Raw genomic sequence first — 72,089 nt, forward strand, 5'->3', positions numbered from 1 at the left:
CTGATTCGATACAGGGCGCACTGTCTATAATCTAGTGCCTAACATTTGATGTGGGAGATGCCACACACCGCCTAGGTCATGGGAACCTAAAGGAGCACACCATTTTGCCCCGGGCGTACCTCTAAATGGGACTGGCTCCACCCAGCTGTAATGCCAGAGACACACAGCTTAAACCTATTTACTGTTTTTTTGCCACTTGGCACCCTTCTGGTTGCAGCTCTGTGTATTTGTAAAGCGCGCATGCCCCCGGGGCACGATGTCGCTGACTAGCCAGTGTATGTTACCCACTCGCTGATACTTATCTATCGCTAACTGCCCTTACTTGGATTGAAGGGTTGCTGGATGCTACCCAAGGACCGAAGACTTTATGCTCCAACCCAGTTTGACCCCAGAACTTGGGGACAACCCAAGTAGTGACCATGCCTTTCATGGTACATCTACCCCAGCGCTTGACTATCAATTTGTTAGGGACCCAAGTCCCAAAAGATGCCCCTTCTATTGTCTGGTTCTAGCCCGCAGAAGGATAACCCAGGGTGGCAGACAAGTCTGTGGAACCAGAGGGGAAAGTTATGTGCAAACACCTGCCCTTTCCTGAATTTTGGGACGCCAGAAGGTCGATAATTCCCTGTCGCCATTTGGCACTAACGCACTGTTTACCAACCTTTTATGCGCCACAGCACACTTGTTAGCTGACAACTACCACCACCCGCCTGCTGCCCTGGGTAAAGCGCGGGTGAATATGTCTTAACTGAAGCTACCTGATACCGGCCCTTGGCTGCAGGGGAATGCCCACCCAGTGTACATGGTACCTGATTCTATATGGTGCCCGCAGGTGTTCCCAATGAAGGCCCTCGTAGCCAATTGCACAATGCAGTCTCAGTATTTCGCAGTGCCTCTCTTTGCGTTGAAATTTCCTGAGTAAGTGTAAAATTATACTTTTCCACCATTAGGCTGGTAACCGGTGGCAAAGACAGACTGTTATTTTGCGGCTTCTGACATTGAGTGGACAACTAAGGCCTGATACCACAAAAGAGGAAATTATCACCAAACAATATCCCAGCAAGGAATTCCCTTTGAAAGAAACTTACTGGCATCAACAAGGAAAATCAGATACAAACTAAGGGGGTCATTATGATAGCGGGCGGATCGCCACCGCCTGTATGGCGGTGGCGATCTGCCCGCCAAAACCTACCACCCGCATGACTTTTCCCCCCGCCAGGACCCTGGCGGATGGGAAGACCGTCCGCCGGTAGGCAATCCGCCCGATTGCCTACCGGGCGGAAAAGCCAAGGAATATGGTGGCGGTGCCTTGCAGGCACCACCATCCATATTTGGATGATGGTGGGGAATTGCCTTTCCATGGCGGGGAGACTCTGCCATGGAAAGGCAGGCGGTTTTGGTTTGGGGCCCGTTGCGGGCCCCCAGGGTGTTCAGGGGGGTGTGGGTGCGCAGGGGGTGGTACCTATGGTACCCCCCTGCATTGTCATGGACATGGTGGCAGGCACCTCGCGGTGCCTGTCACCTTGTGCATGACAATGCACAACGTGCATTCCCAGCATTGTGGCGGGCGGTGCTGTGAGCACCCCCTGCCACAATGCTGGGAATGGAGGATGCCACGCCACGGTGGCGTTGGCATCCTAATTGCAGGTGCGAGACTGCCGCACCACTGGCGGCCGGTCCCAGCACAGCTAGGGTGGCGGGCGGACTGAAGTCCACCCACTATCCTACTGGGCCTCCAAATGTTAACAAGAAATATAATATAAAATGCTGAAGTAACTGGTAGGAATTCAATATTATATAAAATGTTGACTATCACAGATAATAATGAAGTGGATTGATAAAGCGCTCTGTCTTCACTTTCAATTAGAAATAGGACAGTAGAGACCTTGAGCACTACATGACAATAATTCAAGACAATTAGCATGACGTACAGGAGATATCCTGGACGAACAGGACAAATACATATAATTTTACATAATTATTTAGAAGATTAAGCAACTTTTAGCAAAGAAAATAATTAGAGTCTATTATCACTATCAATCCACATGAGCAAAAAAACAGATATGGGATGAGTAAATAAACACAAGGAAAGGATATGCACATACATGTCAGTACTTGGGAGGGGATATGTAGATAGGGTAACATTTCAGGCGGAGAACCATGATATGGAAAAACACGCCTTACATCCGTGGGACTTCTAATGCTGTTTAACAGCTAGAAGATAGGGTTGACCAACCAGCCGGGCACAGTTAGTTCAAAGATACAGACAACTTCAAGCCATAAGAATATGCCTAAAATGTTCCCAAGAGACAACATAATGATCTACTTGATGTCGTTCCTGGAGGAAATAGTGCTTTGATAACTATAAGAACTAAAGTAATGATTATAACCCTTATATTTACCCGAGTTTTAATGTTTGAGTCCAGTTAACAAAGTTGAACACGGTAATGGAACATATAAATGTGCTTGCTAGTCTGTACCAATGGATGGAGAGAAGTGAGTTCACATATTAACTGTATGTTTGATTCTGATGAACCAGTTGAACGCAAAGTTGGTGGATATATGAACGTAATTACTATCCAGAATCAGTGGCCAAGGGAATAGAGGCAGAATATCAACTGTGTGTGGGTTTCATCACTGAAATGATTAAAATGTGATATAACATTGACATTTGCATAGATAAATAATAGTTCACTAAACATAACATACATTATGACTGACTGTTTACTACATGTGCAAACTCATGAACAGACACCCGAGAGGTGCGAAATGCATTGGGTGAAAAAAACATATGGTGGATTGATTGGGCTGTGAATATAGTAATTTTTTAGAATAAGTTCAATAAAAATAGTACAGAGTAAAATTAAAAATAATGAGTATGTAATCATTGGAAATTATAAACTGAAAATCACATCTTAACATACAAAAAGGGGGATAATAATATCAAACAAAGATGATCTGTGGGGGAAAGGGAGGTCGCAATCTGGTTGGACATTATGAACCAGGATGTGGCTCCCAAATATTTCTGCAGGCTATGGGGCATATTTACAAGGAATTCGCATAGGGCAGCGTCACAAATCATTTTGCTGCGGTGCCCTGCACCAATTCAAAAGGACAGGAATGCATCGTATTGTATTTTTTTTTGCAGAGTTTTATATAGCACGAACTTGACCCGAATTCAATCAGGTATCAGAGCGCGTTACATGAGCACCAGTTACGTTACATGAGGACACACATTCATTTTTTTGTTAGGCACGGGGAGATTAAGTGATTTTCCCAGAATCACAGGATGTTCAGCGTCATTACCGAGACTCGAACCCAGTTCCCCAGGTCCAAGGTCGAGCGCCCTAGCCGTTAGGCCAACTCCGCTCCCCTCCCTATTTAGAAGATACAGTGCATTCCTGTACTTTCAGTCAGCGCTGGCGCACATTTTGCAGATGTGTGCCAACGCAGGCCCCCTTGCACCTTCCTGCACAAAAACTTTAATGAAAGGCGTTTTCCTCTTTCTATGTCTGCTGCAGAATGCAGCACACGTGGAAAGAGGAAAAAAACTGGAGAAATGTAACATTTCTCCTCATTACGCCAGCTCTAGGTGCAGGGTTTTGGGGCTATCCCAGGTTTACCTGATGTTGCATGGCAGCATCAAATTCCATCGGTTTTGAATGGGAAAACTTACAGCAACACCCATGGAATGCCTCTTTGATGCAGAGTAAGGAAAGGCAGCAACTTGCGCTGCCTCGCCTACTCCAAATCCGGGGGCGGCTCCTCCACTGGAGCAGAGAAGCGTCGCCCCACTTAAGTGCCCCTCAAAGCCCCAGAGATAAAAAATAAAGGGGTAGTTCATTACCCTTTTATTTTTCCTTGTACCGTCCTTAACTGAGCGTCAGGACGGGGCGTGGCCTGCTGAGAGACAGCACGGAGGAGTGGTGGGCAGGGGGGCTGCCTTTGCACTGTTTAAAGTGCGCATGTCCCTTTGACCGGCTGTCTTTTGATGACCAGACAGACTTGTGCACTTTAAACCTCTCAACCCAGCTGTCTTAAGACAGCTGAGTTGAGAGCAAGTGCAGGCATCCAGTGCCCTTGGGAACTCCAACAGAGGGTGCTCCCACCAATCAGGGGACTGCTCACATGCTGGTTAACAGCACGTGAGGAGGTCAGGATTGGTCGAGGGAGTTTGCAGGGGCCTGCACTGCAGTCCCAGCAGACCAGATCAGAGTGAGGAGGACTTTGCCATCCCAATCTGGTAGGAGCTTTTAAATGAGCCCTTGCGTCACTTTTGCGCCGCCGGTGCATCACTTTTTGTGACGCACCAGCGGTGTAAAAATGCGCCATGTTGCGTCATATTTACAAAGTGACGCATCTAGGTAGATACGTCACTTTGTAAACCCCTGCGCCAGATATAATGTATGTAGGGGGGCCATTCCGACTCTGGAAAAGGTCGTAAAAGTGACGCATCGAAATCTATAAGACTTCACTGCACCACTTCTAGGACGCAAATGCGTCAAAACCTTATGCCTGCCTAATGGTAGGCCTAAGACTGATGCAGGCACATTTAACATGGGGCTTGCCCATGTGTAATGACCCATTGCTGGAGTTGCGTCACTTTTGTGACACACTCCAGCAATGCGTCATTTTTGCGCCTACAGACACGTCAGAAATACTGACGTATCTGTAACTCCTTGCGACATGATGCGTCATACTGTATATATGAAGCATCATTGGTGTCGCAAGGAGGGCGCAATGAAAAGTGACGCATCGCTGTTGTCTCGCAGCGATGCGTCACTTTTCATAAATGAGGGCCTAAGTGTTTTTCTTGTTTTTAATTTTGTTTGCCTGCCCTGCCAGCCGCCACTGAAGAGGGCTGCATGTGCTTCATACTAGCAAAGGATGCGTTGGTGGGGCTATTTGTGGGGCAAGTATTGGGATAATGGTGGGGCTTCACGCCGGGAATGGGGTGCATTTGCCTTGTAGGATGGGTGAGAGAGAGAGAGAGAGATATGCGTGCGCGTGTGCATCAATAGAAAGACGCGTCACTGCTTATGGTTGAGGCAGGGCTCGAGTCGGGGTACCACGCGGGTGGACGGCGTCCCCCCACTTATTTTACCGGGAGCTCGATAACTGGAGCAAATGGAGCCACACATTCACTCTTTGGCCTCTCTGGGGCGAGATCGGAGCTCATTCAGAACGCTGCTCACGCGCTGGCTTCTTTGATGCAATTGCATCTAAGGGGTGAGTGAGGGGAGGCAATGAGTCTGATGGTGCAAGCCACCTTACGTGACGTGACTTCCTGTTGTGACGTCAGTGTCCCCCCACTTCTTTTTTTAGGACTTGTGCCCTGGGTTGAGGTAAAGCAGTCGCCCGACCGGTCAGTAATTGCTTAGCGCTCAACAATATTGAGGATTAGTGCCCCCAGCCCCGTCCTGCCACAAATACCATGGTCTCCATCAGTGATGTCACTTGCATGGCGCCCCTCTCCCAGATCAGGGTCAGGTGCTGACCCCACACTCCGTGATTCTATGATAGCTTTTAATAATCAGCCTTTTCACATTTTTCTCTGCCTGAATTAATTGCCGGCGATAGAGTGTTGCAGAGGTTGGGGTAACAAGAATGAAAGGTTTTTATTGTTGGTCCAACAGAAATAGATTTGAGTTCCTAGGACGCTCTAATTCTCTAACTGAAATGGAAATTCTGACCTTTTTCATACAGTTTCCTTGAAGTGCACCCATCTTTGGCAACCAAAGCTGCTGGCGCCGAAGTGGGTAAATACATTTTCTAAGGATCATTAAGGGTGAAGCAAAGAATGCATCGTCGGTGTCCTGGTTCCTTTGTCAGCAAGTAGGCACTACACTCCCTACTTCTGCCAAGCTTGGCCATGATGACATTTTGTCCCTGGTCCTTGTAAGTATGTTTTTACTGACTCAGAACCAACAATACAAGTGTAAGAAGTGTGCAAAAATTAGCTAATTCTCCAGTTACAGCATATCTGTATCTGCCTCATTCCACAAAGCCCAGTATAAGGCTGAGCAGTTTGTTGAAAAGCAGAAACAAACGAATCCCCTTATAAACACTTTCAAAACTATGAAAGACCTTTTGTCCCATTGCTACTGCTACCCTAACCACTCTGGGGCAGATTTACAAGCCCCTTGCGCCACTTTTGCGTCACTTTTCCCATGTTAAAAATGACGCCAAAGTGGCTCAAGGGGCTTGTAAATCTGCCCCTCTAGGTAGTTGGATGCCTCGTTGATACAAAGACTTGTTTGTGTGTCACGTTGTGGCATACAGACTGTCAGGCCTCTAAGGCCTCAGTCCCTATCTATACTCTTAATGTGCCGTGCCACTACCTATCTCAGTGCTAGAACTCGCTTGTCTTGTTCTCAAGTCGGATATGGTCGGTTGATCACTCTCTTTGTGTCACCACTGTATATATTTCCTTAAAGAGTTCTGTTACTCATTCAGGTCAAGTGCATCCTATAGAAAATCTTAAAATAAATACCCCAAACTCCCTGTTCCACCTCGCCCATCCACTCTACTAGGACACCATAAAGAGAGGTCTTTTGGGCAAGGCTCACATTCCAATTCTATTGAGAAAGATGACATCTGGGTAAACTGCACCTAAGGGGGTGGCAAGTAGGCACTTGTTCTTTTCATTAGGTGTGTCAGGGTGTGGATGTTCTGTGCCCAGATCTTGAGATTAGTAGCAAAAACAGCACAACAGTGCACCACATCCAATTACATTGTTGCTCCAGTATAGAGAAAAAATACACAGTAGCATGGTGACTGAAATGATGGCTCAGTGAGCTGATAATTGGATTTCTGGAAGAACCTTTCAACAGTTACAAGGTCGTAGCTCTCCTGGTGTGTTTCTGTAATACTTACAGTTACATGGGTTATGTATTCTGCCTTATGATAGGATCGTATTAGCTCTTAGAATACAGAGGCGTTTTTATTAAAAGACCACCAGAGACAACATAAGTATTAACCTGTGTCACACATTACAGGCTTACATTTTTTTTGCCCTAATGATGTCCTAACTACAATTGCTTTATTAACCTACTTGCTTTCTCAAATTTGCTTAAAAATGCACCATTTTCCCACTCTTTTTAAAAAATTACCCAGGGGGAGAACTGCCCCCCCCAACTCCCTTATGTCGGTCGGGTTCACTTGCTATGCTTGCTTGCCACAGGGCACTCACCCCGAACTTTTACGCCACACTGCTTGCAAATGTCACCAGACACCACTGCCCATATTTACATGGCCATGAAAAGCCATGCAGAGTTGCTTTACGGGGCATTGTAGGTTTGGCTAAGCCCTGTGCGGCACCGGAACGGCAGAAAAAGTGACTTCGGGCGGCGCACTGGGCTTGTAAATATGCTGTGCTAATAATTGTAATAAGCTGGACGGTAGTACCCAAACAAATAAAGTGCAGAGAAATTACTCATCAAAAGTAAAGACTAATAAAACAAGCTACAGGACATATTTACTTTAATACCCAATCGTATCTATCGTCTTTTATAGAAGCCTACGTTTAACACAGCTTGCTTAATTTATAACTATTATACATTCTGATCCTAGAATTTGATGGTTCTTGGGCTGCAATTCCAAAGCTTAACTCTGTCACGCGCTACCTGTCACGCGCTGTATGATTTGCATATAAAATTTTATTTATTATTATTTTATTATTCTGAACTGTCAGTGCAGAATTATCAACATATGCAAACAGTGCAAGTGGCCATGCGCAGTAGAAGCTACATATAAAAATTGCAACAAAAAGCAACGACCATAACACATCAGAAAGGTTCATACTTGTAAAGAATCATGAACGCCGATCCAGTTAGCTATGGAATAATAGTTTCTGGACAAAAGCAATCAAATCATTAGCCGTGTAAGAAAATTGTTGGAGAGAGACTACAAAGAGACGTGGTAAATTGCATGTTGAAACTTAACAGTAATGAACATCTAATGGAGAGACATTGCAAATACACTTGCGATTGTGTTACCTGCACTTAGAACTATAATTTGGTGACTATCAATTATGTGACACTAAGCTCTCCGATGCATTGTTAGTAATTGGTAAATTTAATCTTCAACAAGTTATAGTCTCATCTCGTTTGGTTGTAGCATGAGTTTAATCATATACAGTAAACTTATGGGGCCACATGTATGAAGCTGTTTTACATTCGCAAATAGGCTGATTTGCAGAATCGTCCCATTTGCGAATGCAAAAAAGGCTTTTCCTATGTACCAAACCCTGTTTTGCAATTGGGTAACCTATTGCCGAATCATGAATTGGGTTAGACATTTGCTATTAGGAAGGGACGTGTTTTTGGGGCATCCCTTCAAATACTGAATCGCAGCTGGGTATCCAGACAGAATATAGAGTTGGAAATGTCGACTTACATAAATATCGAGTTGGAAATATCGGGACACAGAAATATCGACTGCAAGAATATTGTGGTCAAGAATATCGAATTTCAGGCCCGATTCACAAAAGTAACCTGAGACAAAATCCTAACTTTACGACTTTCGGTATTCACAAAAGGCATTTAGTAGTAGTACAGTTAGGATTCCTAATTATAATAAATTAATGATTATTTTGTATTTATGGATATTTATTTAATTGAGATTTTATAGTGTTAATTGTCGGAAGTAATTTATTTGTAATTAATCATTAATTGGTTGTTAATTAATATTAATGAATTAATTGGTAATTAATCATGGTAATTGTGTAATTTATTTTAGGTGAGGGGGTTTATAGGGGTAAAGGGAGGGAAGTAATTTATGCTTTTTTTTATTTTTTTTTAAAATATTAGTTCTAGTAACAAAATCGCTGACAACAGATGACATTCGTAATCACAGTTTGTACAATTGCCAAGGTAGCACAATTATTGACATAGGGTACAAATTTACTTTACATTACAACTTATAACACCATAAAGCAAGACAAGAAATATCACTTTCAAGCCGTTCATTTGATCCCACGGTAATGTGTGCAATCTAGTCACTCAGATCTGGGTCTGAGGCCTCATCTGGGGGAGGCAAATGTTGCAGTGAAATGTATTCCATTTACCCCATATCTTCGCCCACTTGCGGGGACAGCCTCTGTGAATGAATACTGCCTTCTCTGCCACCATCGCCCTATCTAAGTCTTGACACCAGTGTAAGTGCATAGGGGCAGCAGGTATCCCCCAGTGTTGAACGATATTTCGTTTTGCCAGCATGAACCCCAAGGTTGCCCAAGTCTGTGCTGCATGGTTAAGGTCGGTGGGCTCCCAGATATTGGGGAGGCAGTGCCGGGCTTCTGGGAGGACCTCCACCCCACCCACCCTGGTGATGGTCGCCATTATTTTCCCCCAGGACTGTGCTATAACAGGACAATCCCATAACGTGTGTAAGAATGTACCCAGCTGCCCACAACCCCTTAAGCATAAAGGCGTCTCGGCTGTGCGATCCTGTGAAGCGTTGTTCTAGTAAAGTATGTTCTGTGCAGTATTTTTAATTGCACAAGTTGTAGTTGGGAGGAGATCGCTGCCTCCCGTGGGGATGCTAGGGCCTCTTGCCAGTCTTGGTCGTCCATGTCCCCCACCTCTCTGCGCCACTTCTCTCTTAGGGTGTGTGTGGGGTCTTTCTGGTTATTCACCAGCTTACGGTATGTGAGGGAGATTGCTTTTTTGGTGAGGTGATCTGTTAGGAGGGGGTCCTTCAGTGGCGACGACTCAAGGAGAACGTCACCTTGGGGTATGACTGTGGTGAGTGCATGCTTGATTTGTAGATATTGGAATTGCTCCGAGTCCGCCATCTGATATGTTGTGCGTAGTTGGTCAAACGTCATTATTTCCCCTTTTTTCCACAGGTCACCTACTCTGGCGATTCCTATAAGGTCCCATCGAGCGAAACCTCTGCTATTGCGGAGTGTACCTAATTTTGGGGAGTCCCAAAGCGGCGTGTTTAGGGTGATTTTTCTCTCCCAGCTGAGCGCCCGTTGCGCTCTGAACCACGTATGTATTGTGTGAGCCGTGGGGCCGACCAGTGTGTGCAACTTGGAGTTGTCGTAGAGTGGGCTCATTAGTCTGTCCATACCTAGGGTGTGTCTGTCCATGCGTAGGGCTGGTTCAGTCTGTGGGGTGCTCCAGCGGGAAAGGGCAAATTTACATGTCCTCCCTGTGTCACAGACCCATCATCATGCTAACTCATTCACACGCGCATTTATTGGTTTGGCCCATAACACTAACACTCATACGTCTCACCCGAATCAGCGCACAGGAGGGAAAGAGGCGCTGGACATGTGGGGGGAAGTACCTTATTACCTATAGAAGGAAATATTTTCATTATCTGCATACTATACATCTGTACTTATGGAATCCAAACTTTAACATCAAGGCACTCCACCACTAGGTCGATGGACCAATTAGTTGGACTGGTTGATGGTGATTTAGAACCAGCTAAAACACATTAAAGCTTCGGAACCTTTGATCAATCAATACCTTATTAAAAGAATCACAAACTCATTTCTTGTTAATCAATGTTTAGTTTATCTAATTAATTCTCATTTGTTGGCATAGTCAGTACTTAAACAGATCAGTTTCAATGAATAATTTGGCACCATTTTCATAACAATTATATTTACCTAAATCTTGACACCGGTGACCATTTCCCGAAAACCCATCAGCTCTACACGAATCAATAATTCCTTCTGGTAAAATCGTTCAGTCAAATGCAGGTTAAGACCCAAATGAGTCTGGGAAAGTTCTTTTTACTCGGCACGACACAGTCCCCAAGGTATCAAATGGACCAGGCAATCGTGTTTAGCAAATCAATCCTCCTCATTAGCAGTCACCCACGGCAATTCGGAACGCACTTCTCTCCACCCTCTCTAAATTTCCCCTTATATAATAAATTCTAAGATAAATTGCAACATCGCTAAGAGTAGAAGGCTTCTAATTAGCTAAGCCCTTAAAATTTGAAATATTAGACTAGGTTCCCATGTTTTCTTGGTTCTCAGGGAATTGAATATGTCATCCTTTAATTTGTACAGTTCTCATGCGAAAAGTTCAGAAGTAACAATATGTAGACCTCTGTATACAGGTCTTCATTGTCTTTTCCTTTCATTCACATTAGCTGAATTCTGGCAATCCTCCACGTTCCTATCCTTGACGAGGAACAGGGTGCCTACAACGGAGGTCGCCTGGAGATCTTCCGAGCCCTCCGAGTCTGTGTAGTAGACATCACGCTCACACGACAGTGGCCACTTCCGAACTCCATTTTGAATACTGCAGCCTTGTAGGCCCGAATGCCAACTTTAAGCAAAACAGACATAAAAGAAATGAATACACGAAAATGAAGAGTCTAATGTTTAAACCCACACTAATCCCAATGTATATTAGTATTTTCCTAGCTTATAGCAACATTTAAAGCAATAATACTCACCATTCCGCTAAACCAGGAGCACAAACCATCACAAAAGCAACATAAATCATGCAAATTTTCTATACCACCACATTCTACAATTAGGGGCCGATTCCAAACCTGGAAAAAGGCTGTACAAATCGTTGTACGGAGCGTTTTTCCGTACGACTCATACCCGGTAAACTTTTCTTACAACCTAGGAAGTACGATTCGTACAGAAAGCCTTTTTCCGTACGAATCGTACAAAAGACCATACGGTTAAAATAAACCAACGATTCTGATCCGGAACAGCTTGTACGTGACGTCCGTACGTATTTAAGCAGCGGTTTCCGGGCCAGCAAGTACGATTCGTCCCTACGGCACTCCGTACAGCTCTTTTCTTACGGGAGCCAAAAACAGCCGTAAAAGCAGAGTCCCCAGGGGTACGAGTCGTACAGGCATACACCCCCGTGCATTGCGTATGTACGTGTGTACCCCCAACATCGCGTACCCCAACATCGCGTACCCCAACATTGTGTATGTACGGTGCTTACCCCCAACATCGTGTATGTACGGTGCGTACCCCCAACATCACGTACCCCAACATTGCGTATGTACGGTGCGTACACCCAACATCGCGTACCCCAACATCGCGTATGTACGGTGCGTACCCCCAACATCGCGTATGTACGCACCGTACATATGCGATGTTGGGGTACGCGATGTTGGGGTACGCGATGTTGGGTGTGCGCACAGTACATGCGCACTGGGGGTACGCACAGTACATGCGCACTGGGGGTACGCACCATACATACACAGCGCACGGGGGTGTATGCCTGTACGACTCGTACCCCTGTACAACTCGCACCCCGGGAACAACTTTTCCCGGGATACGAGTCGTACAAAGTTCGCTTCGTAGCGTGTAATGGCATTCCCCGTGTACGGGACGTTTTCCATACAAATCGTAAATCGGAAAGCCGGTCTGGATCGTACTAGTACGGTCGGACTGCATTTTTACGATTTGTACGGAAAAGTGTCCGGGTTCGTCTCGTACAACGTTTCCCGATCCGATTTGTACGGATCGGGCCGATCTGTATGTATTTTTCCCGTACGAATCGTACTTCACGGGTCGGACGGGACTTGTACGATTTGTACGGAAAAATTTACGGATACGAGTCGTACGGGGAAAAAAAAATACAGGATCGGAATCAGCCCCTTAATGTGCATACCGCAGTTAATTAATAGAATTATTAGCCATGCAATCAGCATTTAGACCCACATGTATCTTGTGTTTGCCAAGGTGTAAAATTGATTAGTAGTAACACTTCAAACAATTAATACAGGTTAGGGATTAAAATGATTACGTAATTAGTATTTTCATGCAAAATAGAGAAGGTATACAAATTTTCGCTTTACCTGCTCCACCAGGGGCGTGGAGCCATTGGTTCACTATTATAAGTTGGGAGGCCCAGTAGTATAACTGCACGTGGGGCAGAGCGATGCCATCATCGTACCAGCCCCTAATTAGTTTTGCCATTGCTATGCGAGGGGGTTTCCTGTCCCACAGGAGTAGGCTCACTTCTGCCTCGATAGCTTTAAAATATGATTCAGGGACTGGGGTCGGCGTGTTTTGAAGGATGTATAAAAACCTGGGGAGGGCCATCATTTTGAAGAGGGCCGCCCGGCCCAGTAGGGTCAGGGGAAGGGAATGCCAATATTTCACATCGCATTTTAGTCTCTTAAGTGGGGGTAAGAGGTTGCGTTCGTAGAATTGAGTGTGGTCCGGGGTGATATGGATGCCTAAATACTTAAACCCATCGCTTCCGAGTGGTGTTGTCGCACCCCTGGGTAGTCATGGGGGTGGACCATGGAGAATGTACATGACCGATTTTGCCCAGTTGATCTTGTATCCAGAGAATCTGCCATGTGATGCGCATATGTCTAGGAGGCAATTAATGGAGCGGCTGGGGGAAGCCATGTGTAACAGGATATCGTCTGCGTAAAGGGAGACATGGTTCTCCCAACCCTCCGACCACCGCAGTCCACGTATCACTGGGTCTCCCCTGATCCAGGGCACCAGAGGCTCAAGCACAAGGGCGAACAGTAGAGGGGATAGGAGACAGCCCTGTCTAGTCCCACGTCCCAGGGGGAAGTCCTCGGACACCCATCCATTAACCACCACAGGCTGTGCATACAAGAGTCTGACCCAGGCTTAAAAGTTGGCCCCAAAGCCAAAGTTTTGTAAGACAGCGAACAGGAAGGGCCATTCCACCCGATCGAAAGCCATGCTGGCGTCTAAGGACAGGAGAACCGCCTCTTCCTGAATTGTTGACATTCGTGCCAACACTCCGTGACGTCGCCGCAGGTTCATTGCTGTGTTACGACCGGGCATGAAGCCCGATTGGTCCTGGTGGATAAGATATGTTAGGTGGGGCTGGAGCCTAGTGACCAGTGCCTTCGCTAATATTTTTGCCTCCGTGTTTAGGAGCGAAATGGGGCGGTAGGAGGTGCACTCGTCGGGGGGTTTACCAGGTTTTGGGATCGCCACCAAGGTGGCTAACCTTTGGTCTCTCTGTAGTTGTCCTTGTTTTAGGCTGTCTACGTACATCCACAATAGATGGGGCCCTAATATGTCCGTCTCTCTCTTGTAAAGCTCCACAGGGAAGCCGTTTAGACCCAGCGCTTTGCCCGGTTGGAGTCCCCTGATAGCAGCAGTGATTTCATCGGCCGTGAGGGGCGCCTCTAGCGTGTGCATCTCGGGGGCTGTCAACTTCGGCAAACGTATATCGTGAAGGAAGTCCAGGTTTTCCTGCACGGTGGGAAGTAATTTATGTTTAATTAAATAATGAGTTGATAATTTGCATTAATTAATTGATTGTAAATTAATTATGGAAATGATGTAATTTTAGGTGCGGGTTGTGGGGTTTATTGGGGTAAAGGGTCGGAAGTAATTTATTTGTAATTAATTATGAATTAGTTGTTAATTAATATTAATTAAAAATTAAATATGGAAATTGTGTAATTAATTTTAGGTGTGGGTTGAGAGGTTTATACGGGTAAAGGGTGGTGAGTAATTTATGTTTATTTAATAATTAGTTGATCATTAATACTAATTAATTAATTGATATTAAATTAGGGTATTTGTTTATATTTTTTGTGTGTGTGTTTTACTTTAATAGGGGTAAAGGACGGGGAGTAAATTAATTTTGCTTAGTTCATAATTATTTGTTAAATACTATTATTTTTTTAATTGAAAATAAGTTTTAATTGTGTAATTAATTTTTTTACAGTTTAATTTTAGCTGTGGGTTGTGGGGATTATAGGGGGTAAAGTGTAGGGAGTTAATACATTTTTATGAGTTTTATATTCCTTTAATTTGTAATTAATTATGTAAATGATTAAAGTACATTTAAAAAAAAATTAAATGTGGTTTGTGAATTGTGATGTGTTATAGGGTAGGAAAGAAAAAAAGTAAATTAATGTAATAATATTTTTGTTTCTAAATAATTTGTAATCAAAAATATTTATTTGTTTGAAAATTATTTTTTATTTTATTTACTATAGTATTTGTAGGTATTTGTCATATGTATTTAACATTATAAAATCTTTAAAAATGTGTTTGTTAATAAATAGATTTGTATTTTAATTTTTAACATATTTATATATATATATATATATTTTTTGTTTTTGAAAAACCTTTATTTTAGCTCAGTGACACAGCTATTCAGCCGACAACCCGGAGGTACGGCAGCTTTAGAGACTCAACACATGCTTGCGTCCACATTTACTGACAGGAGAGTCAAAGGTTCTATTTTGCATAAACATAAATACAACCCTAAACACAAGCAAGGCGATAGGTACTGTAAACACCAAAAGAGGTTCCCATCAGGGGGGACGAGCCCCATCACGTCCAACAGGCACAGATCTATAGTAAGGGAAAGGAGGGAAAGGCAGAGACTCAAGAAACAACCACATATCAGCGGGAAAGTCAAAGCCGGAAAGAAACTAAGGGGAAAGTTGCTCCGCAGGCGGGTCCGGGTCGGGGGGCAGGCATATGTCCCCTCTGTACTGGTTTCACGGCCCCCACACAGCGTGCCATTTCCGAGGGCGCCCTCGAGCACAATACACTGTCTTCTCCCTAAACATGCTCCAGTCCATGTTTTCCATCCACGTGTCAATGTGGGCGGCCTATTGGAGCCCCACAGCCGAGCAATATCGCGCTTGGCTACCATGTTCCCTAGGGTCACCCACTGAGTCTGTGCCGCGTTGTGGTCAGTAGGACTCCAGACATTCAGGAGACAACATCGCGCCTCAGGCTGCATAACAATTCCCGTCACCTCCCCCATCACCTCGTGGACTCGCCTCCAGAACTCCATAATCGCACCGCATTCCCAAATAATATGTAGGAAGGTACCCACCATACCACAGCCTCTCTTACACAAGCCCTCCTCAGAGAAACCCATGTGGACCAACCTGGGCCCCGTCACATAGACCCTATGGAGTATTTTAAGCTGCACCAGCCGCAGGCGCGCGGGGATAGCGACCTCTTTGGGAGAAGAAACTGCGTACTGCCAATCCTCATCATCTAGTTCAAGGCCATCCCTGGTCCATTGATCGCGCAACCCTAGAAGAAGATCCGCCCGAACATTAATAAGTTTCTTATAAATAAGCGAAATCGTGCTCTCTGGCATGTGGCCATCCAGGATCCGATCCTCCAACGGAGAGGACTCGGGCACCTTCTCCCCTTCCACGAGGACTGACCGCAAGGCGTGACGCACTTGAGCATAGCGGAAGAACTCCGTGCTCCCCAGCTCGTATTCCTTCTGCAACTCCTCGAATGACTTTATCCTACCCTTAACCAAAAGGTCTCCAACCCTGGATATGCCGATCAGGTCCCATTTCTCGAACCCTTTTGTGCGCCCAAGCTTCCCCAGAATATCGGAGTCAAACAGAGGGGTGGCAAGGGTAAGCTTACCCTTCCAGCCCAGCGAGTCCGTCGCCACCTTCCACACATGAGCGGCCACTCTGGTGGGCCCCGTAAGGGTGAAGTCCAACGATTTCGAATACAACGCTCTGGTAATTACCCCCACGGAGCAACCATCGGTCCATGGCGAAGCCGGGGCTCAGCGCCGGACCATAGATACCATGGTTAATCGCGCTCAACTGGGTGGCCCAGTAATAACGACGAATGTCTGGAAGCGCGATACCACCGTCGTACCACGGAAGCGTCAACTTAGCGATCGCTATACGCGGACGCCCGTCCCACAAGAGCGCGCGCTGGTGGCTTTCGACCTCACGGAAATAGCTGGCCGGGACCAGGTCAAGGGTATTCTGCAGAGCATAGAGGAAACGGGGAAGGGACATCATTTTAAACAGTGCGGCGCGGCCAAGGAGGGAAAGCGGCAATGGCCGCCAGCCCGCCACATCCCGCCGCAGACGCGCCAAGGGAGGGAGCAAGTTCTTCTCGTAGCGCAAAATGGGGTCGGTGGAAATATAGATCCCCAAATACAAAAAGCCCTGCTGGGCTATCTGAATCGAGCAGTTGCGCGGGACAGGCGGGACATCCCCACACAGGACATACAAATGTGACTTCCTCCAATTAATGACTAGGCCCGAGTTTCTACCGAAAGATGTCAAGACATCACAAACCACTATCAGAGATTTCTTAGGCGAGGCAAGATATAACAGAATATCGTCGGCGTAGAGTGAAATACGGTCTTCGCGGTCCGGCGACCAGCGAATCCCACGTATATCCGGCTGCCACCGTATCCACGCCGCCAACGGCTCAAGAGCAAGGGCGAACAGCAACGGCGACAGGGGGCAACCCTGCCGGGTGCCTCTCCCGAGCTCGAACGGTGCCGACGCCTGCCCGTTCACCACGACGCTTGCAAGAGGCCCCTCATAGAGCAGCCTCACCCATCCCACGAATCCAGGCCCGAAGCCGAACTTGGCTAGCACAGCCCACAGGTATGCCCACTCCACCGTGTCAAAGGCCATCGTGGCGTCGAGGGACGCCACGATAGCCGGCTCTCGCATCGTGCCCGTCCTAGCAATCACTCCATGGAGGCGTCTAAGGTTTAGTGCAGTGTTACGGTGCCGGATAAAGCCCGACTGATCCGGGTGGATCAAGTCGCCAAGTACCCGGACCAGGCGGTTAGCGAGAATCTTGGCAAGGATTTTCGGCTCGGCGTTGAGAAGCGAGATCGGCCGATAGGAGCTACACTTATCCCGGGGCTTTCCGTATTTATGTATTACCACAATCGTCGCCAACCGTTGATCGAGCGGAAGAAACCCATTCCCCCGCGCCTCCACGAACATGGCGCTCAGGTGAGGAGCCAACTTATCCGGACAAAGCTTGTACAGCTCTATCGGCAGACCATTTGGGCCCGACGCCTTGCCGGAGCGCAATGCACGGATAGCACCCGCCACTTCGTCTACAGTGATATCACCATCGAGGTCCTCCCTATCAATGGCGGAAAGGCAGGGCAGAGCGATGTCACGCAGAAGATCACACGAGTCCTCAATCGGCCTATCCGAGACCGAGGTGTATACCGTACGAAAATAGTCCGAGAAACACCGGACTATACCGTCGGGATCAGTGACAACCTCTCCCCCATCCGTCAATAACTCCGGCACCACACGATTAACACGCTCCTTTTTATCCAGCCATGCCAGCAACTTCCCGGCCTTATCACCAACATCATACAATCGCCCCTGCTGCTCCCTGTTGAGGGTCTTGGCGGCGTTTGTCACCAGATCCCTATATTCCAATTGCTTCAGGCTCAAATTGTGCAGTGTGGACGTCGCAATATCCCCCTCCAAGGCCACCTCTAAAGCCGCTATCTCGTCCTCCACTTGTATCACCTCGGCGTCTCTCCGCCGCTTGGTGGCCACTACCAAGGACAAGGCCTCTCCTCTCAGTACAGTCTTAGAAGCTTCCCACAAGGACACCGCGGATTCAACTGAGCCCTGATTTTCTCGAAAATAGTGGTCAACTGTCTTCAGCAACGCGCTGCGCAGCTTGGGGTCACGAAAGTACCAGGGGTTAATGGGAGCCACCCTGCCCCCCGCCACCCGGCCTATGTCCAGACGTGCCCACACCGGTGAATGATCTGATATGCCCCGTGCCATGTGCCTAACCTCAGTTACCAAAGAGGCGTGTGCCGCCAGAGTGAGCAAATAATCAATCCGAGAGAGACTCCCGTGGGCCCCGGAATGAAAAGTATATTGTCTCTGAGTGGGGTGCCGCAGCCTCCAACAATCTACCAGACCAAAAGTATCAATAAAGTCGGGAAGCCACTTCTGAGCCCCCCCGGTGTCTCTGGGCGGGTACCTGCCGAGCATTCCAGAACCAACCGCATTGAAGTCTCCTCCCACCACTAGCGTCCCTTCGGGGAGTTCCAACAAGGCCTTGCCCAGATCAGCAAACGTGGAGGCCTGCAGGGCAGGAGGGACATAAACAGAAACCAAAACCAACGTTCTGCCCTCCCACCTCCCCGACACGGCCACAAAGCGCCCCCTATCATCAGCAATGGTGGAGTCAACCTCAAATGGTAGGGATGCTCTGACAAGTATGCCTGCACCCCTGGATCCCGAGGAAAACCCCGAGTGAGCAATGAATTTATAGCCCTTTCTGTTAAGTGCATAACACATATTCCCTATAAGGTGGGTCTCCTGCAGGAGGACTACATCTGGCGAGGTCCGATTAAAAAATTGCAGGACTATCCCCCGTTTTATACGGTCCCCTAAGCCATTAACATTCCAGCTGATTACGTTTAAGCCCCTATCCCCCATCCCTGAACACAAAGAAACCCCCCCCCCCCCGGAGAACCACAATCGGACAATTCTGACAGTCATTGCTACGCCTTGCAAGAAAAAAACCCCAACCCCAAACAACAACCCCAACATCCTGAATCCCCCCCCACCCTGCACCCCTGCGTCAGCTTACAAAGCCCCCCCAACTTGCAGTGTGCCTGTCGCCCTATCAAAAACAAAGCTACAAAAAGTACCCCAAGGGAGGAAAGAGCCCCTATCTTCCCCCCGCCGCCCTCCCATTACTGCAATAAGGTGAGAGTCACTGTCCAGGGCTGAATCGAAGCAGGCCAGCACCGGAGGTATCACTTCTGTCCATCCCGGTCGCCTTCCGCCCCATCCACGCTATCCCGGCCGGGCTGCCGCCGAGGGAGTGCATCCAACCAGTCCGCTGCCATGTCCGGTGATTCGAAGAAGAAAGTCCGATCCTCATATACCACACGCAGTTTAGCGGGGAAAAGCATGGCATACTTCAGGTCCATATCCCTAAGCCGCGGCTTCACCCCCAGGAAACTTTGCCTCTGTTTCTGCACCATCTGGGTGAAGTCAGGGTAAAAGCTCACAGAGGCATTTTGAAAAGGCACCGGGCCTGTCACCCTCGATGCTTGCAGGATAGCGTCCCGATCTCGAAAGTGGAAGATCCGGGCGACAATCGGCCACGGGGGGGGCTCCCACCTTAGGCCGTCCGCCAGGCACTCGGTGAGCCCGCTCCACCGCGAAAAACCTGCCGAGGCCCTTTGGCGCAAGATGATTCACCACCAAATCCTCGACGAGTAAATCCACGGAGAGCTCCTCCGAAGTTTCCGGGACCCCAATTATGCGCACATTATTGCGCCGGGCCCGACCTTCAAAGTCTTCGAGCCGGCGGGCGGAGAGGTCATTCGCGGTTCGTAACTCACGGACCTCAGCCTGGAGTTCCGAGACATCGTCCGCGAGGCCAGTAGTCTTGAGGTCCAGGGACTTGACCCGCTCATTGGTTTTTCCCAGGTCCGCGCGGATCAAGTTGACATCAACCAAAATCATGTCCACCTTGTGCGCCAGGGTCTCGAACTGTCGCCCAATCGAAGATTGCATCCCATCTATCGCCCCCTTGATATCCTGCAATGATAACTCCGAGGCTGGGGATGAATCGGCCTTCTGTGCTTCCAGCGACTGTCCCGATCCACCAGGCGACCCCTTCTGCTGGGCATAACGATCCATATTGTTGGATTGGGTATAGCCTCCCCGCCTGGTAGTCTTAGACTTCGACCTGTCTGCCTCCGATTTGGTTGACATCTCGAACAGCAGGACGGTCAGTCACAAAAGGACGTCCCTCACTCAGCTAGAGGAAACAGGGACAACTAGGTCTTCAACAGCCAGTCAGGACCGAGTGGAGGTCTTCCAGAAAACAGAGGATCTGTATGACGCACTCCCAACCCGGAGCAAACAAAGGGCGAGAAAGCGAAAGTGAAAGTGCAGCGGCATCCGTCCGTCAGTTCACACCTCCCAAGGCCGCTGTTGTTCAATTAGTGGCCGGGCATCCTGCCAACGCGAGCCCCTGGCATCCTTCGGAGGTAGGCCGCAATCTTCCGCCATGCACAACTTCGGTCCCCGGTGGGCGATCTTAGCCCGGACAACGTCAATCGCCCCAGCTGTGACTCATCTGCAGGATTCCGTGCATGTGAATCAGGATTTAGGACAGGATGATTGCAGGAGGGCGCGAGGGTAGCGGGAGCTCAAGGCTCACGCGGCCATCTTGGTCAAGCGCTAGGCTCCTCCTCCTATTTTGTTTTTTAAATATTTTTGGTGTTAATATTTTATTTGTTTTTAATTTTGAACTGACTGTAGTGAGAATATTAATTGTTACCCCTGCGCAATCCAACACTTTCCCTACTGTTGCACTCATTGGAGTGGGAATAGCACATTTTATCCTGCCATCATCCAACACTTTCCCTACTGTTGCACTCACTGGAGTGAGCATAGTAATTTTTACCCCTCTGCTATCCAATTCCTTCCCTACTGTTGCACTCATTGGAGTGGGAATTGTAATTGTTACCCCTCTGCTACCCAACACTTTCCCTACTGTTACAAATATTGGAGTGGGAATAGTAATTTTTACCCCTCCGCAATCCAACAATTTCCCTACTGTTGCACTGACTGGAGTGGGAATAGTAGTTTTTACCCCTCCGCTACCCAACACTTTCCCTACTGTTGCACTCACTAGAGTGGGGATAGTAATTTCACTTTTTTAATTACGATTTTTTGTTATATACATATAGATATATATATATATATATATATTGATCATCAATTTTATTGGTTTTATTGAGCAAACAAAGAGTCAGCAAAAGACATTTCAAAATAATATAAATCATTTCCGGATAAAGCATTTTAAGGTACAGGTAGATTATTGATTGAGCGAACCACCTACACAGAAGGGCAATATACATAAATATGGGAGTGTGCGAGGGATACATTCAGTCCAGTTGATTTAGCCATTTGCCCCAAACCCTGTTGTATTTGGCCGGGCATCCACGAGCTTCGAATAAGGGTTCTTCTTTTTCTGTTTTTATTCTCATTTTATTGAACAGTTGTGATGGTACAGTGACAGGTCACATGGCCACACAGCAATAACATATAATAAAAAGGCCACATGAACATGCTCATAGATTACATCACATCGTAGTATGACATTGAGCATCAAGAGAATCAGGAACCCCCTAATTTTTTCGCAATTCAACTGAAGGAGAGATATAAATTTCACCACGGAACGTGTTCCACTTCGCCCATTTGTGGTCCCACTTTGCGGGACAACCTCTATGTTTAAACACATCCTTCTCAGCGATCGTGGCATTGTCCATATCGTTGGCCCATTTTGAGTATTTAGGTAAAACTCCAGTCCCTCACACCTGAGCCACGTTCCTCTTAGCCAGGACAAATCCCAAGGACGCCCATGTGCGTTCTGTTTGAGTCAGGTCTGTGGCTTCGCACACATTTAGTAGACATAGTCGTGGGGAGTGGACAATAGCTTTCCCGCTGACCCTCGCCAGAGTGGAGACAATTTTCCCCCAATAAGACTGGAGCTTTGGACACTCCCAAATTACATGAAAGAAAGTACCCTCGGATGTGCACCCTCTAAGGCAACTAGGATCCGGTCGACTACCCATCCTGACCAGTATGTGTGCAGATAGATATGTTCTGTGTAGAATTGTGAGCTGAATAAGTCGGAGACACATTGAGATGGCAACTTCCCTAGGGGAGGAAAGGGCTTCCTGCCAGTCATCATCTTCTAAGTACCCCAGGTTCGTCTCCCATAGTTGTCGGAGACGTACCAGTGGATCAGGTTTGTTGTCAATGAGTTTGCGATAGGTGAACGAGATCGCTTTACGTGTTAGGGGGTCTGTCAAGAGCCTATCCTCTAGCGGGGAGGCCTCAGGTAAAGCCTCGCCACTAGTGACAACAGTAGTGACTGTGTGCCGGATTTGGAGATAGCGAAATGTCTCAGACTCAGCCAACTGGTACTCTTTTTGGAGATAAGCGAATGAAACCATTGCATTCCGCTTCCAGAGGTCCCCCACTGTGGAAATTCCAATGAGGTCCCACTTGTCAAAGCCCGGACATTTACTCAAGATACCAAGTTGTTGGGATTTCCTAAGGGGAGTGAGCAATGCTAATTTCTTGTGCCAACTCAACTTCTTTGTCACACAGTGCCAGAGTGACACTGTGTGTGCAGTAGGGCCGGTAAGGTGCAGTCTTTTGGGGTTAGAGTAGAGTGCCCGCTGGTATCCTCCCTTAGTCATTTCCTATCTGTCCGTGCGATACGCCGGCTCAGATGGTGGGGCAAAGACCCATTGATTGACCACTGCAAGCTGGGAGTCCCAGTAATATTGTTTTAAGTCAGACAGCGCAATTCCCCCCTCATACCACCCTTTGGTCAGTTTGTGTGTCGCTATGCGTGGGCTTTTCCCATGCCACAAAAGAGTTCTAATCTTGCTCTCAACACTGACAAAATAGACGTCAGGGACCCTGTGGGCGGTGTTTTGTAATACATAAACAAAACGAAGGAGAGCCAGCCTCTTAAACAATTCCGCTCTTCCAAGCAAAGTTAGAGGCAACGTCCGCCAGTGAAGTACGTCTTTCCGAAATCTGACCAACTGGTGCTGAAGATTAGCCTCATAAAAGTGGGTTGGGTGGTGGTGATATAAATACCAAGATATCGAAAGCCCTCAGTAGCTACCGTAATTTTGGTGTCTTTTGGCATCCACGGTACAGGACCCCGCAGCATAAACAAAACAGATTCTGTCCAATCGATAGTGTAGCCAGAATGGGCGATACAAACTGCAAAAATGTGCAAGATTCTGTGGATCGAGGCCGAGGGAGTACAACGTATAACAAAACATAGTCAGCATAGAGCATAGGTACTCACAAACTTTCTCTCGGGGGCCAAATTTACAGTGTGGTTTGTGGCCGAGGGCTGCACCGGTGGGGGCGGGGTCAGAGGGGGAGGGGTGGGGCTAATGCAAAAAATAATTGTGACCATGAGGTTGAACACATGTCCCTGCAGCAGACGCCTTCGTCCACTGAGCCACCAGACCCGGCATACACACATCTCTCTCTCTCTCTCTCTCTCTCTCCCCCTCTCCACCCTCCATCCCCCTCTCCCTCCCTCTCTCCCCCTCTCTCTCTCTCTCTCCCCCTGTCTCTCTTCCCTGTCTCTCTCCCCCTGTCTCTCACCCTCCGTCGCCCTCCCTCCGTCGCCCTCCCTCCGTCGCCCTCCCTCTGTCGCCCTCCCTCTGTCACCCTCATCCCTCTGTTGCCCTCATCCCTCTGTCGCACTCCTCCCTCTGTCTCCCTCCTCCCTCTGTTTCCCTCTTCCCTCTGTCTCCCTCCCTCTGTCTCCCTCCCTCTGTCTCCCTTCCTCCGTCTCCCTCCCTGTCTCTCTCCCTCCCTGTCTCTCTCCCTCCCTCTGTCTCCCTCACTCTCCCTCCCTCTCCCTCCATCTCCCTCCCTCCGCCTCCCTCCCTGTCTCCATCTCCCTCCCGCCCTCCGTCTCCCTCCCAGTCTTTGTCTCCCTCCCATCCGTCTCTCTCCCTCTGTCTCCCTCCATCCGTCTCCCTCCCTCTGTCTCTCTCCCTCCCCGTCTCTCTCCCTCCTTCTGTCTCCCTTCCTCTGTCTCCCTCCCTCTCCCTCTGTCTCCCTCCCTGTCTCCTCCCTCTTCCTCTCCCTCCGTCTCCGTCTCCCTCCCTCCCTCCATCTCCCTCCCTCCGTCTCCCTCCCTCCCTCTGTCTCCCTCCATCTCCCTTCCTCCCTGTCTCCCCGTCTCCCTCCCTCCGTCTACCTCCTTCTCTCCCTCCGTCTCCCTCCCTCCATCTCCCTCCCTCCGTCTCCCGCCGTCTCCCTCCCTCCCTCTGTCTTCCTCCATCTCCCTCCCTCCGTCTCTCTCCCTCCGTCTCCCTCCCTCCGTCTCCCTCCCTGTCTCCCTCCCTCCGTCTCTCTCTCTCTGTCTCCCTCCCTCTATCTCTCCCTGTCTCTCTCCCTCCCTCTGTCTCCCTCCCTCTCTGTGTCTTTCCCTCTGTCTCTCTCCCTCTGTCTCTCTCCCTCTGTCTCCCTCCCTGTCTCCCTCTCCCTCCCTCTCTCCCTCCCTCTGTCACCCTCCGTCTCCCTCCCTGTCTCCCTCACTCTCCCTCTGTCTCTCTCCCTCCCTCTCCCTCTCCCTCCGTCTCCCTCCCTCACCCTCTGTCTCGCTCCGTCTCGCTCTGTCTCCCTCCGTCTCTCTCCATCTCCCTCCCTCCCTCCCTCTGTCTCCCTACGTCTCCCTCCCTCCCTCTGTCTCCCTCCGTCTCCCTCCCTCCCTCTCCCTCCGTTTCCCTCCCTCTGTCTCCCTCCCTCCGTTCCTCTGTCTCCCTCCCTCTATCTCTCCGTCTCTCTCCCTGTCTTTCTCCCTGTCTCTCTCCCTCCCTCTGTCTCCCTCCCTCTCCCTCTGTCTCTCTCCCTCTGTCTCCCTCTCCCTCCCTCTCCCTCCCTCCCTCCCTCCGTCACCCTCCGTCTCCCTCCCTCCATCTCCCTCTCTGCCTCCCTCTCTGCCTCCCTCTCTGCCTCCCTCTCTCTGTCTCCCTTCCTCTGCCTCCCTCCCTCTCCGTCTCCCTCCCTCTGTCTCCCCCAGACTGCGCCTCTCTGTCTCACTCTCTCTGTCACCCTCTGTCAACCTCTGTCTCCCTCCCTCTCCCTCCCTCCGTCACCCTCTGTCATCTCACCCAGTGTGTGTGTCAGCCCTCAGCCCCGGCTGAGACAGCTTCCCAGCGCACACACACAGCCGCACTGAGACAGCTTCCCAGCGCGCACACACAGCCGCACCCGAGTACTTCACAGGTCTTTAAAAGACCATTTACATGTTAATAAAGCCTTGTTGTATTGCACCTCTTAGGCCCCTGCATCTCCACTTTGACAATCACTGGAATCCCCGGCCCCACAGAGCAGAGTCTCAGAGTCCGGGCTGCTGCAACCGGCAGTGTTTGCTAACACAATTAAAAAAAACATTTTTTTAAACACAGGTAGGATGTCTGCAAGGTCCGCGGGCCGCCAAGGAATGCTTGCCGGGGCGCTGGCATAGAGGGAGATTCTCTCCTCATGCTGATCTGTCCACTTCAGGCCTCTAATCATGGGGTCACCCCAACCCAGGTCGTCAGCGGCCCCAGTAGTAAAGCAAAAATGAGAGGTGACAGGGGGCAACCCTGCCTAGCCCCCCTCTCTAAGCGGAAGCTTCGGGAGGTATGCTGGTTAACCACCACCTGGACTGTGGGACCTGTATACAACAGCCTAACCCACTGTATAAAGTGAGAGCCAAACCCCAGGCGTCCGAGGAGGGCAAATAAATAGGACCACTCAATAGTATCAAATGCCATTTTCGCATCCAGTGACAATAATGCAGCATCCTCCAAGATGGTGTTGGTTCTCCCCATCACCCCATGAAGCCTATGGAGGTTACGGGCCGTGTTACGGCCAGGCATAAAGTCTGACTGGTCAGGGTGGACAAGCTTACATATAACTGGGATTAAACGATTGGCCAATGCCTTGGCCAGGATTTTAACCTGGCAGTTAACTATGAGATGGGTCGATAAGATTCACATCTCGTCACCGGTTTGCCCGGTTTATGTATGACAGCAATGTAGATCAGCATCAAATCACTGGGTAGGGTCCCTGCCTGGTAACCCTCCAAATACATAGCATGGAGAGCAGGTGTTATCTTGGAGGACACTAACTTAAAAAGTTCTATGGGTAGCCCATTGAGGCCCATAGCTTTGCCTGACTGTATGCCGCCAATGGCGGTCATGAGTTCCTCCTCAGTGAGTTCTCCCTCTAGGGAGTCACAGTCATCTGACATAAGTACAGCCACCGGAATAGTGGCCAGAAGGTCTTGTGAGTCCTGCAGGGTGGAATGGGTGGTGGAGGTGAAATAGGAGGCAAAATCCTCAGCAATGTGCTGCGGCTCTGTCACTGATTCGCCAGCCTCAATAAGGGGCACCCATCTCTGAGCGGACTCTCTCCTCTCTAGCCATGCAAGCATTTTACCAGTGGAGTCGCCTAACTCGTTTATTCTATGGAGAGTTGCCTTGTGTTTTACCTTGGCAGACTCCATCGCTAGCTGACGGTAGTCTAAGCGTTTAATACTCACGGTGTGGGCAAGCTGCTCGTCGTCGGTCAATGCCATCTTGTCCTCCAGCTAACCTATCTCCTGTTCCAGGGTTACTAATCTAGCCGTCCGCTCCTTCTTGTATCCTGCCATCAAGGAAAGTGACCCTTGATTACTGCCCCAAAGGCCCCCCATAATATGCAGTGGGATTGAACAGAATGTGTATTTTCAGTAAAGTAGTGATCCACTCCTTTGATCAGAGCACTTCTGACCTGTGGGATCTTCAAGCTCCATGGATTTATAGATAGGGTAAGGCGGTAGTGCTCCTGGGATAAAGCCAGCTGAGTCAGGACCGGGGAGTGGTCCGAGATACCTTGTGAAAGGGATTTAGTATCAATAAAGTAGGAGAGGTTGTCGGTATGTGTGAGCAAATGATCGAGTCTGGACTGACTGCCGTGTGCCCTGGAGTGAAAGGTAAAACTCAAGAGTCAGGGGGTTAAAATGACGCCAGAGGACTACGAGGCCGAAAGCCATGAGAAAATCCATCGGGGGGAGGTGTTATGTGGGTCTGGCCGAGGGGGACGCCGGTCAACCCAGCCATCCACTGCGAGATTGAAATCTCCTCCCATTACCAATATACCAACTGGGAGATCTAGTAGGAGTTTACCGCGGTCAGACAACGTGGATGTTTTCAGCTCTGGAGGTATATAGATTGAGAGGATAGTGAAGGGCGTCCCCTCCCACGACCCCGCTATAGCAACGTATCTACCCAGGCTATCAGTCCAAGTACCGTTTATTATGAATGTACACTGTTTGCAGATAAGAATGCCCGCCCCTCTAGCACTAGATCTAAAACCCGCATGTGCCACTAATCTGTAACCCCATCGGTCTAGTGCTTTGCAGGTATTGCCATGGAGATGTGTCTCCTGCAACAGGGCAATATCTGGGGCCTGTCTCATAAGGTATTGGAGCACAACTCCTCTCTTTAATTTATCACCCAATCCATTATGAGAATGCGGAGGGTCCTCTTCAGGTTGTGATCAGCCATGATGTATATAAGTGAATTGGGGTGAAACCTGTCCGTGTCGCAAGAGTACGCAGCAAGTCACGATGCCTCGAATCTGCGGGCCCTGAGTACGCCTGAATAAAGAATGTGTAGTGCGGCACCTCCCTCACAATAAAACAACTTTAAAACGGTTCACTGACATAATATCGACCACCAGAATATCGTCTGGACAGAATATCGTTGACAAAATATTGATGGACAAAATATCGTCTGCCTATCTTCAAACAGGCAAGTACAAAAATATCGAAGACAAAATATCGCTGTTTAAAATATAGTTTGTAAAAACTATCGAATTTTTTAAATATGTTAAAAGTAATATTTTTTTTTTTTGTTTTTTTTTTTTTTTTTTGAAACCGTTTATTGCAGTTTATAGAAGTTACAGGTATGGGCCTACAACCACACGGCCGGCCGCTAGAGCATCAAAAGCATATTACATACATACAGCAAAAAACTTCCTCAGCGGTGCACAGTAGGAAGACAGGAGTGATCAATGGAGCAGGCCTCACAGCTCCATGCCCACAGTACGGTTCCATTTTCTTAAAGCAAAACAACGTAAACAAACCACAACCGCAAGGCAACCCTCGATCCAAAGTGACAACACGTGCTCCATAAGTGGGGGATCCAAACCAGCGGCAAAATTCTGATGAGGGGGACGGGAGTAGATCAGGGACTGGGGGACCGCGCGCCCGCGGCCAAGGGAGGGGCGCCATCTAGGGAGACGGAGCCGGCGAGGCCGCCGGTAGCAGCGGCGGCTCACAAATACCCCCGCGGTAGGCGTTCCAGGGGCCCCAGAGTTTCATCCACGCCCCAGGCTTACCCCTCGCCACATACACCACCTTTTCACGAAACATACACCAATCCATATGCTCTTTCCAGGCCGACACCGCAGGGGGCCTCTGGGATCCCCACAATTGGGCAATATCGCGCTTGGCTATCATGTATCCCAGAGTCACCCACCGCGCCTGCGGGACCGAGTAGTCATTTGGTTCCCAGACATTCAGCAAGCATCTCCTCGCTTCAGGCAGCAGCGCGACACGCGTAACCATTCGTAGAACCTCATGCACACCACGCCAGAATCGCTCCACCTTCGGGCACTCCCACAGTATATGCATGAAAGTCGCCAACGCACCACAGCCACGCTTACACATTCCATCACCGGCAAAACCCATACGTAAAAGCCTTGGCCCCGTCACGTAGACCCGGTGAAGGATCTTGAGCTGGACGAAACGAAGGCGAGCCGGGATGGCCACCTCTTTCGGAGAGGCCACCGCGGAGATCCAATCCTCGTCGTCCAGCTCCAGCCCGTCGGCAACCCAAGCCTCGCGGAGACTAGTCAGCAGACACGATCTATCGTTAATCAATTTTTTGTATATGAGGGAGATCGTGCTGTCCGGGACATGGCCATCTAGCACTCTGTCCTCCAGGGGGGAAGACTCCGGAATGGATGCAACATCCGGGAAGACGGAGCCCAGCGCATGGCGGACCTGTAGGTACCGAAAGTACTCACTGCCCTGCAGCTGAAACTCCGCCTGCAGCGTCGCAAAAGTTTTGAATCCCCCCCTCGTCCAGAGATCTCCCACCGTGCTGATTCCGATCGTGTCCCACTTCTCGAAGCCCTTCGACGTCCACAGGGAGCCCAACCTCTCAGATGCATACAGCGGAGACGCGCGGGTCAAACGGTCCTTCCACCCCATAGCTGCATTAGCCGCGTGCCAGACACGCACCATAACACGCGTCGGTCCCGTCAAACGGGAGTCGGGCGCGCCAGAGTAGAGCGCTCGATTATAATCGCCACCGGGCAGAAGCGTCCTGTCCATCTCAAATGCCGGGTTCAAGGCGGGCCCGTAAAGGCCATGATTAATTGCAGCTAGTTGGGAGGCCCAGTAATACCGTTTGATGTCCGGGAGGGCGACCCCTCCATCGTACCACGGGAGCGTCAATTTAGCCAGAGCAATACGCGGCCTCCCGTCCCAGAACAGGCGCCGCTGGAGGCCCTCCACCTCGCGAAAGTAGCGTGCCGGGACCAGGTCCATGGTATTCTGGAGGGCGTAGAGGAAGCGCGGCAGGGACATCATTTTAAATAAGGCCGCTCGGCCGAGCGGCGAGAGCGGCAGACGCCGCCAGCGCACCACGTCCTCCCTCAGACGCTGGAGGGGGGGCAGCAAGTTCCGCTCATAGCGGGCCTCCGGGTCAAGAGTGATATATATACCCAGGTACCGGAAACCCTGGGAAGCAATCTGGATCGGACAGTCCCGTGGCAAGACCGGGGCCTCCCCGGAGAGCACATAGACACAGGATTTCGCCCAGTTGATGACCAGGCCTGAGTTGCGACCGAAGGAGCGCAAAACATCAACCAGGACGATCAGTGACTTGCGCGGGGAGGCGAGATACAAAAGGATATCGTCAGCATAGAGGGACACGCGGTCCTCATGCTCGGGGGTCCAGCGGAGACCACGGATAGAAGGGTGCCACCGTAACCACTCCGCCAGGGGCTCCATGGCCAGGGCGAACAGGAGAGGCGACAGGGGACAACCCTGTCGCGTGCCCCGCCCCAGCGCGAATGGGGCAGATACTCGCCCATTCACCACCACCTGCGCCAACGGGCCCGAATATAGCAATTTGACCCAGCTGACGAAACCCGGGCCGAACCCAAACTTCGCCAGCATCGCCCAAATATATGGCCATTCGAGCGTATCAAACGCCATGGTGGCGTCCAAGGACGCCAAGATGGCCGGCTCCCGCACAAATGGGACACGCGCGAGCACCCCGTGTAAGCGCCGCAGATTAAGCGCCGTGTTGCGGTGTGGTATAAAGCCCGATTGGTCTTGGTGGACCAAATCGCCCACCACGCCAACCAACCGGTTGGCCAACACCTTTAAAAGTAATATTAGCTTAATTAAAAAATCAATATAATTAATTAAAACATACTTATAATTAATGAGAAAATGTAAAAAATATTAAATAATATATATAATACCTAAAATAAAATTTACATCAGCGTTGGATAGTGGGAGGGTAAAATGTACTATTCCCACACCAGTTAGTGGAAGAGTAGGGAAAGAGTTGGATGTGGGAGGGAAATAATTACTATTCCCACTCCAGTGAGTGCAACAGTAGGGAAAGCGTTGGACAGCATAGGGGTAAAACTTATTATTCCCACTCCAGTGAGTGCAACAGTAGGGAAAGCGTTGGATAGCGTAGGAGTAAAAATTACTATTCCCACTCCAGTGAGTGGAACAGTAGGGAAAACGTAGGGGTAAAAATTACTATTCCCACTCCAGTGAGTGGAACAGTAGGGAAAACGTTGGCTAGCGGGAAGGTAAAAATTACTATTCCCACTCCAGTGAGAGCAACAGTATGAAAAGCGTTGGATAGCGGTAGGGTAAAAATTACTATTCACACTCCAGTGAGTGCAACAGTAGGGAAATCGTTGGATAGCGTAGGGGTAAAAATTACTATTCCCACTCCAGAGAGTGCAACAGTAGGGAAAGCGTTGGATAGTGTAGGGGTAAAAATTACTATTCACACTCCAAAGAGTGCAACAGTAGGGAAAGGGTTGGATAGCATAGGGGTAAACATTACTATTCCCACTCCAGTGAGTGGAACAGTAGGGAAAACGTTGGATAGCGGGAGGGTAAAAATCACTATTCCCACTCTAGAGAGTGCAACAGTAGGGTAAGCGTTGGATAGTGTAGGGGTAAAAATTACTATTCACACTCCAGAGAGTGCAACAGTAGGGAAAGCGTTGGATAGCGTAGGGGTAAAAATTACTATTGCCACTCTAGAGAGTGGAACAGTAGGGAAAGCGTTGGATAGCGCAGTGGTAAACATTACTATTCCCACTCCAGTGAGTGAAACAGTAGGGAAAGCGTTGGATAGCGGGAGAGTAAAAATGACTATTCCCACTCCACTGAGTGCAACAGTAGGGAAAGCGTTGGATAGCGTAGGGGTAAAAATTACTATTCCCACTCCAGTGAGTGAAACAGTAGGGCACGCGTTGGATAGCGGGAGGGTAAAAATTACTATTCCCACTCCAGTGAGTGCAACAGTAGGGAAAGCGTTGGATAGCATAGGGGTAAAAATTACTATTCACACTCCAAAGAGTGCATCAGTAGGGAAAGCGTTGGATAGCGGGAGGGTAAAAATTACTATTCCCACTCCAGAGAGTGCAGCAGTAGGGAAAGCGTTTGATAGTGTAGGGGTAAAAATTACTATTCACACTCCAGAGAGTGCAACAGTAGGGAAAGCGTTGGATAGCGTAGGGGTAAAAATTACTATTCCCACTCTAGAGAGTGGAACAGTAGGGAAAGCGTTGGATAGCATAGTGGTAAACATTACTATTCCCGCTCCAGTGAGTGGAACAGTAGGGAAAACGTTGGATAGCGGGAGGGTAAAAATGACTATTCCCACTCCACTGAGTGCAACAGTAGGGAAAGCGTTGGATAGCGTAGGGGTAAAAATTACTATTTTTACTCCAGTGAGTGAAACAGTAGGGAAAGTGTTGGATAGCGGGAGGGTAAAAATTACTATTCCCACTCCAGTGAGTGCAACAGTAGGGAAAGCGTTGGATAGCATAGGGGTAAAAATTACTATTCCCACTCCAGAGAGTGCAACAGTAGGGAAAGCGTTGGATAGCGTAGGGGTAAAAATTACTATTCCCACTCCAGAGACTGCAACATTAGAGAAAGTAATAATTTAATATTTAAATAAAAATAAATTAATTATCAATACCATTAAAAACCTATTTAAAATTAATTACCAATTACAACATATTTAATAATTGATTCGTTATAAATACCAATAAATATTATGTATTAAAAATTAATTACCTATTAAAAATTAATTAACCGCAAATTAATTTTCAATACCAAAAATTTATAAGTAATAAACAAAATTGCCAATAAATAATTAGTTAACAGTAAATTAATTATCAATGCACAGAAATATTTCAGTAATTAATAAATTACAATTAAAATACTTCCCACCCTATTCCCCTACAAACCCACAACCTTCTCCGTATAATAAATTAATACAATTAATATAATTATCAATTCATAAAAATTAATTACCAGTAAATAAAAATTAATTAACAATGAATAATTAATTAACAATAAATTAATGTTCATTACCAATAAATAAAATTAAATAATTACTTATTTACAATTAATTTATTTCCCACCCTATTCCCCTATAAAGCCACAACCCGCTCCGTATAATAAATTAATACAATTAATATAATTATCAATTAATACAATGTAATTACCAATTAATAAAAATCAATTACCAATTAATAATTAATTAACAATAAATTAATAATCATTACCAATAAATAAAATTTAATAATTACTTAATTACTATTAAATTACTTCCCACCCTATTCCCTATAAACCCACAACCCGCTACAGACCTAAAACGCAAAATTAAATTAAAATTAATTAATAATTCCTAAAAATTAATATTTAATTTACAATAATTAAATTACTTCCCACCCTATTCCCCTATAAACCCACAACCCGCTACGGAAGTAAAATATGCAAAATGTATTTTACATAAATTTCGTAACTTTATGAAAAATTAAACATACATTACAAAAATAATATACACTATTAACACATATACTAACAAACAAAACACTTTTAAAAAATTCGATATTATTAAAAATATGATATATTTTAATGCCTATATTATGTACTTCGATATTTTGACAGTCTATATTACTTACCTGCATGTCGATATTATTAACCACTATATTGGGGCCGATTCGAATCCTGAAAAAAGGCCTTACTAATGGTTGTAAGGAGCGTTTTACCCGTACGACTCGTACCCGGTAAACTCTCCTTACAACCTAGGAAGTACGATTCGTACAGAAAGCCTGTTTCCGTACGAATCGTACAAAAGACCATACAGGCAAAAAATACCAGCGATTCCGATCCGGAACTGCTTGTACGTGACGTCCGCACGTATTTCAGCAGGGTTTTCCGGCCCAGCAAGTACGATTCGTCCCGACGTCACTACGTACCACGCTTTCATTACAGGAGCGAGAAACTGTCGGGAAACCAGAACCCTACGGCACGGAGCCCCGGTACGTGACGGACAGCCATGAACCCTGCCCTACGTGTCATTCCGGTACACTTGGCCTACGCTCTGGTGCACCGCAACCGACGCACACGCCGCAGAAGGTGAGAACAACACACAGGGGCCAGGGTGGGGGTGAGGGGCAGGAAAGATACCCCATACCAAACACAAACCTATAATATGGAGCCCATACATTACCACCTGGAACTGGTCACTTGGGGGCCGTGTCCAGCAACCCCTGCGTACCGCAACAACGGAAGTGGACGGGTACGGTGCGTACCACACGTACCCCTATGGCACCATGACAACAGTGGTACGGACCGTACCCACGCATCCATGCGTGGGTACGGTCCGTACCACTGTTGTAATGGTGCCCTAGGGGTACGTGTGGTATGCACCGTACCCACGCATCCATGCGTGGGTACTGTCCGTACCACTGTTGTCATGGTGCCCTAGGGGTACGTGTGGTACGCACCATACACACGCATTCATACGTGGGTACGGTCCGTACCTGAGTACTCATGGGGCCGTAGGGGTACGCACTGTACCCACGCATGAATACGTGGGTACAGTGCATACCACACGTACCCCTACGGCCCCATGAGTACTCAGGTACGGACCATACCCATGCATGAATACGTGGGTACGGTGCGTACCACACGTACCCCTAGGGCACCATGACAACAGTGGTACGGACCATACCCACGCATGAATGCATGGGTACGGTGCGTACCACACGTACCCCTACGGCCCCATGACAACAGACGTACGGTCCGTACCACACGTACCCCGTTACGGTAGCAGATAATGTTGGATACGAGGCGTACACACGCCAGGAATGTGGGCATAGAGGACTGGCCCAGCATGTTACCTTCATATTGTTGTGTGTGTAGGTCCTGGCCAGCAGTGTACAGCTCCAAGGGGGTGCGTGGGTGGGTGCAGAGGACTCCCAGCAGTGTCCAGACATATGAGGGGTGGGTGCATATCACTACCAGCAGTGTCCAGGCATATGAGGGGTGGGTGCAGAGGACTCTCAGCAGTGGACAGACATATGAGGGGTGGGTGCAGAGGACTCCCAGCAGTGTCCAGGCATATGAGGAGTGGGTGCAGAGGACTCCCAGCAGTGTCCAGACATATGAGGGGTGGGTGCAGAGGACTCCCAGCAGTGGACAGACATATGAGGGGTGGGTGCAGAGGACTTCCAGCAGTGTCCAGGCATATGAGGGGTGGGTGCAGAGGACTCCCAGCAGTGGACAGACATATGAGGGGTGGGTGCAGAGGACTCCCAGCAGTGTCCAGGCATATGAGGGGTGGGTGCAGAGGACTCCCAGCAGTGGACAGACATATGAGAGGTGGGTGCAGAGGACTCCCAGCAGTGTCCAGACATATGAGGGGTGGGTGCAGAGGACTCCCAGCAGTGTCCAGGCATATAAGGTGTGGGTGCAGAGGAATCCCAGCAGTGGACAGACATATGAGGAATGGGTGCAGAGGACTCCCAGCAGTGTCCAGGCATATGAGGGGTGGGTGCAGAGGACTCCCAGTAGTGGACAGACATATGAGGGGTGGGTGCAGAGGACTCCCAGCAGTGTCCAGGCATATGAGGAGTGGGTGCAGAGGACTCCCAGCAGTGGACAGGCATATGAGGGGTGGGTGCAGAGGACTCCCAGCAGTGTCCAGGCATATGAGGGGTGGGTGCATATCACTACCAGCAGTGTCCAGTCATAATCGGGGTGGGTGCAGAGGACTCCCAGCAGTGGACAGACATATGAGGGGTGGGTGCCGAGGACTCCCAACAGTGGACAGACATATGAGGGGTGGGTGCAGAGGACTCCCAGCAGTGGACAGACATATGAGGGGTGGGTGCAGAGGACTCCCAGCAGTGTCCAGGCATATGAGGGGTGGGTGCAGAGGACTCCCAGCAGTGGACAGAAATATGAGGGGTGGGTGCAGAGGACTCCCAGCAGTGTCCAGACATATGAGGGGTGGGTGCAGAGGACTCCCAGCAGTGGACAGACATATGAGGGGTGGGTGCAGAGGACTCCCAGCAGTGTCCAGACATATGAGGGGTGGGTGCAGAGGACTCCCAGCAGTGTCCAGACATATGAGGGGTGGGTGCAGAGGACTCCCAGTAGTGGACAGACATATGAGGGGTGGGTGCAGAGGACTCTCATCAGTGTCCAGGCATATGAGGGGTGGGTGCAGAGGACTCCCAGCAGTGGACAGACATGAGGGGTGGGTGCAGAGGACTCACAGCAGTATCCAGGCATATGAGGGGTGGGTGCATATCACTACCAGCAGTGTCCAGACATATGAGGGGTGGGTGCAGAGGACTGCCAGCAGTGTCCAGACATATGAGGGGTGGGTGCAGAGGACTCCCAGCAGTGTCCAGGCATATAAGGTGTGGGTGCAGAGGAATCCCAGCAGTGTCCAGGTATATGAGGGGTGGGTGCAGAGGACTCCCAGCAGTGGACAGACATATGAGGGGTGGGTGCAGAGGACTCCCAGCAGTGTCCAGGCATATGAGGGGTGGGTGCATATCACTACCAGCAGTGTCCAGACATATGAGGGGTGGGTGCAGAGGACTCCCAGCAGTGTCCAGACATATGAGGGGTGGGTGCATATCACTACCAGCAGTGTCCAGGCATATGAGGGGTGGGCGCAGAGGACTCCCAGCAGTGGACAGACATATGAGGGGTGGGTGCAGAGGACTCCCAGCAGTGTCCAGGCATATGAGGGGTGGGTGCAGAGGACTCCCAGCAGTGTCCAGACATATGAGGGGTGGGTGCAGAGGACTCCCAGCAGTGCCACACTCCCAGGAGGATGGATGTCTTTCACACACTGCATGACATACCACATGTGGGTGTGAGGACATATAACACATGCATACCCACCCATGGCGGATGCCGCACAATACACACCCTGATGTCATGCCAACAGACTGTATACTCATGGAAATGCATACAAAAATAAGTTAGCCAAAGGGAACACACACTGTCACGCACATCACAGGAGTGATAGGAATATGCAGGTGCTGGTCCAGCCACCCAGATGTTGTCTCTCATGGAAGGAATAGGCTTCACTGAGACTAGATAAGTTGCCCACAATTGTGAGTCAGGTGCACAAATACCCTGCATTACACGTGCCATTTCTGTGTTAGGCCGTGAGTACACACATGCATAATGCTGAAAAGGGGCAATTGGTCCCTGAAGCCATTCCTACATACCCAAAACACAAGTACAGTGACTGGCAAGGATGGCACAGGCGAATCAGCAGGAGACATCGGTGAGCAGGCATGGCCATTGTTGAAGGGATCCGTTACCAGCAAAGGATATGTTGACACAGGTCAGCACAACAATTCTGCAACTGTTTGCAGGGAACATGTCAGGTGCCACAGAGGAAGGAACACTCCTTGGGACAATGTCTCCCAATCCAAAAGGACACACACTACCAAATCATCTTTTCACAGACATTGTGATGGCACACAGATACCATGGTCCACCTCATGACCATCATACTAAAACATTTCTCTGAACCCTAACACATTACCAGAACACCAACTTCATGGGCCTCATCACCAACATCAAGTACCTGAAATGCAATAGTGTTGAAACTAAATGAAAATGCTTTATGCAGCACACAAAATAATTATTTCAAAGAAAACCCTATTCACAAAGGCCAATGGCCAGTCCATAGCGAGAGTGCAAGGGTGGACGTAGGTGAGTGTGTCCACCCCTACCTTGCCTGCACAAAGTCACCTCAAGGGTTGTCGACCGGGGGGTGGCATCATCGGTGGGAGTACCAGGCACCGCAGGGACAGGAGTGGGTTGGGTAGGTGTGGTGGGTGCAGGGCTGGACGTATCCACCACAGGGGGTGGGGCAGTGGCAAAGGTAGTGGTGAACAGCTCACTGCACACTGCTGCCAGGGCGTCCAGGGGAACCCCTGTACTGGAAGAAACTGCAGGGTCAACGGAGGGGGGTGTCCGAGGGATGGGGTGCAGCGCTCTTGGGGGAGGGGGTGGACTTGGGGGGGGACTCACCTCCCCTGCCCGGGGACTTCTTTGCCAGCTTGTGGGGTGGTGTTACAGTGGGGCTGAGGGACAGACTAGCCATGTAGGTCTCTTTGTCTGACATTTTGGCAGGGGACCTAAGGGGAGTGGATTTGGAGGAAGTGGGTCGTGAGGACTGCGGACTCCGACTGTGGCTGCGTGTCTGCCGTTTGCCCCCAGACCCTGTGGGTGTGCCTACATCCCCCTGAGTGTGCGTGCCAGGAGGTGTGCGCTGTATGTGCTTTGGTCAGGTATGGGAGAGGGCAGTGTGGATGGGTCCGGGGTAGGGGGGGGACGGAGCGCTGTAGGAGAGACACTGCTTCTGTCAGTGAAGAGTCCATGGACCGCAGAAACCTGCGTTGATCAGTCATTGTTGATGACATGCCCTCCACGAACGACACCAACTGTGTCAGCAGTCTAGTGTGTTCATGGAGGACATGCAGCATTGATGCCTGACCAACCTGCAACTGCCGCAGTGTGTCCACAGACTCTTCACTGAGGGCAGCAGGGGTGACAGGGGCAGGGGCTGCGGTGCCTGGTCCGAAGGAGACTCAGTGGGACCCTGCACGGACAGAAGGGACGGGAGCAACTGGGAGGGCGGAGATGGCAATGGAGGAGGCGGGTACAGATGGTGTGATGATGCCAGATGTTGTTGCATCCTCCGCCTCCTCAAGGATGTCAGCCTGGGACCCGTCGGTGTCGTACATGCTCTCGCCTCCGGACAGGTCCTCTGACTGACTCCCCTCGCCCTCCGTGCCACTGGCTCCTGATGACTCCACAGCACTGGTGGCACTGTCGCTGGGTCCCTCCTCAAGGTCCATGCAGGTGTCTCCCTCGGTTTCTGATGATGATGCTGTGGGCAAGGAGAAGAAACAAAAAAGCATCAGTCACCTGTATACATCTGACACATGAGCACAAGAACAATTGGTCACAGTGCATATCAGGCAATGCATCATGAGTAACAGCTAGATTACTCCGCACATATGTAAGCTCTGTACTGCCCAGTTGGTAGACCCACCATGCCACTTGGTCACCAGGAAACTAAATACACAAAAGGCCACAACTTGAATGAGAAATACACTGAGAAGCTAGTGTCTGTGAACCGGTGAGCACAGCAATACAATGAAGTCATGCCACCTCTTGTTTACCCTGAAAGAAACAGTAGTGGTGCACCCAAGGTAAACTAACACACCTCAATACTCAAGGTGTCACCACACTCAGAGACCTGTAAGTCCTTTGGAACACAAAACGAACAAATGTTGGTACCTTGGGACTCACAATACTTTACAAAATCTACATGTTTTGAATGTGCCAATTGTCCATTTCGTGAAAAGAACACTCATGTGCCTGCATGCACAAGGCAGTGCACACAAAAGTACATTGACACTGTCATTGAAGAAGCTGGCACCTTTTCTGAGGAGCCACTGTTAGAAATAGATGGTGTTGCAGAAAGTACATATACATGGGCCCACGGAGGTCTTGATGTCTTGACACTCGTTAGTTTGTATCACCGACAACTAAGGAGTCTCACAAAATCAAGACCACCGTGGGAACATGTATATGGAGAATCTGCAACACCATTTATTTAGAACAGTGGCTTCCTTGAAAAGGTGCCAGCTTATTCAATGACAGTGTCAATATACTTTTGTGTGCACTGCCTTGTGCAACATATTGCATGCAGGCACATCAGTTTTCTGAACACAAATCATCACATTTCCACATGTTAAACATGAACAACTGTTGACAAGTGCTGTGAGTGCAACGGTACAATTTATGAAGAGTAACAACTTGAATCATGTCAGTTGTAACCAGGCCATCCGTCACCTGATTAAACAGTTGGCTACACATATGACCTACTGCCTGTCATCTGGAGTGGCACACATGTCCACAGCCAGGACAATGCTTAAGCTAATGGGCCTGCAATTGGTTGGTAAAAAAGACCAGCTGTACTGTGGGGACACCCTCATGGCAAGCCAGAATGTACACACAGATGTCAGCACACAAAGTCCAAACTGCGTTGCATCATAACCACACACGTGCAAAAAATATATGAGCAGGATTCTTGTTCGTAAAAAAATGACACAGGCTGCAAAGCACGTACATTAAGCACTGGGCAGCATCACAGGGGCACTGCACAGTGTATTTTAGTCCAGGCAATTCTCACACACAAGTCAGACCTGGCAATGAAAAATCAGGGTTGCACATGTATGCCTCTCCCGCACCCACCCCCCAATACCTGAGTCAATGTGATTGATACAGATCAAGAAGTGACACCTCTTATTCAGGGTTACTACAACTGTGCTTGAAAAATTGCGTCATTTACACCACATCACCTCGTGGGGCTGGCAACACATATTTGTGACAAACAACCATCAACAGATTGTTGTGAATAGCCATACAGGCACTGCCCAGTGTGAGTATGCACAAGAAAAATGGTGTATCCCTGTCCAGTGGGCACATGTAGCACACATTAGCAAAATACAAAGTAGGCCAGGGCACAACGCCACAGAGGCAGACCTATGCAGAACACACAGAGAATGTGCGCAGTGTTGGATGACACACATGATTAGGAGGCCAGGGTGTCTCAGGGGACTGTAGTGGGCACACTGCTCCATGGTCCTGGAATGAGCTGACTGTCCCATGTTCAACCGTCATGGCACTATGCATATCTCACACTCATGCACATCATGTCTGAGGCCACAACATTGGTCATGCATGCTGCAAGGGTGTCCAGTTGAAAGCTCACACTCCTATGTTGAGAATCAGCATCAGTGACAACAACTATGTACCCCCAACATAGTGAACAGGTCATGGCACAGGCAAGGTACCAACACAAGTCACAGACCACCCTCCCACATGATGCAGAAAGCAATGTGCACTTAGATGTACTGGCACCCTAGATGACCATGTGCAAATGTGATTACACACACACCAGGGGACACATGTCAAGGAGAGGAAGGGATGAAAAAGAGCCCCAGGTGACATTTGGGAACAGAAAATGCACTGCACATATGAACTCTGGGAGTGTATTCATGCAAAATTGCACTTCCTAAAGCTGGCGACACATAACACGACAAAAAGCCATGTACCTACCCCCTCCTTGCTGCAGTCTCTCCTGTAACTGCCTATCGAGGTCAGGGAAGACCACCACCAGGACACGTTTCATGTGGGTGGTGAGGTGTCGGCGACCGCCGTGGGGGCGAGGTGGCGATAGCTTGAGCTGGACCCGGGCGACCCGCCGGGTCCAGCACCGGATGTCCTGCCACCTCTTGCGGACCTGGGCCAGCTGGCGATCACGCCCACCCGCAGCCCTCACGGCCCTGACGATGCTGGTCCAGATGACCCCATTCTCGTAGGCTGTTACCTGTCAGGATGACAAAGTGACACAACATCAATACACCTTCTCCATGTCCCAGAGACACACATTGGAACATCTTTGAAATGTAGATGTTGTAGGATGCTGACATGAATAGCCTCATTCACAACATGAAATTGGCCTGTGTGCAAGCGCCAATGCAGTACATGGCATTGAAAGTCTACAGGTGGCATGAGGGGTGCAACACACTCAATGAACATGCCACACGCTGTGCAGCACATGCAACAGCAGGCTGATGGGCAGCACGTGCCATGCAGTCACATGTCCCACTCAAATGACGCACCCTCAGCAGACTAGACAGACACACCCAGTCACAGATCACTCGCCTGTCATTGACAACAGCGGATACAACCCTCACTCTGCACATGTGCCATTTGCCAGTGGAGAGTCACAGGTGTGGTGCTAGCTCTGCAAGTCAGACACGAAGCACAGCTCACTTGTCACATCAGATGGGTAAATCTGTAGCCGCAAACATGCAGCTGTGGTGCAACACTTCACATAGACACTCAGCCACATGACAATGAACATTCACACACATCAAAGTCCATGAGGTCGTATACATCATTTGGACACTCTCACCACAGGTCCACTCAACTCATACACATCTGTGGGTACAGTCACCTGTCACACCGGGGGGAACACTGAATCACCTCAGGACAACAGGAACAAAAGCCCCCAAGGATTTGCCAGGCTGAATGTGTCATGCACTATGCAATGAAAGTCACTGTAGGCACTCTGCAAGTGAGGAGTGCACACAGGAACTACATCATGCTCTGCATGAGAGCCTTAAGCATGACCCCCCCCGGGACACACTCTAAACAACATTGCATGTCAGTCCCACCTGGGCACAATATTGACAGTCACACAACAGGTGCATAGGCAAAGGTAGTGGACCCAGCACTCACTTGCTCCCCTGGTCTCTCATACAGGCTGGTGTACTTTGGGAGGATGACATCCAGCAAGGCCTCATTATCCTCATGTGTGAATGGCTGGGCCCTCTCCACAGCACGAGACATGGTACAGGGAAGCAGTGACAGCAGCAATCTTATCGACAGGAAAGTTGTGCAGGCAAGTGCCCTCTCATGGGTCCTGGCTGTCTTATATCTGTCTTGCTGAGGGCCATTCATTTTGAGGAGTACATAGTGATTGGTCAGAATCATTCGCATCTTACGTTTACTCCAATCCCGGTGCGTTTGACACGTACCCGTACGGCACCAGTTGCACAGTGCGTTTGACACGTATGTGTAGGCACTGGTAGTGCACGTACGTGTACTACCAGTGCCTACACGTACGTGTAGGCACTAGTTGTACACGTACGTGTACTACCAGTGCCTACACGTACGTGTACAACTAGTGCGTACCCGTACGTGTAGGCACTGGTAGTACACGTACCCGTACGTGTACAACTGGTACCTACACGTACGTGTAGGCACTGGTAGAACACATACCCGTACGTGTACTACCAGTGCCTACACGTACGTGTACAACTAGTGCGTACCCGTACGTGTAGGCACTGGTAGTACACGTACGTGCACTACCAGTGCCTACACGTACGTGTAGGCACTGGTAGTACACGTACGGGTACGTGTACTACCAGTGCCTACACGTACGGGTACGCACTAGTTGTACACGTACGGGTACGTGTACTACCAGTGCCTACACGTACGGGTACGCATTTCACACGCTTACAATGGTAATACAGGCGTACACATGCCAGGAATGGAGAGCTACGAGTCGCACACAGATGTCCTTCATGTACTTGTCATTGCATACTGTCATGTGCAGGCCCTAGGTGTGTTAGCCAGTGATATTGCACAGGTCATCTCATCTAGTTGCACAATTGATGTGTGATGACCTTTGGACACATGGCATGTGTGATGGTGCAATATGTGGCACACATCACCTTGACATTTGCCACATGTGTGTCTGTAGTCCAACTGTGTCATGCACAGCAGCAGTGGGATGGCACAGTCATCAACACCCGCACCTGTCTCCTGATGGCAGGGACAGGGACACTCCATCAACTGACAGGTCACAATCAGGGTGCCCCTTTGTGACTATGTCAGGTGTGTGTCATGTGTTCACATGACCTTGATGTCAGTGTTCCGTCAACTGCATCTGCTGTTGGTGCGTCCAACATGGGTCTGTGTGGGTATGGGTATGGGCATGGAACACATCTACTCACACCATGCCCCATGTGGATTCCCACTGCTGTAGTGTCAGTGTGCATCAGACATCGTGTTTCCCAGGCATACATGTCTTCGGTGTTTCAATGGCTGTGTGTTTGTGTTGTCACGTGTTCTCCTTAATTGCAATGTGTTTGACATGTACATTTCACATTCCATGTGACCTGTGCGTGTGCCTTGCAATCAGCTGTCTGGATGAGATGACATCCTTCCAATGCAGCTATGTGGTTGTGTGTCACTCCGGTGATAACTGTGGCTTTTCACTCAGACTGGCCCCCAGCTCATTTGTAGGCATGTCATGTAGACTTGATAATTAACAGGTGTATCTTGGTTTTTGTAGGAGTGGCAGCAAGCTGGCATATGTGCCCTGTATGTATTGCACCCACCCGACTCCATAGTTACCTGATGTGTATTGGCAGTGTAGCATGTGCTATGTTCATTGACATTGATGTTTCCCCAATCTCAATCTTCCTTCTTCAAAACAATGTTTTGCAGGGCACCACCTGTCCCAAGACCAATGCCAGACTTGGGTACCATGAGGGAACGTGCATGCATCCGCAGGTACCGATTCACTCAGCAGTTGATTGAGGACTTGACAGACAGGCTGGCAGCAGACCTCCAACCGTGACACAGGTATCCTACTGCGCTGACCCCCAAGGTGAAGGTGATGGCAGCCTTACATTTTTTTGCCACAGATACGTTTCAATTGACCATAGGTGATGTGGGTGGGATGTCCCAGACCATGTTCAGCCGTGTCTTGCGTGATGTTTTAGCAGCCATGTTGGGACACCTGGATGAATTCATCCAATTTCCCACTCCAGAGGAGTTGAGAGATGTCAAGGGTGATTTCTATGCCCTGGGAGGGATGCCCCATGTAATTGGGTCCATTGATGGTACACATGTGGCTTTGGTACCACCACAGGCACAGGAGGTGGCCTATCGCAACCGCAAACATTACCACTCGATAAATGCCCTTGTGGTGTGTCGTGCTAACATACTGATTTCCCATGTCTGTGCACGTTTTCCAGGATCAGCACACGATGCCTACATCATGAGGCGTAGCAGGGTGCCACTAATGATGAAGCGGCTGCACAACGAACGAGCATGTCTTGTTGGTGGGTATAGTCTTTTTGTCCTGTGTGTTGCGGTATCTTTGTCTCTTACGGCATCTCCTGACCCACTTCTTTACATGATGTTTCCATGTAGGAGACTCTGGCTATCCCAACATGCCATGGCTGCTGACACCTCTCCGCAACCCAAGGACAGCTGCAGATGACCGATACAACACTGCACACGGGCAGAACAGGCGCGTGATTGAGAGGACGTTTGGACTCCTGAAGAGCCGATTCCGGTGCCTGGACAAGACAGGCGGGTCCCTCCCTTATGCCCCGGAGAAGGTCTGCAAAATTCCTCGTGTGCTGCATGCTGCACAACATGGCAGTTGACAAGGCAGTGCCACTCATCCTCGATCCATATGAGTAGGAACATCCACCCGTGGAGGATCAAGGGCTTGGGCATGAGGCTAGTGATGAGGAGGAGGATGATATCCGGAGTCAGCTCATACGCAACTTCTTCAACTTCAGTGTTGCAATGTGAGTGTCCAACTGAATGAATGCAAATTGACTTTGATGTGTGTTCTGATGTGTCACTCGAGTGATGATGTCATGCCACACAGTTTTGCGGAGAGACTTTCTTTAAACTTTACATGTGTCCAACATTGTTCATGTTTTGTAAATGTCCATGTGTGCGGGTAATTTTTTTTAGGTGACTTCTTGTGTGTCTGTCATTCACAGGGTTTAGCGCATGTTGTCTGCTCGTGTCATCGTTGTCCTCCTGCTATTCCTCGTGAGGATTGCAACGTGTGCTGAATCAGCGTTCCACGCACGGACATGTGGAAATGTCAGTTTGGGTAAGGATTGCTGCAAGGGTATTTGGTGGTGGTACGGGTTGGGACTGTGTGGGCCTGCTTCTGTGCATGTTATGGTACCATGCATACATATATTCTCACCATGGACAAGATCACATGTAGCATCACTCCCATGACATGATAGTCACCCTTCTTGACAGTCATCTGTAGTGGAGTGTGGCGTCTGATGAAGGCATCAATGTATGTAAAACTTGCCTCTGACACATTGCGGATGCTACGGGTGGACATAGTGTGGGACCTCACAACAACAGACTCTATGGGGAATTGCATCCTCTCCGTGTGCAGCAGGATATGTTTGGGGCATCCCCTTAATCTTGTGTGGCAGTTCATTGGGATTTACATCATCCGTGTTGTGAAGGTGGTGTCCAGCGTATGACCCACATGTTCTGTCAACTGACCTGTGAGTCTGTTCATATGGATGCATATCCCTTTGTGTGTGTATGTGCAATAAATGTGTTCAGCACAATCCTAAGTGCCTCCTCTCTGTCACTGCAACTGTCTTGCCAGTTTGCATGCGTCATCTATGGCACAATCTGTGTGTATGTGTCCTTCGACAACATGCATGCAGTGCTTCATGGCTAATGATCTCTATTGTGCATGTAGTCCCTGGTTGTGTATGTATTTCTGCAGGTTGCTCCTTACAACGGGACGTGAATGCCTGATGATGTTGTGTCTCCTGTGCGCAGCTCTGCATTCTGTTGCCTGATCCTGTGGCCTTAATTTTTGTTGATTGTTCATACATTTTCTCGTGGTGACCCATGAGTAACCTGACACTCCTTCCTTTACATACCCCTGTTGCACTGTGCCTTTCTGACCTCCTTGTGTTTGTGTGCTACTTTTTGCGTAAATTCTCACCCCTTCCACCTGCTGCTACCTCACCTGCAGCACCGTCCCACCTCGCCAAACAGACCTGGGACTCCCTCCGCGGGCACCTCAACATGACCCATGTCCTCTACACCTTCATGATACTCTTCCAAATTGGTCTGTCTGAGCAGTATTGCAAGCCCCCCATCAGCAGCTTGAGGACATCACGGGTGAGTATTGTGCTCCATGTCTGTATTTGGTGTTACATTGTGGACCATGTGTGTCCTCGACCAGACTCAGATCCCAGTGTATGGATGGCTGGAGTTAGTTCCGCACTCAGGCATACTTTGACATATCCCCACACGTATGTTGTGGACTCATGCTAAATGATGGAAACATAAATTTGAAAAGTGGAATTTTTATTTTTGGCTCTGGGGCATGATTTGTGCAAAGAAAAAGGGGCAATGCAGGGACCTTAGAATCCAAAGTTCACAGGGGGAGATGGGATCCTTGGCATTTGAAGTCATCAGAGTCCAGCCCACAGTGTTTGGCATCATTGGTCAGACTGTGACCAGCAAGTCCATGTGGCAGATGATGTCAGTCAATGAGGTGATGCTGTCGCACATGAAGGCCAGGTGCCAGGCCAGGTGACCTGGGAGATGTGGATGGGCCGCTGCCTCTCATGGTCTTTTCCGTGGACGACCCACCTTCCTCGCGGGACCCTCATATGCAGGCCTTGACGGTGCATGGGACGCTCCGTCGGACGAATCCTCCTCCTCCTCCCTCCCTGTGGCTGGTGCTGGTCTTCGCCTGGTGGCACAGGGAGGGTTGCCCATGTTGTCGGCAATCCGACGGAGTGAATGGCTAATGTCCCTTTGCACCGCCATGAGCTCAGCCTGTCTTGCCTCCATCCGTCCTTGGTGTTCCTGCTGACTGGCATAGAGCTCGGTCTGCTGGTTTTTTATCTCTGTGAGGGTCACCGCTACCTGGCTCAACACCCTGGTGTCCCGCCGGTATGCGGCCATGATGTCCTGTAGGTGTGACATACCGGTCCCTTCAGCTGGCTGGTCAGGTTCTCGCCTCTGCTGTCCTCCACTCCCACCACCCCTGCCCACACGAGCCTGGGCTGCCGTTGTGGGCACATCGGGTCTACGGGACCCCTGAGGGATGGCAGTGGTGGTGTTGTCTGCCTCCTCCTGGGTGCCTGTTGCACCTTGTCCCTCCTGGTCAGACTGGCTCAGTTGTTCAGTGTGGGCAGGGCTCCACGGGGTCTCCTGGGATGTGGCAGTCATGGGGGTGGTGGTTGGCACAGATGTCCCTGAACCAGGTGCTGCAGGGGCTTGGACACCAGAGGGTCCAGGTCGGTCAGTGTCATCCGCAGAGTGTTGAGAGGCGTCGCTGCCGGTGGGGTCAGGTTCCTCCGTAGCCTGTAACTGTGAATCTTCTCCCCCATTGTTGGGGGGATGTTCTTCACGTTGCCCTGTGTGTGAGAGACAGACAATGTTAATGCTGTTTAATGTAACATACATGTTTCATACACATTCAAGTTGGCACTGTTCCTCCAGGTAGTTGTATGTGCCTAGCATTCTCCTGAATGTTCACTTGTGGATTGGTATGTTGCGGGGGACATATTGATATGTTCTCCTGAGTCTTTGACATGTCGAATTGCGGCTTGTGTGCTTCTTCGGCTATGTATTGGTCTTGTGTTGCATGTCCATTGTGACAGTGGGTGAATCCATTGCCTGTCCTGATGGTGTTTGCTTGTGTAAGGGGTGTGTGTGACAGGTCCTGCTGGTGGGTGTAGTGTGATTTGGCACTGGGGCTCCCAGGTAATGTAGCTGTCCCCCCATGGAGCATGCTGCCATGACAGTGAGTGTGGGTTCCTGTCCTAGCTATCTGACCTTGTTGTCTTGGTGTTTGTGTTTGCACTGGTCAAAGGAGGGCCTTGTGCTGCCTACACCAGGGCCGAGTGTGCGCTATCTTGTCAGTACACCGGCATCGCTTATGTGCGGTGCGTACCCGCCATTGCTTGGTATGGTGTGTACCCCGCCATCGCTTATGTGCGGTGCGTACCCGCCATCGCTAATGTACGGTGCGTACCCCGCCATTGCTAGGTACGGTGCGTACCCCGCCATCGCTAATGTACGGTGCGTACCCCGCCATTGGTAGGTACGGTGCGTACCCCGCCATCGCTAATGTAGGGTGCGTACCCCGCCATCGCTTATGTACGGTTCGTACCCAGCCATTGCTAGGTACGGTGCGTACCCCGCCATCGCTTATGTACGGTGCGTACCCCGCCATTGCTAGGTACGGTGTGTACACCGGCATCGCTTATGTGGAAGTTATTCCCCGTGTACGAGACGGACGTTTTCCTTACAAATCGTAATTCGGTAAGCCGGTCCGGATCGTACTTGTACGTTCGGAATCTATTTTTACAAATTGTATGTTAAAGTGTCGGGGTCCGTGTCGTACAACTTTTCCAGACTCGAATTCGTAAGGATGGGGCGGATTCGTATGTATTTTTCCCATACGAATCGTACTTCATGGGTCGGATGGGACTCGTACGATTCGTAGGTAAAAATTTACAGATACGAGTCGTACGGAAAAAAAAAATACAGGATCGGACTCGACCCCATTATGTCCATTCGATATTATGTCCATTCTATATTTTGGATTCGATATTCTGTCCATTCTATATATTTTTTTTGATATTATGTCTATTTACCAACCTCCCGCCACCCCAAACTTGCAGAGTGCCTATCGCCCACCCTTAACAGTTAAAGGAACATGATCCCTGGGGCATCAATTCGGTTGAGTACATTTACCCAAATATTGGCCCCTTGACATTGAAGTAAAGCATAACAAATTGCGGATATTAGAAAAGACAACGATACCCCTCCACTGGAAGCAAGTGTGGTTTCAGAGCGATATGCAGCCACACCAAGATATACAGGAGTTCTGACACAAGACAGTTTCGGTCTCTATTCTGTTGAACCCTGTGTTGTTGATTCACCGCTTGGCGGGGACCCAGGCTGTCGGCTCAAATTGTCTCTGTTGCCGGTGTCGCAGGTGGGTTTGCGGTGACGTTTGCTGACCCTTCGCCAGCTGTCGAGCCAGTCCCAAGCATCTTCAGGCCTAGTAAAAAATCACACTACCCCTCGGATTCAACACGCAGCTTTGCCGGGAACAGCATGGCGTATTTGATTCTTGGTCCCGTAACGCACGCATCACATCCAAGAAGGTACAACGTTGTTTCTGGACTCGTAAAGTAAAATTTGGAAAGAAGGTGATTTTACTATTGTCTATGGCAGGCGGTGGAGCAGCTCTTGCTGTTTGGAGTATGAAATCCCTGATGTGGAAATTGAAAACTCTTGCCAAGAGAGGCCGAGGCGGCGTGCCGGGCTTGGACCTTCCGCCCGGAACCCGATGTGCTCGTTCAATGTAAAAATATTGAGACAGTCCCTTTGGCAGGAGGTGCTTAAGTATTAACTCCTCAACAAAAAGGTCCACCGCTTGCCCCTCGGCATGTTCTGGTACCCCCAGTATACAAACATTATTACGGCGCATTTGACCTTCCTAATCACCAAGTTGTCATTCAAGTACATCCTGGTTGGTTTGGAGTTCAGTAACCTGGCGTTTTAGAAGGTCAGTATCGGTCGTTAGGGCCTTGGTCGTAATTTAAACTTTGTTGATGCGTACAGCCATTTTTCGCATATACGGTCTGATCAGGGAGACCACAGAGGCAACAGTATCAATACGGCCCTCCAGGGAGGTACGCACCATCGTTATGGAAGTTAAGATATCGTGCAGCGTGGGGTCTGGCTGATTCCCACTAGTTTTGGGGTTAGTTTGTGTCTCATCCTGGCCTTTCTGCCACGCATACTTTTCCAGCTTTGTTTGGAGCGTGCCCCGGCCGCTGCAGCCACTTGCCATGTTGTGGCCGGTAGGTAGGGCGCGTTAGGTGAGGGACCAGGCTGTGCTAGCTACTCACCGCCGCCTGCGTAAGGGACAAAGCCCTCTCCGGCCTGTCGGATTTCACCAGCGAAGCCCAGACCAGTGAATGCAACAGGTCCAGAAGAGGTGCACGCCGTTGGGGGAAGGGAAGGAAGGCACTGATATACTGCAGGTAGCTGCGCCAGCCCCTCGACTTGCAGCGCTACTCCGAGCCTTAACTGCACAGAGGAAGGTGGTCTGGGTCAAATGGAACGAGGAATGCCGTTTCCCTCCCCTTGCAATTGGTCTTTCCGTCAGCTACCCACACGGCTGTTTCACTGGAGACCGGCCAGGTCCAAGTATGTCTCTAGCTTCCACCGTCGTCAAGGCCAACTGTCCAGTGCCTCCCAGGCGTCGCCCCCCCCCCCCCCACAACGGCAGCAAATCAATGCAGGCTCCAAGCCCGCACTTCGTTGTTACAGCATTGTCTGCCACACACACAATCACTGTTAGGAAGGGCGCAGGAGCCCACTCACAAGACCTCGTCCTTAACTATGCCCCACATTCACTCCTCCATTGCGCAGCTGAGCCTTTCACAGCCTCATTGTTTGGGGCATGGGTACAATAGTGAGGCCGGTTGCGCCGTGTTACGTGGTGTCCTGCAGTTCCCTAGCAATGAGGGGGGGAGGGAGATCCCAAGCGGCACGCAGAGTCTGTGTAGGTAATATGGGGCCTCCTCAGCCGGCCCGATAGGCCCGAGCCCCTGGTCGCCGCTGGTGAATTCACGGGCAGCCGCTGGGGCATAGTGACAGGCTGGATGTTCGTTGTGGGGGCGGCGGGGGGGCAGAGGACTCACCAGCTCCGGTGCGGTCAAGGCAGATGCTCAGTGCGGCCCCTCCATTACGAACGCAGGCCCAGGATTCTCGCTGCAGCCGCGGTGTAGATTTGCCAGCGCACGGCCAGAGGTTAACGCGGCACGCACCGTGTCCTCCGACGCCCCAGCACAGGTCCGATCGATTTTCTCTGGCCAGGTGCCCTTGCTTGGAGCGATCCTCGGCTCAGCTGACAGGCACACTGCGGGGGTCAGGTGAGCTTCGCTGCAGTCGTTTTTGTTCGGGGCAAGTACAATTGTTCAGGATGTTTAGGGAGTGGCGCAGCGGAGCAGAGCTACCTTGCGGCCATTTCCCTTGGTAGTTGGCCATGCCCCTCATAAGGGTTCTTCTTAACCAGCGCACCAATCCCCCCCCTTGGGACCATTTTGCTATACTCGGTGGTTTGACCTGCACCCAGGCCGCTGCAATGTCGCATTTGGCCACGGCAATTGCCATCCCGAGGAATTTTTCTGATCTAGAGCTATCCAGGCCGTCCAACACCCCAAGAATAAGACGTAAGGGGTCATGGGGGACCTGCCAGCCAAGGACCTGCGTGAGTTCAGACTCTATCCCTGTCCAGTACGGGGTAAGAATGGGGCATGTCCACACCATGTGATAGAAATCTGCCAGTGCATGGCCGCACCGCGTACAATGCTTTATGTAAGCGCGCTGGGGTAAGGTAAGCCGTGTGCAGGTAGTAGAGCTTAGTGAGGTCAAGTTTGGCCGAGGTCACAGTGGTTTTGGGAGCCATAAGGGCATTGCGCCAATTATCCTCCTCCAGGGGGCCCAGCCATCCCTCGCAGCGAGTACGGACCGGGTCAAGGGTTGTTGACCAGGGTGCGGTATATCCGAGACGCCCCTCCCCAGGTTCCCCATCATGACTTGTGCTTCCAGTGGGCTGAATTCATGGAGTGATGTGCCAGATGAGATATGTGCATTAAGGGAGTGGCGCAATTGTAAATATTTGTAAAATTGGGAGGTGTGTAGGGTGTAGCGTTTCTGTAAGTCGAGGAAGGCCCTAATGTGATCCCCTACCCAAACATCGCCTAGGAGAGATATCCCAACGTCTGAAACCCATGAGGGTTGCTACTACCGTTAACCATGAGCCATGCCATAGAGGTGTATATTGGCTCAATCGTTTAGCCCACCGCATGTGCCGCAGGGCTGTGCACCAGGCCATGAGGACCGCTCTGGTTATCTGTGGTATCCTTGTGGGTATTGGGGTACCGTATAAATATGATTGTATGTCAAAAGGTGGGATTCTGCAATGGGCGAGGGCAACACACAGTCTCCTCCCACCCCACAGAAATCTCGTGATCACCCCATCCATCTCCTTAAGCCAACTGCTCGGAAGATGGAAGGTGGTGTTCTGGATGATATATAGGAAGCGGGGGAGGATCATCATTTTGAACAACGCCTCCCTCCCGAGAGGGTTGAGTGGTAGAGCCTGCCAGCGTTTGAGGTCAGCCTTGGCTTTTTTGACCAGAGGGGTGATGTTGAGAGCCGGGAGCAAGGCCACCCACATCCCTAGGTATTTGAACGATTGTCGCCTGATGGGGATGGTCGATTACCAATCGAAGCATTCCCTGGAGAGATGGAGGGGGACAAGGGTGGATTTAGCCGGGTTGAGCTGGAGGCTGGAGAAATTTTCACAGACTTGGAGCAGTTTGAGGCATGTAGGGCCAGAGTTGGCCATCGTACGTGTACAGGGCGATCTTGTCGAAGTGATGGTGTCCCCATGTTCAGCCCTGGACCCGGTGATCGTCCCGAATGAGGCAGGCCAAGGGTTCCATTGCTAGCGCGAATAGTAGAGGTGTGAGGGGGCACCCCTCTCGTGTGCCTCTCTGCCTTCGAGAGGGCACCATTGGGAAGAACGCTGGGTCTGGGATTGGAGTAGAGAACTCGGACAAGAAGTCCGAAATGGTGGCCAAAGCCCATTGCCTGAAGGATGTCGTCCAAATACCAAAAGTCTACCGTATCAAAAGATTTTCAAAATCGACGAGCAGCGTCAGGTATGGTGTGAGGAGCTGGCGGTGTGCTAGGGTGAGGTGAAGGCACCTTAGGCTATGTCTGGTGCCACGCTTTGGCATGAAGCCACATTGGTCCGGGTGGACCAGCTTGTGTAGGAGGGGGAGTCGTTGGGCCAAGACTGTGGCGTATATTTTCATTTCGGTATTATTTAGAGAGCTGGGGCGGTAATCTGCACATACGGGGGAGGGTGGTTGGGTCTTGGGGATCACAACAATAGTTGCCACATCGGTTTCGGGGGGAAAGGAACCCACTTCAGCAACATGTTGATAGAGCTCAACGAGGTGGGGAACCAACAGGACCCTGTAAGCCGCATAGTATTCTTGCGGAAAGCCGTCCGGCCCTGCCGTTTTCCCAGCTATCAGCAGGGAGATGGCACCGTGTATCTCCTCTGGGGTAAAGGAGAGATCTAATTCTGTTGTTTCCGCCTCAGTGAGGCAAGGGAGTTGGGTCTCCGCCTGACCTAACATACCTGAGAGGGTGGCCTCTTGTTCGCGGGAAGAGTAGAGCCGGGCATAGTAATCCGCAAATGCCTGTGCGATTGCGGGCAACGTGCGGTGACTGTTGCCCGAGGCGTCTCGGACTTCAGGTATGATCCTATGAGCTAACGGGTAGCAAATTAGAGTGTGCAACAACTTCCCATTTTTATCGCCCCAGCCATATACTCAGGCCACTGAGTCAAGTGAGATTTGCCTAATTTCTTCTCGAATAGCTGCGAGCTGCCTGTCCTGGCGAACGTCAGAGGCCCTAAGGAGGGCTGTCTCCAGCTGTGTGGCTTGGGCCTCAAGCCTGGTCAGGCGGTCGTTCCCTGCTGCCCGTTTCACGTGTACCTGGCCTCTAGCCACTCCCCGGATAGTGGCTTTACTGGACTCCCAGAGAGTACCCGGGGAATAAGGAAATAGCGACTTAGTTCCACCTCTATTGCTTTCTTGACCTCCTTGTCCTGTAAGAACCAAGCGTTCAACTTCCATGGCATCCGAGTCGTGTTTGAGGGTCCACCCAAGCGTAGAGACAGGGCTGAGTGATCCGAGATTCCCGGGGGAACGATAGAAATAGTAGAGATGTTCTGACAGTCGGGGGCCGGTAAAAGAAGCGGGTCAATGCAGGAGTGTGTGTGGTGGGCCGCTGAGGTATGGGTATTTTGAGTACCTTGAGGATTCCATATCCTCCAGACATCGCATAGGCTGAGGGTGGCCGACCAGTCAGCTAACTTTTTAGCGTAGGCCAGTCTCATCAGGGAGGGCTCACCAGTCGCATGAAGTGTCGGCTGCATAACTGCATTAATGTCACCCCCGATTATAGTCTGACACAGGGGCAGTGCGGAGATTATATCAGTGAGGTGGAGGAGTCGAAGTGAGTGTGGCAGGTGGGACGTATACGGAAGCCAGGTAAATGGTATTCCCCTTGAGCTTCCCAGAGACGGTCACAAACTGACCCTGCGGGTCTGTCACGATGTGGTCAGAGGTGAAAGGGAGCCCCCGGTGCACTAGGAGTGCGACCCCTCATGAGCCCCCGTTCAAAGCCCGAATACCCTATGTTATATTTCTTAAAATGTATTGAATCTACTTTTTTTTTATATTAATTTTATTATTTAACATATCTAATATTTATAATTTTATTTTATATATGTATAAAAAAATCGATATTTTATACAACTATGGGGCCGATTCCAATAATGGAAAAAGACAGTACGAATAGTCGTACGGAGCGTTTTCTCCGTTCGACTCGTACCAGGTAAACTCATTCTACAACCTAGGAAGTACGATTCGTACAGAAAGCCTTTTTCTGTACGAATCGTACAAAAGACCGTACAGCAAAAAAATACCAACGATTCCGATCCGGAACTGCTTGTACGCGACGTCCGCACGTATTTCAGCAGCGTTTTCCGGCCCAGCAAGTACGATTTGTACCGATGTCACTACGTACCTCGCTGTGATTACGGGAGCGAAAAACTTCTGGGAAAGCAGAACCATACACCACGGAGCCCCGGTACGCGACGTACAGCAATGAACCCCATCGTATGTGTCATCCCGGTCCTCTTGGCCTACGACCTGGTGCACCGCACCCGACGCACACGCTGCAGAAGGTGAGAACAACACCCAGGGGCCAGGGTGGGGGTGAGGGCCAGGAAACATACCCCATACGCAAACACAAACCTATAATATGGAGGCCATACATTACCAGCTAGGACTGGTCACTTGGGGGGCATGTCCAGCAACCCCTGTGTACCGCAACAACGGAAGTGGACGTGTACGGTGCGTAACATGACAACAGTGGTACGGTGCGTACCACACGTACCCCTACGGCACCATGACAACAGTGGTACGGACCGTACCCACGCATGAATACGTGGGTACGGTGCGTACCCCTACGGCTCCATGACTACTTAGGTACGGACCGTACCCACGCATACATGGGTGGGTACGGTGCATACCCCTACGGCCCCATGACTACTCAGGTACGGACCGTACCCACACATACATGCGTGGGTACGGTGCGTACCCCTACGGCCCCATGACTACTCAGGTACGGACCGTACCCACGCATACATGCGTGTGTACGGTCCGTACCACACGTACCCCATTACGGCAGCAGTAAATGTTGGATACGAGGCGTACACACGCCAGGAATGTGGGCATAGAGGACTGGCCCAGCATGTTACCTTCATATTGTTGTGTGTGTAGGTCCTGGCCAGCAGTGTACAGCATTCGGTAACTGTGGGACCCCGAAGTAGGTGTGTAAACGGGTGTACAGGTGAGAGAGCCAATGGTTCAGAGCCCACGCTCCCCACGGGAACCATGAGGCTTTATATTTAGCCTTTTTAACTTCCGAATCATCCTTCAAGAACGGCTTGAAGGCACAACAAACTACTCTCTAATAAAGGTGTAGTACACAGAGGTTCAGGGTGTGGGTGCACCTTAGCGAGTGCAGACCCCCCGTTCCTCAAATTCCTGGTCCTGACGAAAACCTAAGAATTACTAGAAAGGTTGAAACATGTTGACCATGTCTGCAGGGCTCCGATGGTAACTTCTGCGAGGTCGAGCCGCGACGAGGTCAGCAGGGCTCCGATGTTCCGTGAGGATCTTTTTCTCAGCAAGGGGGAGCCGCGACACAGTCAGCAGGGCTCGAGTTCCACGTTCCAGGCAATGAGTCTCTCTCCGTAGGGTCAGCCGCGATCCGATCAGCAGGGCTCTTGACTCCAGGATACAACTGCCGTCCTGGCTTTGGGCTGCCCCAGATATAGGGCTGGAGCCCTTTGATGTCCGGATCCTCGCGCCTGGGGGAGTCGGAGGGGCCGGGATGAGAGAGTTCAGAAACCCAGCAGGGGGGGAGCCAGCGCCTAGGGAGGCCGGAGGGCGATCGGAGCCAGGCGTCGGGGGACGGCTGGAGGCCCCATCGAAACTCCCCTCCTCCGGGATCTGTGGAGTGGCCACTTGACCCCCCTCGGTCGGATCTTGGCGCCTTGATGTCGGGGCTTCGCTGGGATGGAGGCCGGGGCGGGCCGCGTCGCGAAGGCTGGTGCGGGTAGCGGGGTACAATCCGGGGGGACCCCGAAGGGTCGGGGCTGCCCCCGTCTGGTCGGGTATGAGGGTTCGGGACCATGCCACGAGGCCGGGACCAACAGGCGTCCCCCCCAGCTGAAGGCAGGGAGAGTCACCCATCGTCTTGGGGGTTCTCCTCGCCGAGGCGGAAGAAGCGGGACAGGCCGTCTGCGTTGGCGTGGTCGTTGCCGGGCCGATGGTCTACAGTGAAGTCCATCCCCTGCAGAGAGATGGACCATCGCAACAACTTCGGGTTCTCGCCTCTCATCTGCATTAACCACCGCAAGGGTCGGTGGTCAGTTTGGACCCGAAAGTGGGTGCCGAAGAGGTAGGGCCGGAGTTTCTTGAGGGCCCACACCACGGCGAAGGCCTCCCGCTCAATGGTGCTCCATCTCCGCTCCCGGGGCAGCAGGCGCCGGCTGATGAAGGCCACCGGCTGGTCAATCCCCTCAGAGTTCACTTGGGACAAGACAACTCCGAGGCATCCGTCTGTACCACGAACTCTTTGCTGTAGTCGGGGGCTTGTAGCACGGGGGCGGTACACATCGCTGTCTTGAGGGTCTCGAAGGCCGCCTGGCAGAGGGGCGTCCAGTGCACCTTCTTTGGTTGCTTCTTTGACGTGAGCTCCGTGAGGGGGCCCACAATGCTCCCATAGTTCTGGATGAACCGCCTGTAATAGCCCGTGAGTCCCAGGAAGGCCCTCACAGCGGTTTGGGTTGTTGGGGGCTCCCAGGCCACGATGGCGTCGATCTTTGGCTGGAGGGGAGCCACATGGCCGCTCCCCACTTGATGTCCCAGATAGGTTACGGATCCTTGGCCTATCTGACACTTGCTGGCTTTTACGGTGAGTCCGGCCCTTTGGAGGGCGGTCAGGACCTCCCTGAGGTGCCTCAGGTGTTCGGCCCAGTGGCTGCTGAACACCGCAATATCGTCTAGGTAGGCGGCGCTGAACGCTTCTAGGCCGGCCAGTACCTTATTCACCAGTCTTTGGAAGGTCGCCGGAGCATTTTTCATGCCGAAGGGCATCACTCGGAAGTGGTAATGGCCATCGGGGGTGGAGAAAGCGGAACGCTCTTGGGCGCCTGGGGTGAGCCCGATCTGCCAGTATCCGGCGGTGAGGTCAAAGGTGCTAAGGTAGCGGGCTGCTCCTAGGCGGTCGATCAGTTCATCTGCCCGAGGAATGGGATGGGCATCGGTTTTGGTGACGGCATTAAATCCCCGATAGTCCACGCAAAACCGGAGCTCCAGGGTGGTGCCAGGGGCGGCAGCTTTCGGCACCAGGACCACAGGGCTGGCCCAGGGACTGTCGGAGGGTTCGATGACCCCCAGGGCCAACATCTTGGCGACCTCGGCGTGGATGCAGGCCCGCACCCGTTCGGGGACCCAGTAGGCTCGGTGTCGCACGCGGGGCTGTCCCCGGTGTCGACGTCGAGGACGCACCATTGGGTGACCCCGGGGGTGAGGGAGAAGAGAGCAGCGAAGTGATGCAGCAGTCCTTGACAATCTTGGCGCTGCTTTGGAGTCAGGTTGGCGGAGAGGATGACTCCCTCTACGGAGCCGTCTTTTTCGGAGGTTTTCAGGAGGTCGGGCAGGGGCTCGGAGTCGTCTTCGGCCCCATCGTCTGTAGCCATCAGCAGACTAAGTTCCGTTCGGGCAAAGTGGGGTTTGAGCCTGTTGGCGTGGAGGACCCGGAGGGGGTTCCTGGGGGTCTCCATGTCGACCAGGTAGGTGACGGGGCTCTTCTTCTCGACCACCTTGAAGGGCCCGGTCCACTTGTCTTGGAGGGCACAGGGGTCGACGGGCGACATGACCCAGACCTGCTGGCCTGGCTCGAACTCGATGGAGGAGGCGTTCTGGTCATACCAGCGTTTCATTTCCTCCTGGCTGGCCTCGAGGTTGGCTTCGGCCAGTTCCCTGAATTGCCGGGTTTGGTTTCGCAGGGTCAGGAGGTACCGGTAGACGTCGGGGGAGCATCTTGGACGGTGGTCTCCCAGCCTTCTTTGACCAGGCTGAGGGGGCCTCGGACAGGGTGTCCGTACAAGAGTTCGAAGGGGCTGAACCCTAGAGATTTTTGCGGGACCTCTCGATAGGCGAACAGGAGGCAGGGCAGCAGGACGTCCCATTTGCGCCTCAGGGGCTCCTCCAGGCCTTTGATCATTCCTTTCAATGTCCTGTTAAATCGTTCGACTAGTCCGTTCCCCTGGGGGTGGTATGGGGTGGTGAACTTGTAGGTGACCCCGCATTGTTGCCACAGGGACCGCATATACTTTGAGATAAAGTTTGAGCCTCGGTCGCTCACAACCTCCCGGGGGAAACCCACTCGGGAGAAGATCCCCATCAAGGCCCGGCCCACCACGGGGGCCGTCACTGTTCGGAGAGGGATGGCCTCGGGGTATCGGGTGGCATGATCGACCAGGACTAGGATGAAGCGATGTCCTTGGGAGGTTTGGGGGTCCAGGGGCCCCACGATGTCAATCCCCACTCGCTAGAACGGGGTGTTTACTATTGGAAAGGGCTGGAGAGGGGCTTTGACCCTTACCCCACTCTTCCCGCTGGCTTGGCGGGTCGGGCAGGTTCGGCAATGATTGTCCACGTCCTTCCGCATTCGGGGCCAGTAGAAGTGAGTCACCAGGTGGCTGTATGTTTTGTCTTGCCCCAGGTGCCCGGCGAGGGGCACATCATGCGCCAGATTGAGGAGGAAGTCCCGGAATCGGAGGGGGACCACCAGCACTCGGCTGGCCCCCAATTCTGCGGTCTTCTGCTCGCTGTAGAGGAGGTCATTGTCCCAATAGACCCAGTGGGTCCCCGTCGGATCTCCGGCGGCCTGGGCGGCTGCTTGCTGTCGGGTCCCTTCGAGGGAGGGGCAGGTCTTCTGTTCTTGGCGGAACTGCTCCCTTGTGGGGCCACCTTCTTGGCGCCATTGGGCGAGGTCGGGGAGGTCGCCAAGTGCGGTGGCCTCGTCCTGGGTGAGTTCTGGCGGCCCGGGCTCGGCGTCGGCCTCTTCTTCGACGGCGGGAGGGGGCGGCTCAGGCCACTCCAGCTCTTCGGGGGGAGCAGCTACGCTCGGTCGGATGGCCCGGGCGGTCGTGGACCGGGTGGTTGCGCAGACCCACTCGGGCAGTCCCAGCATCCCCAGATGTTCTCGGCGCTCGACGTGGGCCCTGGGGGAACTTTCCAGGTCGTTCCCAAGGAGGCAGTCTACGGGGGCGTCGTCGCGGACGGTCACCTTCAGCATGCCCGACACCCCCCCCCACTCGAAGGGGATCCGGGCCATCTGGCACAGGCTCTCGGTGTTGTCTGCCGACCGGACGGGGCACAGTACATTAGGCATGATCTGTTCGGGGGTCACCAAGTGGCAGCGGACGGCTGTCACGCTGGCTCCGGTGTCGCGGAGGGCTTCGGCCCGGCGTCCAATAATGGTGACCCACTGTTGGTACTTCTGGGTGTTGCTCGGGATGGGAGCCCGGGGCACCATTTCCCTGCTGCCCAGGCATACCAAGGTCATGGCGGCGGGTTCCCACTCGGTTGGCCCGGCGTCGTAGTTCTCTTCCTCTTCTCCCCCTTCGCCCAGGGCAGCGGCCACCAACTGGCGGGGGGGTGGCCCGGCGGTCCCAGCTCGTCGGTTCACGGGGCAGGTTGGGTCACTGGCATAGTGCCCTGGCTGTTGGCAGTTGTAGCATGTTACCGTCGGTCGGGGTTCTGGTCGGGCTAGGGGGGCCCCTCTTCGGGCGAGGGACGGGGACGTGCGGTTCGGGGGCGGTCCCCGGGGAGGACTCCGGGGCGGCCCTGCTGGGAAGTCTCTGTTCCTGTTCGATCCTCCTCCTCCGCCACGCTGTCGGGGGGGGCCCGTGGTGTTCCGTTGGTACTCCCCCATCGAGTTCCGAGGGACCCGGGTGTTCACCCATCGATCGGCCTCGGCGGCGAGCTTCCGCGGCTCGGTCAGCTTGCTGTCGAGGAGGTGCTGTCTCAGCTCGATGAAGCAGTTGTTGGAGAGGTGCTCCCATACAATGAGGTCGAACAGCTGTTCGTAGGAGGTGACCTTGCTGCCCTTGATCCAACCTTCCAGGGCTCTGCTGAAAAAGTCTACGTATTCTACCCAGGTGGTACCGGGGAGCTTCTTACAGTCCCGGAAGCGTTGGCGGTACATCTCTGAGGTGAGACCATAGCAGGTGAGCAGGGCCTCCTTCATATGGTCATAAGAGGTCATCACCTCGTCTGGGAGCTGTAGCAGGGTGTCTCTTCCTTCGCTGAGGAACCGTCCCCATAGGCCGGCACCCCAATCTTTTCGGGGTACCCGATGGGCGGTCATGGCTACCTCGTAGGCCTTGAACCATTGTTGGATGTCGTCGTTCTTGTAGTACTCTTTTACGACATCCTTGGGGATATGTACTTTCGCTTCGGCCGGCGGGGGGGGGTGTCCCTGTTTCCGGGGGTGCCGGTCTCTCCGTTCTTGGACTTAATTTCAAGTTCTTTAAGGCCCCGCTCATGCTCGAGGGTTAGCCTCCTCTCTTCCAGTTCTCGGTGCCGCTTTTTCTCCTCTATTTCTTCTTGCAGCTGCAGTTGCTCTAAGGCCAATTTCTTTTCGGCTAGTAGGAGTTCGCCGTCCAGGCGGAGTCGAGCGAGCTCCAACTCATGGGTCCTGACCCTCTCCCGTTCTTGTATCTCTTCCAGGGAGAGGCCGGTCTCCATGCTGGTTCTTCTCCCCTCCGCCGGGGCTGCGGTTGGTTGCTGGTGCCCGTTGGGCACCGGGTTTTCTTCGGTTTGGGGGGGGGGGCGCTTCGGACTCTACCCAGGCCTTTAGGGCTTTTTGCAGGTCCTCTTTTGTGTTTAATTCGGTGGTCGCGATGCCTTTGTCTTTACAAAACTGTCTTAGCTCCTTATGGGTATACTCCTTCAACCGTTCTTGTTGGAACTCCGCGGTTGGGGTGGTCTCTTGGTTGCTCATGGTTGCTCTGTGTCTGGGTAGGTAGTGGGTGAGTTATTCGCTGTATGATCTGCGTCGGGCTCGGATCGCACCGCTGGCCACCAATGTTAGAAGGGCGCTCCCCGGGGAGTCAGATGGTGTCGGACTGACCGCCCCGAGAGCCACCGTTCCGTAGGAGAGTAGCCGAGCGCCGCTGAGAAGCCTCCTGGGCGAGGTCCTTCTCCTATGATCGTACCAGCCAAGCAACCCCACCACCACAAAGGGACACAACCAGGGTATCAATTCTCACAAGTCTTTATCGGTATTAAAAGGCAGGTGTCTGTGTAATATTTACAGGCGGATCGAGGGATCCCAAAGAGTCTCAGGGTCTTTCAGGGACGGGGTAGCGGGACAGTCTCAGTACCAGCCTGGTACGGGAAAACCCTGCGCCCAACTCTCACTCCTCGAGCTGGGGGGTTTCCGGGAGCCGGGACGTCGGCCGCAGGGCTCGGGGGGTTGCCTCGATGAGGCGAGCCGCGACGAGGTCAGCAGGGCTCCGATAGTCACTTCTGCGAGGTCGAGCCGCGACGAGGTCAGCAGGGCTCCGATGGTTACTTCTGCGAGGTCCAGCCGCGACGAGGTCAGCAGGGCTCCGATGGTTACTTTTGCGAGGTCGAGCCGCGACGAGGTCAGCAGGGCTCCGATGTTCCGTGAGGATCTTTTTCTCAGCAAGGGGGAGCCGCGACACAGTCAGCAGGGCTCGAGTTCCACGTTCCAAGCAATGAGTCTCTCTTCGTAGGGTCAGCCGCGATCCGATCAGCAGGGCTCTTGACTCCAGGATACAACTGCCGTCCTGGCTTTGGGCTGCCCCAGATATAGGGCTGGAGCCCTTTGATGTCCGGACCCTCGCGCCTGGGGGAGTCGGAGGGGCCGGGATGAGAGAGTTCAGACACCCAGCGGGGGGGGGGAGCCAGCGCCTAGGGAGGCCGGAGGGCGATCGGAGCCAGGCGTCGGGGACAGCTGGAGGCCCCAGCGAAACTCTCCTCCTCCGGGATCTGTGGAGTGGCCACTTGACCCCCCTCGGTCGGATCTTGGCGCCTTGATGTCGGGGCTTCGCTGGGATGGAGGCCGGGGCGGGCCGCGTCGCGAAGGCTGGTGCGGGTAGCGGGGTACAATCCGGGGGGACCCCGAAGGGTTGGGGCTGCCCCCGTCTGGTCGGGTATGAGTGTTCAGGACCACGCCACGAGGCCGGGTCCAACACACATCACTACCAGCAGAGTCCAGACATATGAGGGGTGGGTGCATATCACTACCAGCAGAGTCCAGACATATGAGGGGTGGGTGCATATCACTACCAGCAGTGTCCAGACATATGAGGGGTGGGTGCAGAGGACTCCCAGCAGTGGACAGACATATGAGGGGTGGGTGCATATCACTACCAGCAGTGTCCAGGCATATGAGGGGTGGGTGCACATCACTACCAGCAGAGTCCAGACATATGAGGGGTGGGTGCATATCCCTACCAGCAGAGTCCAGACATATGAGGGGTGGGTGCATATCACTATCAGCAGTGGACAGACATATGAGGGGTGGGTGCATATCACTACCAGCAGTGTCCAGACATATGAGGGGTGGGTGCAGAGGACTCCCAGCAGTGGACAGACATATGAGAGGTGGGTGCATATCACTACCAGCAGTGTCCAGGCATATGAGGGGTGGGTGCACATCACTACCAGCAGAGTCCAGACATATGAGGGGTGGGTGCATATCACTACCAGCAGAGTCCAGACATATGAGGGGTGGGTGCATATCACTACCAGCAGTGTCCAGACATATGAGGGGTGGGTGCAGAGGACTCCCAGCAGTGGACAGACATATGAGGGGTGGGTGCATATCACTACCAGCAGTGTCCAGGCATATGAGGGGTGGGTGCACATCACTACCAGCAGAGTCAAGACATATGAGGGGTGGGTGCATATCACTACCAGCAGAGTCCAGACATATGAGGGGTGGGTGCATATCACTACCAGCAGTGGACAGACATATGAGGGGTGGGTGCATATCACTACCAGCAGTGTCCAGACATATGAGGGGTGGGTGCAGAGGACTCCCAGCAGTGTCCAGACATATGAGGGGTGGGTGCATATCACTACCAGCAGTGGACAGACATATGAGGGGTGGGTGCATATCACTACCAGCAGAGTCCAGACATATGAGGGGTGGGTGCATATCACTACCAGCAGTGGACAGACATATGAGGGGTGGGTGCAGAGGACTCCCAGCAGTGGACAGACATATGAGGGGTGGGTGCATATCACTACCAGCAGTGTCCAGGCATATGAGGGGTGGGTGCACATCACTACCAGCAGAGTCCAGACATATGAGGGGTGGGTGATTATCACTACCAGCAGTGTCCAGACATATGAGGGGTGGGTGCAGAGGACTCCCAGCAGTGGACAGACATATGAGGGGTGGGTGCATATCACTACCAGCAGTGTCCAGACATATGAGGGGTGGGTGCAGAGGACTCCCAGCAGTGGACAGACATATGAGGGGTGGGTGCATGGGGGCGTGGCTACGATTGAGATGGCGGAGGACGTGTTTGGGTAGAGCTCTGTACGAGGCTCCCCTAAACAGGCTAATATCTCCGCATGTGGCCGCTGGGGATGGTAACGGCCGAACAGAGAGTGTGGGCGCCGCTATCCTGAGCGTGGTGCCGTCCCCTGCTCGGTCTGGCTCCACCCACCAGGCCACAGAACATGGCGCAGTTGCTCAAGGACTATTGCGAGCCTGTGGACGGGGTTGCCGCTGCCCGCTGATAGCTGCTGCTCGGGGCTGCGGAGTGAATGAGGCCCCCACTGTGATGTGCGTCCGCCCCCGCCTCCATGGAATAAAGCCGTCCGCTCTTCGTTACGGTGGAGTGAAGCTGCGAAGCGGCAGGGTCCCTGCGGCCCGTGAGATCGCCGACCCGGGCGGAGATGGAGATCGGCCTTTGACGGTCAGTATGGGTCGGCCAACCCTCATATATATCTGCCCCCCTCCATCATCTGCTGTTACCGGGAGTGGCCGCTAGGTGCTGCCCGTGGTGCCCTGGTCCTCGCGCCCGTGGGGGCGGGAGCGTCACAAAGACGGCATGATGTACCTGGTCCGCCTGCGCTGAGGCCGTCGGGGAGATGCGAGGGAGGAGTGAGCCTCTTCTGCTGCTCCGCACGCGGCGGCTGCCGCGACGCGCCTAGGGGTGCCCGGCCCTCTGCTGGTGGACTGGGAGCGGTGGTGACCTACTTGGCCTCTCCCGGGTGCGATCCTGGGGAGCGTCCTGAGGCTGGTGACCCCTGTCTGCCTCCGTGTCTGCCAAGTGCCCTGACGGCAGGGGACCCTCCTGCCGAGTAGCTGCCTGCTACGGGCTTGCTGTGCTATAGGAACTGTTGCTCTGGATGTGGACGATTGGTGTGCCTCCTCTAGGTTCATACTGTGGACGCGTGCTGTGGCCCAGGTCGGAGGTTCACACTTGACTTTGGCATGGACTTGCATAGCTGCGGCACGCTGCACAAGACCGTAAATAACGCCTCCAAGAGGTGGCTTGCTAGGAAATCCAGTTAACGATAACGAAGGAGACGACTTGCACCATCGTCGTGGGCAAAGCAACTTGCCCACGGGGACATGCGTTGGTACCGTCATCAAGGGCAAGATGTAGTATTCATGGTCGAGACGGTAATCCGGCCGTAGCTGGCGCAACTGGGAGAGTCGGCGTTGCCCTGTTCCAACGATTGGAGGCTGGGAGGTGACTGCTGTGGGTGCCGGTGCTGCCCTGTCCCTGTGGATGGCCCTACTATACACTGCACGTGCTGGAGGCATTGCCCGCTGATCCAGCGACATCCGAGGCGGCATCGAAGCGCGGAGAGGAGGGCACATGTCGGGAGGCACTAGAGCGCGGGCTGGCGCGGGGGGAACACAGAACCCACAGACTCCGGCTCAGGCGAAGGCGGGCAAGATGGCGAAGCACGGAACCACAGATCAAATGGCGAATAAATTAGACGCAATGCTTGCGGCGATGGAGCGACTGGAGGAAAACATCAACCAGACCCGATCCTCCTTGGAATCTAAGATAGATAAGGTGGCGATTGACCTTACTCACCTACATGCGGACCACCAGAAACTAACTGATCGCACCACGGTCCTGGAATCTTCACTTACCGACATCAAACCGCAGGTGGCCCTGATGGACAAGCGAGTCCAAGATCTGCTCAACCGTGTGGGGTTCTTGGAGGATAGGGTTGAGGAAGCTGAAGGGCGCGCACAAATAAATAATGTACGCATAGTGGGAATTCCGGAACGCTGGGAGGGTAAAGACCCTGTGCTACACATGGAAAAATGGCTCAAAGATCTCCTGCCGGAGAGGACCCTCTCGACCCAGTTCGTGATTGAGCGGGCTCATAGAGTGCCTGCGCGGCCCCCCCCTGTGGGATCTAACCCACGGTCTATGCTCCTCAGGCTTCTCAACTATCGGGACCGTGACTCCATCCTGCAGGAAACCAGGAAGCTGCCAGACACCCAGATAGACAACCACAAAATAATGTTTTTCCCGGATTATACCATCCAAGTACAGCGGCAACGATACTCCTTCATGGCGGTGAAGAGGCGACTGCGGCAGCATAACTTGAAATATTCCCTGCTCTTCCCGGCGCGATTGCGAGTAGTGGCAAATGACAAGACGCACTTCTTTGTCACGTCTGTGGAAGCAGAGGACTGGCTGGATACCTTCATGACCGCGCCACCCCAAGGCGACTCTGTGGCGGCCACCATGCCAAAACCGAGGGGCTCCTTCCGCCGTCTCAGGAGAGAAAGAAGACTGCCGGGGACCCGGTCGCCGCCCTCGCCGGCGATGGGACCACATGCGGATCTGGTTCTCAGTAGACAGCGGGATTCCTTGCAGGCGGTGGCGGAGATCAGTGGCTCTCTGGAGGCCGAGGGCGCGTCAATCACGAGCCAGCAAGGCCGGTCCGGAGATGATGATGAACTGATATATGGGCTGCACACCTCACAGGACTCGACTGAGCAGCCGGATGTCACTCCACAGACAGCAGACCACATCATATGAACACTGTGAGACACAACATTTGTTTGGTCTTCAAGTGGAGGTACTGTGCTGTACATGCAGGAGTATTTAATTGTCGAGAGTGTGTCCGTGTGGGGGGGTCGCAGGTCAATCGTCACTTTGGGTGCGGGGTGGGAGATGCGGACGGGCCACTAGAGGTGGGGGAGGGGTTTGATCTCCAGCTCAGTCATGTATCTGTTGGCGCTGGGATAGGCCACTGCCTTGACTGGAGACCCCGGGTCCAAATATGAAGCTAGCACACATTACATAGTACTCAGCCTGTAGATGGAACCTGAGACATGTATATATCATTGGTATTCGACGCGTAGCGCACCCCCCCAGGTCGTTTTGACTATTACCTCTGCTGAGGGTTTGGCCGATTGCTTGTTGCATTATCGCCCTTTTGGCATTATTTCAAAGTTTATGTTGTTTTGTTGGTTTGCTGTGAGATGTCTTTTAACACACTCTGCTCCTATTAGACACACATTGCCATGGGGTCTCATGCAGGGAAAGCAGGGTTACACAAGGACACAAATGCGGTGGGATCTAGATGGGTGGAAGAGGATCCACGAGAAGTCTGTGTACTATAGAAACTATGACTACAGTTAGAGTTGGCACATGGAACGTGCGAGGCATGCACATACCATCCCGCAGGTATCAGGTGTATTCGTACCTCAGGCGGCATCATATACAGATAGCTCTTTTGCAAGAGACACACTTGACTGCAGCAGAAATACAACACTTACATCGTCGTTGGCGAGGCCAATTATATGCTACGGGATACTCCGCATTTACCCAAGGGGCGCTGGTTTGGGTGCGGCCCGGGGTCCCCTTCGCGGTCACACAATCATTAACAGACACAGAGGGAAGATATGTGGTGGTGAGGGGCACACTGGATGGCAAACAGGTTGTGATTGCATCATTGTATGCTCCCAACACTGACCAGGCTATTTTCTTTGATGAGCTGACGCGTATCCTGGCGCCATGGCATGACATACCCCTACTGCTGGGGGGAGACTATAATAGTGTACTCGATGCCACACTGGATCGCTCTCCCCCCCCCCCTGCCTGGCACTGCCACGCACACTGCCATGAAGGCGCTGAACACCTGGGCGGAACATTGGCGCCTTAGAGATGTTTGGAGGCACCGCTACCCTCAAGATAGGGTGTATTCTTATTACTCTGGTGCTCACGGTCTGCATGCGCGACTGGACAGGTACATGCTCTCCGAGGAATTGCTTCCAGACGTGTCTGCGGTCTATTATTTAGGTAGGACGCATTCCGATCACAATCCACACTTATTAGAAATGCAGTGGGAACCCCCCCGGTCGCCGATTCCGACCTGGCGGATGCAACCAGACACACTGATGCACCATTCTGGAACCTGCTGGCCACACATATAGCACACTACTTTGAAGAAAATGCTGGTACTGCTACGACGCCCCAAGTAGAATGGGACGCGTTCAAAGTAGTGGTAAGAGGCGAATGTCTTGGAATGCAGGCAGGTATGCGAAAGCAAATAGAGACCGAACTCACTTAAATCGAAAATACTTTGCTTCAGGGAGAGCGGGAGGCCACAGAGAGCGGAGACGGGTCTCAAATGCGAGCCAAAGAGGAACATACCAGATTGCTTGACCGCCTTCGAAATCTGAACTACGCAGCACACTCGGCACGCACCCATGATACGGGAGACAAGCCTGGCAAGCTGTTATCATGGCTAATACGGCAAGACACAATCACCGCGCCTGTGACGTCTATACGAACCGTACATGGCGTCATGGTCCATACACAGGCAGGTATACACGAGGCATTTGTAGAGCACTATGCTGCATTGTACCAGTCTTGCTTGCAGGCCTCGGACACAGATATACAGAAGTTTCTCTTGCCACTGACGTTGCCGAACCTGGCGGAGTATCAGCAGGACGAACTGGGGGCCCCTCTGCTACCCGACGAACTGCGCAAGAGTATTTTCTCGCTATCGAACGGCAAATCCCCGGGTCCAGATGGACTGCCGGACAAATTTTTTAAAGCATACTCTGATATATTAATACCAGAGCTACTGCGAGTGTATGCGGCGTCCCTGGAGGACTCCGCTCTCGCACGAACGCAAAATGAGGCCACGATAGTCTCCCTCCTGAAACCAGGTAGAGACCCTGTACAGTTAGGCTCTTATCGCCCACTGGCCTTGTTAAATACGGATTACAAAATCCTGGCTTCCACCCTGGCCAGGCGTCTGTCCTCGTTCGTGCTGGCCCTGGTTCATGGAGACCAAAACGGCTTTGTCCCAGCGAGGAATACCTCCCTTAACATCCGCAGGCTGTTCAGTGTTCAGAAATACGCAGCGAAGCGGTGGCCACAATCTGGCTGCCTAGTACTCGACCTGGAGAAGGCCTTTGACTCAGTGGAGTGGCCTTACCTTGCAGCAGTGCTGCGTAAATATGAGCTAGGAGATGGGTACTTAAAAATGGTACAGTTACTGTATCAGTGTCCTACAGTACGCGTTCGCACAGGCAGACTCGTATCGGATGCAGTCAGGGTTGGGCGTGGAACCAGGCAGGGGTGCCCATTGTCTCCGCTGTTCTTCTCCCTCGCCATGGAGCCCTTGGCGAACATGCTAAGAGAGGGCGGAGCAGACTGGGGCATACCTCTGGAGGATGGGCTTCATGCGGTGTCCCTGTATGCCGATGACCTGTTGTTGTATATGAAAGATCTGCAGGAGATACCGCTGGCGGTATCCTATATATTCCGCAGGTTCGAGGAAATCTCGAGACTTAAGGTGAACTGGGCCAAGTCGGGCGCTTATCCTTTTAACGAAAACGTGGACGTGATTGGGATAACAATGAATGGATCGGCGCTCGCCTGGCACCCAACAATGTTCAGATATCTGGGCATATACGTTTACAGGTCCCCTGCGGACATAATGGAAGGCAACTTGGTGCGCGCCATTACTTCTATACGGGCGCAGATGCAATTCTGGAAAACTCTGCCGCTAAACGTAATGAGCCGTGTCACCCTCACTAAAATGATAGTGTTGCCCAGACTTTTGTACTATTTTGCAAACTTGCCAGTATATGTCCCGGTGCGGTTGTTCCGGGAGCTGGAGGGGTTAGTCAGAGGCCTAATATGGAGCACGGGACGGCCCAGGATAGCACTACAGAAACTATATGCACCACCGGAACGAGGGGGGTTAGCGGTCCCTCATCTAGAATTATATTATTTGGCTGCACAGTTGCAGTGGGTCGCGAAGTGGCTCAGTGGTAAGAACCTAGCGGATACTGCTGCGGAGGCACACTCATGGACACAGACACAAATCTGTGGCCTATTTCACCCACTGGCGAGCTCTCCCCGCCCGACACAGATACATCTTGAGGTGGCTTACAGATGCTACCGTAGGATTCTCCAGCTCACAAAAGGAACTGTCCCTTACGCTCCGATATTGCTGTTGGTAGGCACACCCCGAGGCAGGGAAGCCGTGACCGACATAGAGCTGGCGACCTGGACGGAGGCGGGAGTGGAGACCTTGGGGGATCTATGTGCGGATGGTGTCTTATTGCCCTTTGCAACCCTTTCAGAAGACACCGGCTTGCCGGCAGGACAGTTTCTCCTGTACGCAGCCATCACGCGGACATTAACACGAACATAGGGGATCTGTCGACCGAACTGTAAACACATCAGCTGCTACAGTATCTACATGTGATGGGGGAGGGAACGCATGTGATTCATTGGTTAGTGCAGGCCCTCCTATCACATGTATCGAACCCGCTGCAGAAACTCAGGGCAAACTGGGCAGAGGACAACCCTGGACAGACAAAGATTGGGAATGTGTCTTAGCTAGCGCCACGCACATACCGCGCAATTCACGCTTTAAGCTTATACAAACATATATCTTACACAGAGCGTACCTTTCGCCAGACAAGATCAACAGATACTTTAACATCACAACCTCGGCCTGTCCGAGATGCCATTTATTAGGCGCTGATTTGCTACATATGTTGTGGTCCTGCTCCCTGCTTCATACCTACTGGCGTGCAATAACGGAAATTCTGGTCCGCAGCACCAATGCTGAACTACCACGCACATGGAAGGTTTGCATCCTGGGGTTCTATAAACGTACCAAAACTAACAAAGTGAGCTCCAGATTCTGCAATTTAGGTCTCGTCACCGCAAAACGATTAATAACTAAACGATGGAGGCACAGGGACCCACCAGAGGTATCCTACTGGCTAAAATCTCTAGCAAACTGGGCGCAAGCGGAGAGCACCAATCTACATGGAGAGGAAACAGCGGGACTCCGTAAGTTCCCTATCGCAGAAGTCTGGGATGACATGTTGAAAGCTCTCACGCGGGCGAATGGGGAAACGAGCGCTCCCCAGGCGCGGCCGGTGGGTGAAGAGGTTTGAAGAGAATGCCCGGGGGGGGCCGGGAGGACGGCGTAGACAGGACGTCCTTGGGCGGGGCTGCAGGGGCGGGAAACGGCTCCACTTTCCTTTATATTACAGCATAGACGCGACCCCCTGACAAGGGACACACTGGACACCACACAACTGTACATACACTAGACATAACAACCTATACATGACGAGTTAAGCATGGCCCCCAATGTGACTTCACCTGCATGGCACACAATACTATACATGAAGGTAGCTTTGTGCATTTGACTTCTCACAGTTTGTTATATATTTTTTTTCTTTTTTTTATAATTATTGGTTATGAGTCATTACAGGACGGAAGTTGTAGACATCCGGCAAACCAACGATGTTAATCACCCTGCTAAATTATATGTTTTCCTGATTGTTGTTCTACAGAAATTGTACCATACATGCAGCATAGATAGAAATATTGATAGACATATTTGCACAAATATTAATAACGACAAACAGCAGACATATACGATAAGAGTGTCCTACCCCTCAATTAGATGTGACGGTATGTGCGGGTACTGCATACTCATACCAAATCATTAATGCATGTCCACTGACGGGGAACAGCTGATACCATTATGCGATGCACTTTATAAAAAAATGAGTCATAACTATGCTAGTATTGTCGCAGTGACAACAACACTGTACATCAGTGCAGAATTGGATTATGATTGCTTGGTATGTATTTCGAAATTGTTGAAAATTTTAATAAAGATATTTAAAAAAAAAAAATGAGGGGTGGGTGCATATCACTACCAGCAGTGGACAGACATATGAGGGGTGGGTGCATATCACTACCAGCAGTGTCCAGACATATGAGGGGTGGATGCAGAGGACTCCCAGCAGTGGACAGACATATGAGGGGTGGGTGCAGAGGACTCCCAGCAGTGGACAGACATATGAGGGGTGGGTGCATATCACTACCAGCAGTGGACAGACATATGAGGGGTGGGTGCATATCACTCCCAGCAGTGGACAGACATATGAGGGGTGGGTGCAGAGGACTCCCAGC

Source organism: Triturus cristatus, chromosome 2_2 (genome assembly GCF_964204655.1).
Source record: "Triturus cristatus chromosome 2_2, aTriCri1.1, whole genome shotgun sequence".
Taxonomy (NCBI): Eukaryota; Metazoa; Chordata; class Amphibia; order Caudata; family Salamandridae; genus Triturus; species Triturus cristatus.